The sequence below is a fragment of the Spinacia oleracea genome, chromosome 1, assembly GCF_020520425.1.
Source record: "Spinacia oleracea cultivar Varoflay chromosome 1, BTI_SOV_V1, whole genome shotgun sequence".
NCBI lineage: Eukaryota > Viridiplantae > Streptophyta > Magnoliopsida > Caryophyllales > Amaranthaceae > Spinacia > Spinacia oleracea.
The window spans coordinates 84,508,337-84,580,425 of NC_079487.1; the positions used below are offsets into that span (position 1 = coordinate 84,508,337).

The 72,089-nt window shown below is 37.0% G+C and overlaps 3 protein-coding genes and 2 pseudogenes across 6 annotated transcripts; 3 read left to right on the top strand and 2 right to left on the bottom strand.

Moving 5' to 3' along the window:
- Positions 1-2,572: 2,572 nt before the first annotated feature.
- LOC110778081 (uncharacterized) lies at positions 2,573-5,859 on the top strand. 4 transcript variants are annotated; one of them, XR_002530667.2, is made up of 4 exons: positions 2,573-3,312; positions 4,112-4,963; positions 5,169-5,311; positions 5,389-5,528. XR_002530667.2 is itself a non-coding variant. In XM_021982641.2 (3 exons), exons 1-3 carry the CDS (start codon positions 2,697-2,699, stop codon positions 5,249-5,251), a joined length of 1,551 nt encoding a protein of 516 aa, XP_021838333.1. In that variant the 5' UTR covers positions 2,574-2,696; the 3' UTR covers positions 5,252-5,393. The 4 variants fall into 4 exon arrangements, 3 of the variants coding, with proteins under 3 accessions (XP_021838333.1, XP_021838332.1, XP_021838331.1); XM_021982641.2 differs by having other exon boundaries at positions 2,574-3,312; positions 5,169-5,393; XM_021982640.2 differs by having other exon boundaries at positions 2,579-3,312; positions 4,112-5,311.
- A 4,558-nt stretch (positions 5,860-10,417) lies between these two features.
- On the top strand, positions 10,418-22,869 carry LOC110778084 (protein TIC 55, chloroplastic-like). The gene is made up of 4 exons (XM_056834266.1): positions 10,418-10,626; positions 11,079-11,181; positions 11,295-11,455; positions 21,810-22,869. The coding sequence occupies exons 1-4, from the start codon at positions 10,418-10,420 to the stop codon at positions 22,867-22,869; spliced, it is 1,533 nt and encodes a 510-aa protein (XP_056690244.1).
- Positions 22,870-24,115: 1,246 nt separating this feature from the next.
- On the bottom strand, positions 24,116-25,580 carry LOC110778085 (general transcription and DNA repair factor IIH subunit TFB1-1-like; annotated as a pseudogene).
- A 29,789-nt stretch (positions 25,581-55,369) lies between these two features.
- LOC130465490 (plant-specific TFIIB-related protein 1-like) lies at positions 55,370-62,635 on the top strand (annotated as a pseudogene).
- A 2,183-nt stretch (positions 62,636-64,818) lies between these two features.
- Positions 64,819-66,130, bottom strand: LOC110778083 (cathecol O-methyltransferase 1-like). The gene is made up of 2 exons (XM_056834267.1): positions 65,589-66,130; positions 64,819-64,915 (listed from the first exon to the last, which is right to left on the bottom strand). The coding sequence occupies exons 1-2, from the start codon at positions 66,128-66,130 to the stop codon at positions 64,819-64,821; spliced, it is 639 nt and encodes a 212-aa protein (XP_056690245.1).
- Between the last annotated feature and the right edge of the window lie 5,959 nt (positions 66,131-72,089).

Consider the following 72,089-nt stretch of genomic DNA (forward strand, 5'->3'; position numbering starts at 1 on the left):
CAATATTTTGATCTCATCCGAAAGTTCTGCTTTTGTCCAGGAACTATTAATATAATTGATGACACATTGTATAATTTTATTCGGAAATGTGCAAGTAGAATTGGTTTCTCAAAATGAAAGCAAATAGAAGTTAAACCGGATGTAATATTTAATAAGATCTTCATAATTCTTTAATCTTTATAATCTCGGTCGTCTTTATAATTCCCAAACTTATTAAATCTAAAAGTTATACTTTGGTAGTTTTTACCAATGACTCCTAGCTAATAATGCATATGCATGTTTTTTGTCATCCAATAAATTTATCAAATTTTAAAATTCGATTTACGATATGTTGCTTTAATTATTTGTGTGGTTTTGATTGAGATTGTGATTTATTGGAGATTGAACCGGAAGTTTTGAAAGATAAATTTACCGTGTCTTTTAAAAAATTCTAACTATATACAAATTTTCTCATTTAAAAGTTCTATTTATTAAGATTTTATATTTTGTGATTCTGTTGGAGATCATATGTATAATGGAGATTGGAATTATATTAGAGCAAGATTAGCGCTGGTCTGAGCAATAGTCTGAGCAATAGTCTTATTGAGTATTAACTTAAGACCTCCCATTTAAGTGAAAGAGTATGACAAAAGTCTGAGCAAGAGTCTTGAAATTTCAAGACTCTACTTAAGGCGTTTAAATTGCAAATTTAATCTTAATTATTATTTATTTTTAATTTTTTATTTTCATAAATTTTAGGAGTCTTGAATGAGTACGAGGGGTGAAGTGGAAAAATTAAGTAAATCTGAAAGGATCTCGACAAGAATCTGATTAATAAAAAGATGATGTGGAAGTCTTAGCTTATACTAGCGCTAATCTTGCTCTTATTTCTTCATATTTTGTATAGCGTGTATCAATTTCTACGTGCTTATTTTTAATTCTTTATATTCTACTTAATACTTATTTTAAGTGTATTTCGTAAATTATATTATTTCGTCTCTATTGTTAATTTTTTTAAGGTTTATTTACAATACTTTGATTTCAATTAAGTTAGGTTGTAAATATTAATTGAAGATAGTTTTTTTTTTTCTGGCTTGATTGGTGCGTGATTGAATATGTGCATTGAATGCTTACCTTTTGAATGAGTATGATGTGGCATAGCTAAGAGGGAAGTATTGGCGGTGTGCTCACATCTCATTCCTCTACACTTTGCTTTAATTATATAGATATTTAAATATTTAATTGTGTTCAAAATTGAATGATTGATAAATATTCGTGTGACATTTGTAGTATATAATTATTGAATCTTTTAAAAGTTTTCTTTCACCAAATTTACGATTATTGCATATCAATGAATCTATCAAATTTGTAGTAAGTACCCTTGGCCTTTTTCAACAATAACCATAGACTCTCATCCGTTGCTCAAATATTTTTGTTTCTAGCTGTGTTTTTTCACTTTGGAATAAGCAAAGATAATCGATTTCATGATCTATACGTGTCAATTTCTTGTAGCATGTTATAACTTTAAAAATAGTTTTGATCTCGACCTTTTTCATGACAATGATTTTTGTTTGTTTCATCGTATTGTAGTTGAAGGACTAACCACTTTTCCATCCAAAAAAATCATTACCAAAGAAATAACTTATACGTGTCTAAACTAGACTCGTAAAATTCAATTAGAACGAATCCAATAACAAGGGCATTCACTGCCTTCAAACAATGTTCGTATCGTTAAAAATTAACAACAAGCTTTAAGTGGTCTGTTCTGTTTGTCTTATTTTCACTTATTTCAGGAAAAATAAATTCAGATAAGATACGTTTCGGAAAAATAAGGGTTGACCAAATATAATTTATAACTAAAATAAGTTTTGATAAGTTCAGTAAAAATAAGTGAAAATCAGGTGAATAGAACGCACCCTTACCTCACGTAAGTAATTACCTAAATTTCCAAAGAAAATCGACTATTTCTGATATAGGGAACCCTAAGTACGGAGTACTCATTTCCTTACTTCTGTTTTACTTGGAAAGTTTATCTTTTTCACGGTTGTCGATCCATTTCACTCACTAATATCTCTACTTATCAATAAGTAAAATTGTAAAAAGTTAATTGTTTGAAATAATACAATGAGACGAATCTAAAAATACTCTACATGAATATATGACTACATTTTTTAAAAGTCTAATCATTAAATTAATACATTCAATGTAGAATATGTGGATGATACAAAAGTTAAAATGTTGCAAGTTGAAAAACAACAAGGAAATAAAACAAATACCTAGGCTCCGTTTGTTCCGACAAAAAAATACTTTGTTTGTTTGGTTAATGGTGGAAAATAATTTTGAGTCTCTAGGGAAAAACCATCTTTCTCTTTACAAAGGAATACCACATTTTCCACTCTAATACCTTGCATTTCCTTTTATCTTCTCTCATTCGCACTTGTATGTTATTTTTCTTTATAATTTTTCTTGTAAGAAAATAAATAAAGTAACTAAAACTCTTTTCTTTTGATGTTTTCTCTTAAACATTGTTTTACACGGAAAATCATTTTCCTTTATTTATGTTTTCCGTTGAAACAAACGGAGCCTTGAAACCTTAATAAAGAAGTATATGTTTTGTTTTGTTTTGGTTCTATAATAATAGCAACAGACAAGTGGCAAAATAATTATAAGAGGGGGCTATACAAGTAGACAGTCCCCATTCAGAAAATCTCGAATAAATGGGAAATACAAGTGTGATAGAGAAAGTAATGCAACTATGGAATACATGGGATGATCGATTCTTCATGCTGACCAGTCTCCTAATCCAAGCTCTACTCACAATCCTAGCACCATATAGAAAACGCAGTGCAAGCCGGTTAGTAAAATTCTGCTTATGGCTCCTTTACTTATCAGCCGACGCAGTCGCATTATTCACCATTGGTTTAATCACAAGCAGCCAAGATATAAACTCTCCACAAAGGCAAGATCTTCTTGCATTTTGGGCACCTTTTCTTTTACTACATCTTGGGGGTCCAGACACAATTACTGCTCTTGCTTTAGAAGATAACGAGTTATGGCACCGGCACGCTCTTCAGTTAGCAATTCAGCTTATTGTTACTCTCTATGTGTTTGTTCAGTCTCTTCGAGGCGATAACAGGTTGTGGTTGCCAACTGTCCTCATGTATGTGGATGGATGTATCAAGTATACAGAGAGAACAGAGGCTTTGTACTTTGCAAGTATGAACAGTTTTAGAGAATCTCTTGCGAGTAAACCTCACTCTGGACCTGATTATGCCAGGTTTAGCGAACCCATCAATCCTTCTGTTACTGGTGCTCATGTCATTACAATTCAAGGTATGTACATATATATATATATTTATTTTGTTGGATGATTTCTTGTGATTTTTCAACAAATTAAGTTTTATTGTTAAATTTGTTTTGGTTAATTAACTAAAAATTTGGAACAATGTCATTTTGTTTACTTAATTCTCCATCTAACATTAATCAATTATGAAGCAACCATTATCAATTTATCAAGATGGACCAATTTGCCTGTACTAATCCCATTTGATACCTTAGTCTTTACACACATGTTAGTATTAACTGTTTGTCAATATGTTTGGTAAAATCGATTGATGTTCCATGTTATCTATATGTGAAAATCGATTGATGTTCCATGTTATCTATATGTGAAAAAGGTGAACTAATTTTTTTTTTTTTTTTTCTGGGCTAAATAAAGTTGGACAATAAGTCCCTTCAAGCAGTTAACAAGTCATCTTGCCAAAAACACTATTTTGGCTGCTGTTAGACTATATGGTCCATCAATGAGCTAATAAACAAACATAATAAAATGGCGGGCCAATACTTCATTTTTTCTTTTGTTATTTTCCGTGTTGATGATTATTGCACGGGAAAATCATAGACCATAATAAGTATTAAGTAGTGTCCATAAAGACAATATTAAGGTTAAAATGGTAACTTCAACTCATTTAATGAGTTTGGCCCACCGGAAAATACATTTATCTTTAAGTTGGGAGTACCAAATTACTACGTTATTTGGTACCAAATGAAAATGCACTAATTAGTTTCAATAATGCTTATTTCTTGGTGAATTGTTTTGGTAATATAAATATTAATGATTGACACTCAAAAGACAGCAAGAAGTCGCTAGGAAGAGATTATCAAGACGATTTGAACCATTCATCTAAGGACGGAGTGCCCTGTGACACAAAGTATACTAGAAATTATGCATGTACTCTGAAAGATGCTGATGCGGAGGAGGAAGAAAATGTGATGATCAAAGATGCTTATAAGTTTTATACGAAATTCAAAGGGCTTTTAGCAGATGCTTTTCTAAGCTTAGAGGATCGTGAAGAAAGTCGTTCCTTTTTCCTTGACAAAGCTGCCTCAAAGGTTTACAGGGTAGTAGAAATTGAGCTCAATTTCGTCTATGATATCTTTTACACCAAAGTATTTTTACTACAAAAGAAACGAGCTTATGTTCGTATACTTAGCTTCCTATCGGTTGTAGCAGCCCTTCTCTTGTTTTCCTTCAAGGATAAAACTGAATACCACGACACTGATGTTGGTATAACCTTTGCCTTGTTGGGGGGTGCCATTGCCCTAGATTTATTTGTAGTTTTAATGCTTATGGTGTCTGATTGGTGGATCATTATCACCCCCAAGTTCGGCATCCCCAAGTACGTCAGATTTTATTTGATACAGTTTCTCAAGTTACTGAGATTCACAAGAGGTCACAGTAGAAGTAGGTGGGCGCGGTCCATCTCTAGGTACAACCTGCTAGATCGATGTTTTAAGGATCCTCCTTCATTCTTGAAGTTCATTTTTATCAGGAGGATAAGGGAATTTCTTATGGGAGTTTTATATGTTGAAACGAAACAAATTGATGAACAACTTGTTGTGAATTTCATCATTGAAGAACTACAGAAGAAGGCAAAGCTAGCCACTGATATAAAGACGAGCAAAGAAGTATATTCAGCAAGAGGTAATTTGGTTTTGGAGAATGATTATTTTCTTGTATCCGAGTACTTAAATCCTTGGACATTGGATGTAGAATATGATGAGAGTGTATTGATTTGGCATCTTGCTACTGATATATGTTACTGGACTAGTGATGACAGTGTTCGACAAACAGACTATGCCAATTTCTGTAAACAAGTCTCTGATTACATGACATATCTTTTACTTAGGCAACAATCATTGGTATCACTGGTGGTGGGCATGTCAGAGATTCGTTTTGAAGATACTTGTGAAGAGGCTAAGAAGGTCATGAATCGGAACGCATCAAGTAGTTGGATAGGCAGAGTATGTGCAGGGGTTAAGAAATTCATATGTAAGAAGTTGGTTTGTCAAATTTCATCAATAGGGAACCAAAATCAATGTCCAAAAACAGATGATTTGTTGTTTCAGGAATTCTGCAATAAGGTCCTGAATGCACAAGTTCAGCCTGTGGATGGCGTGATAGCTGAGGGTGAGAAGACCAAATCTGTGTTAGTTGATGCTTGTCTACTTGCGAAGCAACTGAAAATGTTCGGTAACATTCAATGGGAGATAACAAGTAAGGTGTGGGTTGAGCTCCTTTGTTATGCTGCAACACGCTGCTCACCCAAGTCCCATGTCGCACAATTAAGCAAAGGTGGGGAACTCATTACATTAGTGTGGCTATTGATGGCTCATCTTGGTTTAGGAGAACGTTTCCTCCAAAATCAGGGGTTCGGATGGACTAAATTGATCATCCATAAATGATAATCTCATTGTTTTTTTTTATTTTTTCATTGGTGTAAAAAAATTAAAAACTGGTTGTTTTTATATTTATTTTTTGATCGGTGTAAAATGAAAAACTGATTTATGAGTTATACTATACTTTGGTAGGAGATTCTATATTTCTATCTTAGGATATTAAAGTTATTAGTTTGCATGATTACAAGTCTTTTTATTTTCATTTTTCAGTGCAGAATGAAAAAAATAATCCAAAAATGAAAAAAAAAAAAGAAAAACGGATTGTAATTAGTGAACACATCAAATTATATTGACCAAGTTTTTTTGTTGGATTATTCTTGCGTGGACCTGGTACACGGTAATATTACAAATTTTTATGTAAGGTAGTCTTACATAAAAGACCACAATGGTGTCATATAAGTTAAGCAATAAAATCACTTAGTTAAACACAGAAACTAATTAGTTAAGTACTGAAATCAATTAGTTAAACAATGAAACTAATTAGTTAAGTAATGAAACCAATTAGTTAAGTAACCAAAATGGTCTTTTCGGTAAGACGGTCTTACACAAAAATTACCGAATAATATTATTTTTCAGTACATTTTTTTAGGATAAATTGTTTTTTACCACCTAAAAACTAAAACTTGTATTTTACTACCTAAAAATAAATTTTAAACTTGTTTTTTACCACCTGAAAAGTAAAAAAATATGTGAAAATGTTATGTAGGGGGCACAATAACGGTAATACTTCTTATATGTTCTATTCTCCACGATTTCATGTACTTAACTCTCTTCTCATCCCAACTTCCTTTTGTTCCATTACTTTACATAATTTTTCACCACCATTAATTCACAAAATTGACAATAATGGAAATAAAGAGAGAATGGTGAAAGAGGTAATGAAAATCACACAGGGAGTGTAAAAAATTGGAGGAAAATTGAATTAGGTAAACATACATAAATGTTTCATCTATTTTTTCGCTTCAAGTGATAAAAAGCAAGTTTTAATTTATTTATTTAGGTGGTAAAATACAGGTTTTAATTTTTTTAGGTGGTAAAATACAAAATTTCAATTTTTGTAGGTGGTAAAAGATAATTTGTCCTTATTTTTAAGGTGCATGAATTAGATTGTTAAAAGGTAGTATAGACTGCGCAGTACTCCCTCCGATTTTAAAAAGAGATACACTTTGACTTTTTGCACTGTTCACATAATTCACTTTGACCATATTTTATTTATATTATGAAAATAAGTGTTAGCATAGAATATATTGTTGGTTTCATCTTAATACTCCGTATATATTTTCAACATATTAATATTTTATAAATTTTTATAATAATATAATTGAAGATATTGATGGTCAAAGTTGTGCATTGGCAAGCGTGTCCAGTTAAAATGTATCTCTTTTTAAAATATGGAGGGAGTAAAAAAATATGGATTAGGTTTTAAAACATTTTTTCTTTGTAAGATGCACTCCACAAATCGTAAAAGTGTAGAGAAGGTCTCGACTTTCGAGAAGTTTAATATAGAGTTTTTTTTTAGTGTAACTCATTTACATACTCCGTATAACCGTATACAATAACATAAGAAAATATAGTCAAAATTAATACTCCATATATAAATAATACTCTCTCTCTCTCTATTTTTGTAAGGGTCACACTTACTATTTTCAGTCGTATTTTATTAGGAGTCACACTCTCATTTTTAGTAATTTTCTACCCTACCTTTTAATTATTTAATACGGAGTTTATATCTAATTTTCTCTAGAGACTAATAAATTTCCTATCTACTTCGATTAAAATATTTTCCCTAAATTTTTGAAGTTTGTGTTCCGCAAACTCAATAATTATTTGAAATTTCTATTTATTTATTACACCGTTTCTCACTTATTTCATTATTTTTATTAGATAACATTCATAATAAAATACGAATAGAGTAGTATAAAATTCAAACCGTTACAAGCAAAGATTATTAGGAAACGGATAAAAGAAAACAGACAATTGCTTTAGCATAAAGCAAAAGCAAGCATCACTGAATTTGCAGTGAGATATATCCTTCACCTGCAGGCTGCAGAGTGCAGTGACTGAATTAGATCCTTCACTTTTTGAAAGATGGCGACAGTGCTAGTCATTCGCTGTGAAGTGTGAACTGCTACTAAGACAGTTGTGAGCCTAATACATCAATCAAACTTTAATTATTCAACCCACTCTGTCGTTTCTGCCTACTGGGCCTACTGGGCTTGCTGGCTCATTTCATCATAGCCCATATTTTCTACAGAGGAAATCATGTTATCCCCAAAGTCAATACTAATACAGTAATACTCCCCATTATGTTTTTTTTTGGCAATTAAATACTCTCCAAGTCCTCATTATTATCTTTTAATGTTCCTACTTTCTTTTAGACTTATACTAATAATCCTCATTATTATAATAACTGAAATTTATGCTCGACAAATGACAACACATTATTTTGGCGATTTTCTCCCTCCTTCTCAAAAATATTTGTTAACACATACTCCATCCGTCACAAAGTTATGGTCATAATATTTGACCAAAAACACGAATTTTAAGAAAAGTAGAATATAATGTGTAGAAAATTAAAATATAGTACATTGATGATTAATTTGTATGAAAAAGTAGAATATAGTACATATAAAAAAGAATAAAATGTATGGGGAAGGGGTATATAATACATGAGGAGGTTTTTAATGCAATTTTTTTATCTGGTCACGAATGAGTGTAATATGAGAAATATTTTATGTTCAAATAAGTAAGCAAAACTATAATTATGAGATGCCCTATTTGGAATTCAAGACTAATTTTGGGAGGGTATTTGAACAAATTTTAAGTGATTGTTTGATTACCGACTATTATTTTATTGAAAATTGTACTACTTCCGTTTCAGAAAGTTCTTTACGCTTTGGAAAATGTGTCAAAAGTATGAAAACTTTGACCGTAAATTCTCACTATTATATACATCAAAATATTACATGTAAGATCTTGTTAGATTGGTCTCGTTATTCATTGTGACAATATCAACTTTTTATAATTTTCTCACATACGAAATTGAATATATTAGTAGTTAAATATTGCATTGGAGTCCGTGCAAATAGTAACTGTAAAGAATTTTATGAAACGTAGGTAGTATGTAACAAGAACTTGTAATGTGTTTTTTTAATTGAAAAAGAGATGGCAGCTGTTATCCCACTTTTTGTACTAACGACGTAATTGCTTTGTCGTTTGATCATATCGTGTCGTCAGGTATTGTCGTGTCCACAGGTTGGGATGTGTCGGTTGAACGTGTCGAGAGCAAGCCCAGGCGACATACGACAGTTTGGAGGCGACCAGAAATTAGGTCAAGATCATGGGCCGCTGCCTTAGGCCCAACGCCGTCAAGGCCTTTGATGGAGTTATCAGAGCAATGGGAGATCCGTTGAGTGGTTACGCATAAGCAGGAGAAGTGAAAAGACCGAGGAAAACGGCCTCCTGGTTCTCCGGGATCTTCCTAACTGACTCGACCATTGGACATGGATTATAAAAGACAAAGCAGGGCGAAGAAATAAGCACGTTCAATCAAGCTCTCAAGCCATATAGCATTACAAGCATTATTATTATTCCGTTTTATCCATTATCAAGTAATCATTGTACTTTTATTATTATCGCAAAACACTTTCTTTTACATAGATTGTTAGGGATATTAGTGGATTGGTAGCCTCATAGCTACCCGCGGTTTTTCTCCCTATTCCTGGGTTTTTCGTGTCAACATCTCCTTGTGTCGTCTCTCTTTTATTGCTTTCCGTACTTATTTGCTTAGTTAGTGTCGACCCAAGCCAAGTGTCGCCACTTAGACGAAATTTGGCGTAAACAATTTAGCACCATCTGTGGGGACATTAACTAGGTTTCCCATAGAGAAATTCCTTCAAAAAATACCGAGCGGCCTACGTCAAGGCCCAAGCAGAGTTGGCTCGTCGAAGGCAGAAAACGCCTGTGTCACCGCCCAGAACGAGCAACTCGCATCTGAGAAAATGTCCTCTAAGGCTTCCGTTGAAACCCTCCTGAAGGAACTGGAGTCGGCAAAAAGTTGCAAGTACCAGTCACGTCTCAAACCCGGTGGAAAAGCCAAGCAGCTGGCGTTCGAGCTCCACGACGAGGAAGAGTTGGTCCTGTCCGAAGAAGAAGAACTAGAATTAGATGGTGCAGCGCCCAACTCCCTGGCCCGACGCCTGAAACTCTTGGAGAGACAGAGTTCGTTGATTCTAAAGCTGATGCCGAAGCTACCCAGAGCACCTACACCGGTGGAGACCGAACCAACCAATGGATATGCGACATCGCCCTTCTGCGAGGAGATCGCCAGAGTAACAATCCCGCACCAGTTAAGGCTCCCCATCTGGACGACCTCTATGACGGAACCTCCGACCCTTACCGGCATGCCAACGTCTACAAGCAGCGGATGTGGAAAATTGACATGCCATGGGACCTGGTCGAACCTGTCATGTGCAAATCCTTCGGAGGCACCCTCGACAGAGCAACACTGGAATGGCTCATGAACATCGCCCCTGGATACATATCTTGCCTCGCCGATCTGATCAACGCCTTTTACCAGCAGTTCGCCAGCTAGAGAAACATACGAGTGATCTTTATCGATTGGTCCAAGCTCCCACCGAATCGGTACGCAATTATTTAAACTGTTTCAATTGTGAAAAGATTAGTATAAAAAACGGTGATGTCAAGACAGCTATCGAAGCCTTCAAAAGAGGTCTCATCCCCAATTCGGAGTTGTACCGGGAGATCACCAAAATATCCATGTGCGACATTTGAAGAGGTCAGATCCAGAGCTAGTGCCCAAATGCGCCTGGAAGAGGATGATGCAACCCGGACGACGGCACCACGGCTAGCAGGGGCAGCAGCGATAGACGATGATTTTACTATTCTGTTATATGTATTTACTATTCCGTTATGATTTTCCCCCTCAAAAATATTTTCCATTTACTTTTACCTTTTTATTTGAGTGTGATAGGTTTTTCCAAATACATATCCGATATGTATTTGGACTTCCTCCTTCCAATGCATTAGCTAGCCGATGGCTAGCTAACCTTCATCGCATTTCAGTTAGTACTTTCATCACATTCTAGCTGACTTGTCAACTTTTACCTTTTTGTCAACTAATTTCGCCAAACGAAGCCTTGAAACACAATAATCTAAAATCGACGAACTCCTTGAAATTAATCTTTTGACTCAAATATCAATGCTTCAAAATTTTAGGTGAATTTTTTTTTCCAGTTGCCAGAACGATTATCATAAAGAAGTTCTAAATTCATTATTTTGGTATTATTCCGAAAAAGATACAGATAGCTGACTTATTTATCACATGATGTTTGATGTAGGCTAGCAAAACTTTCAGAAGGACAATTAGTTGATGGGAGGTTGGAATGTTTATACCATGGTTGGCAATTTGAAGGGGAAGGCAAATGTGTGAAGATACGTCAGGTCAATACTAGTACATCTTCTCTTAATCACCTTGAAATCCACTCTTTTCACTTTCCATTCTTGCTTAAAATGCATGATTCTAATGAAGTTCTTACATGAATCTAAACTAACAGCTACCAGCAGGAGCTAAAATTCCTAAACAAGCATGTGTGAAGACTTATGAAGTGAGATATTCTCAAGGAGTTGTGTGGGTGTGGATGTCCCAAAGATTCCCGCCAAATGCCGAGAAACTCCCTTGGTTTGAAAACTTTGCTAGGCCAGGGTTTCAAGATATCTCAACTGAAGGAAATAATGCCCTTGGTCCAAGTATGCATTCTATGTTAAGTCTAATAAATGCGGTTCAGTATTAATTAACAAGTTAATAATTCAGTGAGATCAAGTGAGCTGAATGCCTAGCTAGAGGCCGCTTCAGTTCAAGTGGAATTAATGATATTAATCCACAGCTTACTCTTGACTGAACCCGTAGGGTCACACAAATAGTACGTAAACGGATCAAGTATTTAATGGCATTAAATACTCCATCTATGAATATTCGGAACCGACGGATCTTGGTTTCAGTGGGAGCTAAGATCGTCACAGGCAAGAAATGAATACTCCGGAAACGATGATATTGCCGGAAACGGAAATATGGATCGTATCGGAAATATGAATATTATCCAAGTCGTAGATGTTGCCGGAAACGGAAACATGGTACGTATCGGAAAATATTGTTGGAAATGGAAATATTACCAGAATCGGAAATATTGCCGGAAACGGAAATATTGTCAGAATCGGAAATATTACCGGAATCGGAAAATAATTCCGGAAACGGAAATATTAAATATTTGTTCGAAACGGAAATTAATTCCGGAATCGGAAATATTAAATATTGGTCGTATCGGAAATAGATTCCGGAAATGGAAATTTAATCGGAAGCGTATCGTACGAATTAGCATCGGACGAGGCCTGCCGGACGAAGGCCCAGCACGAAGCCAGGCCATCGCCCAGCAAGCACGCACGCCACAGCCCAGCGCGCACAAGGCCGCGCATGCGTGGGCCGCGCTGCGTGGGCTGCTGCTCGCATGCGTGGGCAGCCCTTGTGGCTGCCGTGTGTGTGTGAGTTTGAGCTCATGCGAGATTCCTGAATCTGCAAGAGTCAGTGTATGATTAAATGTCTATTCCTATTGGATAAATTGATTAAGTAGAATTCATGTAGAATTCTAATTCCAATTAATTCGCATCCTACTAGGATTACGATTCCTTTTCCATAACTCTATAAATAAAGGCCTAGGGGTCATAATTTATATACAAGTTTCAAAGTATTCAAAAGTGAGTTTTTTGAGAGAAAATTCAAACACCCATCTTGCCCCAAAAGTGCCGAATTTTCTGAGTACCTTAAGGGCGATTCTAGTTGGTCAATCTTAAGGCGGATCCGGACGTGCTGTGGACTTTCTACGGAGGGACGACACTTGGAGTCCTAAAAGACTTGTTCTTGTTCGGTTCGGGCGCAGCTAGGGAAGGCACGCAACAAAGAGTATGCATCTAAACTATGCTAAATGATTATGTGTAAATAATATGTTTCCTGGGTTAATGGTTGTTTCCGCATGATCTATGTAATGTCATATGTATCATAACCTAACAGTGGTATCACGAGCCCCTTATTATTTTCATAATCTAAATTGCATGAACATGGTTAAATATTACAAATTTGCAAGAATTAAAAGGGGTGATTAATTTTCGTAATTGTTAATTAATTGCAAATTGCGTTTATTTAAATATATGTACGCAGTTTTTCGGCAGTTTCTTCATTACTCATCCGAATTGAGTGATTTTTGTGTCAATTCCGCATGTAAAAGGCATTCTAAAATTTTGACAAAAATACTATTTTTCTGCCGAACCCAGAATTCTCAAATTCGAAGCCTAACTATGACTTTTCGAAGGTTTTAGTTTTTCGGATGCAAAATTTCGTAAATTTAAGATGTTAAATTAAATATTTGCGATTCCTGTTGATAAATCTTGAATTTTTGATTGACCTACTGCATATGTTTAACAAGTTTGAATGCCTAGTCTTGTTAATTATGCAATCTAATTTGTAATTATGATTAATTTGTTGAAAATTAGAATAATTTAGAATTAATTTGATTTTCATAATTAATTGTAATTTAATTAGAAACCTATGATTAAAAACCACCATAAAAATTGTAAATTTACGATAAATTTTAAATTTTTATGACCTAGACTTGAATCCATATCAATCGGAAATCAATTGGATAATAAATTTTCGATTTTTTCGCCCTAAAATTATGAAATTAATAATATTTATTAATTTGTCATTAATTTTAAATATAAATTTTAAATTTTTATGCGATTCGTTCAAATAACTTGCACGCACGAAGCAATGGACGCTTCGTGTTACCCTTAAGGGGTGTTGTATAATGCGGGCATGCGACGACGAGCAAGGGAGCTCGTCGCCCGTGCGGCACGAATGCAATGAGCAAGGGCGTAGTGCACGAGCACAAGGCAGCAGCCCTGCCTTGTGTCGTGTGCCACGAGCAATGAACGGATGGGCATGGGCGAGGGGCGAGCCAAGGCAGTCGCGTGTGGGCAGCAAGCGAGCTGCGCCACAGCGCGCGCTGCCTCGCACAACAGCTCGCAGCCTCGTGCGCAGCGAGCGCAAGCTCGCGTGCCACGAGCGCTGCGCACAGCATCACTCGCGCGCACAGCGCGCGACGTCGCCCGCCCAGCGAGCGATGTCGCGCACCAGCGAGCGATGGCTCGCGCGCGCGCAGCGAGCGATCTCGCGCGCCTGCGAGCGATGGCTCGCGCGCACCAGCGAGCGATCTCGCGCGCCAGCGAGCGATCTCGCGCGCCAGCGAGCGAACCAGCGCGCCCAGCGAGCGATCTCGCGCGCGCACTGCGAGCGATAGCTCGCGTGCGATGGGGCGCTGTGCGGAGGCTTGCGTATGGGACAGCAGCAGCTATGCAACGAGCGCATGGGCTGCGCGCACATGGCCAGCAATGGCTGTGTGCGTACAGCCCATGGGCGTGCAACGCGTAGGGTGTTTGCGTTTCGATTAGATCGTTTTGAATGTTTAATTTGAAAATTTCAGTTCACGTAATTTTAATTAATTTTAAAATTAATAATTTGAATTAATTTCTTGGATTTTAATTTTGAATATTATAATTATAATAAATGGAATTTATTCTAATTATTTTACTAAAATTAAAATCATGAATTAATTTAAATGCGACTGAAATTAAATTAAATTTTTGGATTCAATTATAAATTTATATGAGCTTTAAATTTTAATTAAATTTGTATGTTTCCGGTTAGACTAGAAATACAATTTTATGTTTAAAATTAGTAAAGCATATGAATTTATTGGTTTGAGTGGGAGCGCTTTTTAGTCATAAACTCTTGATTAGGTCTACAAATCCTTAAGGTTAAAACAACTCGATTAGAATTAATAAGGACTGAATAATTGGTAGATTATTGGTGCCCTTGATTAATTGCTGCAAATGTTTACGTGATGCATAATGTGTTTAACTAACCAGCTATGTGGGCCATTCATGATAATGAATGGGTGAATGGTATATATTGTATATGTACTGTTTTGCAGGTTATGAAGTGACTAGTATGGCCCAAATAGGATAGAAAATATGGTCTGCGTACCATTAATTTGAATGTAATTGGTCTAAAGTACCAAAGTTATTTTTCAATTCAAATATGGTCTGCGAACCATCAAATAGTTGTAATTAGTTATAGCTTATCCTATTTGAAGAAAATGGTGCCTCCCACGGAGATTTTCAAGACAGACTTTGAAGTCAAAGCTTCAAGATGAAGTCGGGCCATACTAGATCACAAATATCTTATGCATGTTTTAAGTTATTTATTGCTTTAAATATGTCTTAAAATGCATGAGATCAAAAGCTTGATTATGTTGCATGATTAAGGATTTTAGTTCACTTAAAATCTAACCAACATAGTAAGAGCCTTAAGTTCCAAACTTAAAAATTGAGTTATAAGGTGCCATGCCAAAATATACACTTGCTTGGATATCCTTTACATCAATCTAGTAATAGTTTTCGCTCAGCGAGGTGTTACTTATTGGTCCTAAAGGGGCAAGGTACACAAATAATTGTGAGTACATGTTAGTTTTGGTGAAACTCAACGATATAAGTAAGGAGTCCTTTTATGTCGTGGCAAAATCGATAGGTTTACCTAATAAGTTCTTAGACGTACCTATCAACCAAGAATAGTTTCTAGACTATTAGCAAAAGGCTTTTGCTTACCTAAGATGTTCTAGGATTAAGTCGACAAACTGTGCTTAGTTCTTCAATGATTTTAGGATCTTGGAATCATTTTATTCACACCTGCCGGAACAATAAAATCGAATAAAATGCTAATAACTTGTTTGAATTGCATGGTTGCTTTAATTTCAAGTTATTATTCATGATAAATGTTTAGACTTTGCATGCTTCAATGTATGTTTTAATTAAATATCTTGCACTGCAATAAATCCTTTTAGAAAGGTAACAGTAAATTTCCTCGATTGGTAGTGAATCCAAGAACGATTCACGGAAATGAGAGAAAGTGAGCAATTTAAAATGTACGTTTCTTATAACGACTTTTATGGTTGTTTTCGAATATCAAATTCGAATGGCAAACCAATTGGTGCTTGTGAATTCAAAATACACTGTAGTTTTGAGATCATAAAGCATTGAGTTTAATACGCTCAGCTTTACCAATGGTTAACAACCTAATATCTTTGTCCATTTAATTCTCGAATGAGTCTAGTCCCTAGACATTCGAATAGATCGATGCTTAGAGAACTTTAGAAGCTTCTGGTAAGATCATCTAGTTGAAACAAAATATTCAACATAAATTAAAATGGTAAAGAACCTTGTTGGTGACATTGGACATGTCTAACAAAGTATAAAAGTCAACACTAAAGAATTCAATTCTTAAGACTATAAGAAAGGGTACAAGAAATAGGAAAACGAGGAACAAATGAAAGGAATTTACGATTCCGTTTCTACCTATAAATTTATGTTTAAAGAGAAGTGACCTAGCAATCAAACTTCCTTGGTATCATATACCGCTTGAGGTTCTTACTTCGGTAATAACTCAAATAATGGAAGCTAGGATACACTAATGACCTACAAGTGGGAAATGAAGCATGGCAATGCTACATTAGTTGTGGGGTCATCTAGTTTGTTTTAAGTCCTTTCAAAGGCTGGAACTTAATGGCTATTTTGTTCCATAATCAGCATACCTAAATTTCTGCTTCAAACACAGAAAGACTCACATTCAGAAGAACAAAAACAATGCTTGTTTGTTTGTTTATTTGAATGAAATGGTCAATTACTGGTTGAGTCAATATGCTTGATTAAAACAAACAACTCTTTAAAGAACTTTACTAGGTTCAAATCAAACCCTTGATTTGAGTTCCATTAAATCTTTGGCATTGTTGCTTAGACCATATCAACAAGTTAACATTCATAAGCTCTATTTTGATGGACTTTTGAAAGTTGGTTGATTTCTAGATCAACTTAAGACAAGCTAGTCTTACTTGTTGAAAGTAACAAAGAATATGAACTATTGTTAGAACGCCTAGACGATAGAGTTCAAAGCTAAAGAAAGGTTTTATGACTTTATTATTTCACATGGATTTGAGTGAATATAGGTTTATTTACTCAAAAGTGATATAAGTTGAATCTGTTTGGCTAGTTCAAAGATTCAGAAGTATAAAATCCACTCGGCAAGAAATCATAAAGATCTAGGTTAGATCATGTTGATGATTACTTGAGACCAAATATGATCATCAATGATTGTGTGTTGTAATTTCACAATCTAGCTCCATAAGATATGGCATATCTACGTTGGAATGATCGAAGTCAATTAGTACTTGATTCGATCAATGATGAATCATAAAGACTTTTCCTATAATTTCTAAAACAAAATGCTCAACTACCACCAAACTAAACCAAATTCGTCAAAGCTATTGAAAAGTAATTTCAGGATATCTTTTCAATTATATATATCTAAAGAGTTGCTAAACTCAGTGGGAGCTTAGTGTTTGTTATTCAACAAACTAAGGCCCAAGTCTAGATATATGTTTCATTGTGATTTATTCAAATGAGACACAAGGGTATTGTTTCTACCACGAATTTTTGAGAACATAATGTTTGTTTGCTCGAAATAATGTCCTTTTGGAGATTCGTTTCCAAAATGACAAGTGGGAGAAAATAGACCTCGAAAGTTTTCGAGGCGAACAACAAACATAAACGGACATTCCGGAGGCTTTTCGAAGTGCTTCAGAAAATCCGAACTTATTCTTTAAGGACTTTAGAAGTGGCTTTAAAGAATAGACATCTCTTAGAAGACTTTACAAGTGCTTCAAGGAGAACAGAATATTCAAAGGACTTTCAAGTGGCTATTGATATTCTATTGTTTGATGTTCTATACCCAAGTAGGCATAGAGTTCAAGTCACTGGAACTATGAGATTCTTCTATTAGATAGTAAGGAAACATAGAGTTCTGGTCAATGAAACTATGAGATTCTTCTATTCGATAGTGAAGAAACCTACAACTTGCAGTCAAACTATTATCATGTAGATTAATGAGTTTATGACTTGTAAGAAAGCTATGACGAAACCTAGATTCCCTAAAATGGTTAGAGGCCATATATAGACTCAAATGTTTTAAATGGTTAGAGGCCATAAAACATACTCAATGTTTTGATGACAAAATTGAAATTTTGTTGATTTGCAAGAATAGTTTCACACCTATTGGTTGCAAGTTTGTTTTAAGGATAAAAACCATCAAACATGGAATTGTGTTCACACACAAAGCTAGATTAGTTGCTAAAGGTTACAAGCAAATTCATGGCATGGATTGTGTTGAAACCTCATGCAAAATCGTAATGCTTAAGTCTATAATTCAAGCAATGATTGCATATTGGTACATATGGCAATTGGATGACAAAACGTATTCCTCAATCAAATGTTGGAATAAACTATGTACATGGTATGTCATAGGATTTGTGGATCCAAATAAATGCTTGAAAAGGAAAGCTAGCTTATGAAATCTAAAGTACAGATTTAAGCAAGCAATTGGGAATTAGAAAAGTATTTTAGTGAAGCTAATAAGTATTTTAGTTTCATAAAATATACATGATTCTTATAGATATATAAGAAGTTTAGTGGGAGTACATAAAAAACTTAAATTGGTCCTATGTGTATCACACACATATCTCTCTATTGTGAAATAACATTCAAATGCTAATGACTTAGATTTGAAATTATTCATCAATAATGGACCATGGCGAAACTTAGTACATACTGGGTATTAAGATCTATTTACAAAGATCTTATGATATTGTTTTGGATTAAGTAATGGCATTTACTAAATCAAACACGAAAGTCTCCATTGGAGATGTTCGACCCATGTGAATAAATCTAAGTAAAGGATGTTTGAACTATGTATAAGCATTTACTAAGTTAAACATCAAAGAGTCTAAATGAGATTCTTAACCTATATTATATGTCAAAGAATTTAGTTGGATTCAGTATCTACTGAAATTGAATGAGCTAAAGATACATGAATAGAATTCAATTGGGAATTATTCTGCAAAAGAATTTATCATGTATGATATAATATGAGGATCGCCAAAAACGTATCGTATGACTTTAGGCATGACGAACATATACCAGTCTCTATTGATCTAAGTAAAGATCAACTAGATCGAGATCAAGAATACTTATGGTACTTGAAAAGGTACATAGGAATAGTTCTTGATTCAAGGAAATAAAGATATGCTAAATATTGATGCTACACGCATAAACACTGGCAAAGGATCAAGCAAGACCCTTTGGAGTTAACCATTGATAAGGACGAGCTATAGAGCATCGTGTTTTGAAATGGCAACATGGGTTGGAGACCATGAGTTGTTGCGTGGGAAATTAAAATAATAATTTCTATGTTCCAAGATATAGTTGGAGAATCTTCCACATATCTTTGAACTGCCTGGATAGGTAAATCCAAACAAAGCATCACTAGCAACCTATACAGTTGAAGTAAAAGTAATTATTGCCTAAGAAGCAATAAAACAGGGTTGTTTAAAGTTCTTCACTGAACTTGGGTAGATCACCTATCTGCTGGCTTGATGGTTCTTCATTGAAAAATGCGTAGAACCACTCTTGAAGCAAGAAAAACGTCTGCTATCTTGATGGTTCTTCATTGCAAAATGAGTAAAACCACCATCGAAGTAAGAAAGACTAGATCACATAATAAACAAACTCGAAAAGATCTTATCATCATATCTCAAAGAACATTCGATGAAAAGGATGTTAAGATTGGCAAAGCATGATAACTAAACCTATGCAACAAGTGAGAAGCAACACTCACATTGTAGCACTGAAAATCAAGCATAGCTTTGAATTCCATGAATTGTTTTAGAAGATGGGTTTGAGGCCCATGGTTATAAAACATTGGGGTTGAACATTTATCATATATGAAATGTATTTTCATATTCCATTTAATCTTGGTTTAGTATTAAATGATGAGTCCCTTCAAATTTGACGATATATTCAAGATAGACTGTCAGGACCAGTCCTGTGACTAAGAAATGTCTATCAAGTGAACTTGAATGTCAAAGGTTGGAAATGGTCCCTAATCGGAGTTTTCTATAAAATTGGACGCATAGAAAACGTTAGACGATTAGAATGCAAGATGACTAGTAGTTCTGTTTCTTGAACTATGTGGACATGGCAATGTCATAATCATTTGCATAGATACTTACTTTGGGAAGACTAGTATCGGACAAGACCTATGAAACTTTACTGTAAGAGATGAAAGTCTGTCATAAGTAAATTTCATTAAATTATTAGACACTAAATCCTCAATACCTGAGTGATTTGAGATTACTTGTTTGAGAACTGGTTGCTTTGACGTTTACCAACCGTCGCACCGTAAAAGGAGGCTATAAAGGCAACGCTCAGGTAATCACCTATCAAACGAAGTCTAATCTCAAGATCGCAAGATTGGGATTGTCCTCCCATAAATCGGGATGAGATGCTTAAAAGTTGTACAAGGCCACTCGGAGAGCTAGAAACTGTGAAATGCATGGCCGTGCTCGGATGAATCATAGGCTATGATTATCTGTTTATTTGATCAGTTGAACTCTGAAACCGAGGAACACCTCTGGACATAATAAGGATGACAACTCTTACCTTATGTTCAAGAGCAAGCATCGAGCGACAAAGGAATTAGGAAATGCACACTTGTCCCTAAGGACAAGTGGGAGACTGAAGGAAATAATGCCCTTGGTCCAAGTATGCATTCTATGTTAAGTCTAATAAATGCGGTTCAGTATTAATTAACAAGTTAATAATTCAGTGAGATCAAGTGAGCTGAATGCCTAGCTAGAGGCCGCTTCAGTTCAAGTGGAATTAATGATATTAATCCACAGCTTACTCTTGACTGAACCCGTAGGGTCACACAAATAGTACGTAAACGGATCAAGTATTTAATGGCATTAAATACTCCATCTATGAATATTCGGAACCGACGGATCTTGGTTTCAGTGGGAGCTAAGATCGTCACAGGCAAGAAATGAATACTCCGGAAACGATGATATTGCCGGAAACGGAAATATGGATCGTATCGGAAATATGAATATTATCCAAGTCGTAGATGTTGCCGGAAACGGAAACATGGTACGTATCGGAAAATATTGTTGGAAATGGAAATATTACCAGAATCGGAAATATTGCCGGAAACGGAAATATTGTCAGAATCGGAAATATTACCGGAATCGGAAAATAATTCCGGAAACGGAAATATTAAATATTTGTTCGAAACGGAAATTAATTCCGGAATCGGAAATATTAAATATTGGTCGTATCGGAAATAGATTCCGGAAATGGAAATTTAATCGGAAGCGTATCGTACGAATTAGCATCGGACGAGGCCTGCCGGACGAAGGCCCAGCACGAAGCCAGGCCATCGCCCAGCAAGCACGCACGCCACAGCCCAGCGCGCACAAGGCCGCGCATGCGTGGGCCGCGCTGCGTGGGCTGCTGCTCGCATGCGTGGGCAGCCCTTGTGGCTGCCGTGTGTGTGTGAGTTTGAGCTCATGCGAGATTCCTGAATCTGCAAGAGTCAGTGTATGATTAAATGTCTATTCCTATTGGATAAATTGATTAAGTAGAATTCATGTAGAATTCTAATTCCAATTAATTCGCATCCTACTAGGATTACGATTCCTTTTCCATAACTCTATAAATAAAGGCCTAGGGGTCATAATTTATATACAAGTTTCAAAGTATTCAAAAGTGAGTTTTTTGAGAGAAAATTCAAACACCCATCTTGCCCCAAAAGTGCCGAATTTTCTGAGTACCTTAAGGGCGATTCTAGTTGGTCAATCTTAAGGCGGATCCGGACGTGCTGTGGACTTTCTACGGAGGGACGACACTTGGAGTCCTAAAAGACTTGTTCTTGTTCGGTTCGGGCGCAGCTAGGGAAGGCACGCAACAAAGAGTATGCATCTAAACTATGCTAAATGATTATGTGTAAATAATATGTTTCCTGGGTTAATGGTTGTTTCCGCATGATCTATGTAATGTCATATGTATCATAACCTAACATCAACTACACACGAGCTTCCATATGACCACTCCATTCTCCTCGAGAATCTCATGGACCCAGCCCACGTCCCAATATCCCATGATCGGACTGATTGGAGTGCAAAACGAGAAGACGCTCAAGCGTTGCTTTTTGAAGTCATAGAGAGAACAGACCGAGGTTTTGCTGGCTGGTGGGGAAAAGAAAGCGAGAAATCTATGTTAAATTTTCTGAGGTTTGAGGCACCATGTGTGCTCTCAAATAGTCGAGAGATAGTTGATGAAAAGGGAGAAAAAAACTACTTCAGCGGGCTCTTCCTTTGCAGGCCACCAGGGCAGGGGAAATCCATGCTAATTGTGAGGTTTGGAACCACTAAAAGATCGCCTCTTGCTAAATTCTTTCCCACGTGGTATTTCCACCAAAATGCTAGTAAGGTGTTTGAGCAAGACATGGGCTTCCTCTCATCCCAGAATGAGGTTTTGATCAGAGAGAAAGTCCCAACAAAGGAACTCTACCTGAATTTGAAGTCTTCTGACACTTGGGTTGCAGAATACAGGAAACGGATGGACAAAGTTGGGCATGGGATGCCTTATCATTTTGGGCATAGTATTATTTCACCCCCTGAAGTTCCAGCAGTTGTTGAGCATGCCCCAGCAGGTCTATTTGCTGGACTGTCGGCTCAATCTCCTGCTAAAGGTGGGCTTGGGACCATGTATGCTCCGAATTGGTCTAACCGGTATTTCCGACATGTGATCAATTGCAAGGAATGCAGTGGTGTCCTTAAAGCCTTTGAAACATGGAAAAAGGTCCTTTCTGTTATCGCTCTTTTATCCACTGGATTTGCCATACTTGTTTCAGGAAGGCAGTGGAAAGCTCTATGTTTAGTTACCACTTCATTGTGCTTGGCTGGAGTGTGTTTGTCAGACGATTGTGAAGGTTGCCTATATAAGGTCTACATGATATTTGATATGAAGAATGGGGATATTAGGTACAATGTGGTGCTCCTTGACATTCTTATTTGGCACAAATTGAAGGTTGTTACAATTTTCATGCCTAGATACAACTTACTCTTATTATTGTAAATGCGGTATTTATTCCTTGAGTTAGCAGTCCGTACCACACACTAATCGACCTGCAGCTGTTAGTCAGATAGGTGGTTTCAAAGATTGATGTGTTTTTTGTTTAGACCTACCATTGATATTAGACTATGAACTAGTAGATTTTTGAGATATTTAAACCAAATTTGTGTACTATGTGATGGAAAGGGAATGAGAGATTAGATATCATCTGTCTATATTATGCGGAATAAACCTAGGGATGTCAATGGGGCGGGGCGGATGTAGGTCCCTCCATCCCCATCCCCACCTAAAATTTTCATCTCTATCCCCGCCCCATCACCCATGGCGGGTACAAAATTTATCCCCATCCCCGCCCCAACGGGTATAAACTAAAATCCATCCCCGCCCCACCACCCAACTGGGTATCCATCCCCGTCTTATCCCCGCCTCATACCCGCGCCAGTACCCGCCAAAATTTTCTTATTTAGCAAACATTTTCCATGTATACGGAGTAATGAAAGTTAACATTCGAAAAAAAATACCGTATGACTAAAGTAACATATATAATCGGAAAAAAAATATGTCATAACAAAAAAAATCTCACCTAAATTCATATTATCACCTAAACATGCAAATAAATCCAAACTCAATCCATCACCCATGGCGGGTATGAAGCGGGGCGAGTGGGTATGGGGCGGGGTGGGCAGGGATGGGGCGGGTTCCACACAAAATCCACACCCGCCCCATCACCCATGGCGGGTACGATTTTTATACCCATCCCCGCCCCATCACCCGCCAAACCTACCTCCATCCCCGCCTACTTGGGGCGGATGCGGGTCGGGTCTCCTACGAAACCCGCCCCACTGACATCCCTAAATAAACCCTTTGATGCCAAGGGGGAGATGAAGCTGCGTTATTAAATTACTTCTGCAATCTGCATGTCATGATTCATGAAAACTTGATTCCAGGACACATCAAACAGTCCCTGTGAGGAGTCCATGGATTCAGAAATATGTTTTGGCAAAGGATGCTTGTTTGATTAACAACAGAATCATTGGGTGGCTGTTAGAAACCAGAGAGGATTCTTGAATTGGTAGGTAAATTTGAACATTCAATATAGCAAGCAAGAGCAGTGGACATTTTTCACTGGTGTTGGACTGTTAGATGTCGTTGGCTAGATAATGGTCAAATCATTGAGTTGGATGGTTCTTCTGCTACCAGAATTAATTTTCTTAACCCAAGATAGAGTTGAATATGCATGCAATTTAGAACAAATTAACCATAGCACTAAAAGAGATTCATTATAGTACAACTACAATTAGTAGTATCACAAGCATTGAATCCTGATGTATTTCTGCATTACTCTGTTGTCTGCATTACCTTTATGGCAAGTTCAGACTTGATCATAGAATCATATAATCCTACAGATCTAATGTGAGAAATCGATTCCTTCATACAAGTATAAGCTTCCCGTGTGTAGCTTTGACTAGTTCTGAATGCATTAGCTTGTTGGCGGCAGAAATAGTCTCTATGGTTGTCGATACCAAGTAGTGCTAGTACAGGTTCATCATGTGCTCCAAGATCCTCAATCTCTGTCATTCTGGAAATTCTATTCTTCCGCTCTTCTGATACTTGATGATCAATTAATTGCACTTGTTGAATTCTTGCAAGTCCCTTCGCCACACTCAGTGTGTCTCCTACCTTTAAATCTTTAGGGGTGCCTTATAGTACAACTGCACCATGGCGATTGATCTCTTGTAAAATATTCCTTTTGTATAGGTCAGTATGGTCATAGTATTCCGTGTTACCATCACGAGTACGTCCGCGATCCGCTTCATCAGCTTCTAAGTCTATTGTAGCATCCACCTTTCTGATCTTATTACGCGCTTCAATAGTAAGTATATCATCCTGATGGAAGAAAATAGCAAGCTCCTCATCATCAGCTGCTTCTGCAGCAGCAACTTGGACATTTTTGGTACAAAGAAGATATTCAGCTCTGCAGAACTTAGCCCAGAAATCTTTTTCTGAGATCTTGTGTGGTACATTGGTAAGAAATGCCTGACAGACTGCTGGTTTCTCAGCAAAGATCTGATGTATGATTTCTGGTGTCAATTTGAATGAGACTTTGTTTGTCAGACCATCAGTTACTGGGTTGATTCTGTGCGAAATCAGAGAACTTGTTAATCCCACTTGCTGCTTTCTCTTTCTTGTAAGACTCAATTCTTGAGAATGACCCGCTTTCCCAATAGCAGATACTTGACAACTCTTTTTGGGAATACCTACATGCTTACAGACGAACTCCCGACATATATCCCTGGAGTTGAATGACTCGAATTCGAAAATATATCCACCACATCCTTTATTCTTGATCAAATTTAGCAAAGCAGGGTTATTTGGTCCTTCATTGGAGCATCTATGGCTTTGAATTGATTTAAAAGGAGACCTGAATCGAGAATTCGAAGTGGGATCAACGGGGACGAATTCGAATTCATCCAGGCTCATCTTCAAGACTCCATCTATGCCGGGGGTTTTGGTAGTGGTTTTATACTTCACAAACATCTCCACCATTGACACCATATCAGCTCTTAGTGCCATGTTAGATTTATTTGTAAGCAACGTCATATGTATATAATTAGGGTTCATGAAGCAACGTCAACCTAATAGGAAAGTAGGAGGGAACCCTAATTAATTTATTAATTACTGTCTAAGCAACGATTATACTGTATATATACTGTATGTAATTACTGTATAGATTTATATACTAACGTCAACCTCTTAATTTCCTCCTACTTTCCTACTAGGATTAGGATAACTTATTTGTTCCCTTTGATCCGAATCTAGATATGATTTCATTAAGAAATATTATTTTCAAGATTTGTTACACATATATGGAAAGTTAAAAAAAATATATATCTAAATTGACAGGAATTTTTGGATTATTAGTGTGATACTAGTGAGCACAAATATATCTACCTACACAAATTCTTATTTACAATGGGTGTACAATAAATATTGTACACCGAAGTAAAAGTTGACTTAAAATGCTTTAAAGTTACATTTATATATGTAAAAGTTATCTATTTTTTAATGATAAATTTTTCATTTGAATAAAAAATTATTTCTTCAAAATCACTAATAATGTATAAATTAATCACTTAACCCTTTAAAATGTTTATCTCTCAACTTTTTAATTTTACAATATAAAAGTTACAGAAAAATAGGTTAAAGTTACGAAAAACTGCATAAAAGTTATCTTGGTGTACAATAAATTTATTGTACACCTTGTGCGCGCAAGACCTTTTGATCTACCTATCAATTACACTAGTGAGCACAAAATCTAATTGTTTTTTTTTATGTTTTTATTATTATTGTAGTCCAATTTTTTTATTGGCCAATTTGAAGCCCAATATTATAAGGTTTATATTTAGAAAATAACAAATTCAAATAATACGCATTCAAATAATACGTGATATTGATTGTTTCTTTTTAATTTTTATATATTCAGCAACAATAAGTACTCAGCATAACAAGATATAGATGACTGAAGTTAGACTTCGATCTGATTAAATATTACAACAAAATGCTATCTTTATATTTTTGCTTTTTTATGTTAATCTTTGAATTTATATATTTATTTATTCAAAAGCCACTACAAGAAAATGTCGTACATAGTGACGCTTTTTAAGAGGGTCGCAAGATATTTGAGGCCGGGAAAACTAGGCATGCATATAGTGACGTCTTTAATCGCCGAAATAAATATTGACGGAAAAAACAGTCACAATATACCAAAATAAACACATGTTACATACGTGTCCTTGCTTCCCGCTTAGTACAACCCCACTTTTCACAAACCCACGAAGTCCTCAACCTCCTCACTCTCAACCGTCTCGCCCTCACTCTCAAGTCTCAACCCACTCGCCCTAACTCGATCTATCTTTAGCAAGCTCAGATTATTCTCGAAAAAATCCCAGATTATTTTCAAGCAAACGATCTCCTCAAATTCTCATCCCTTTCAAGTTTAAATGGGAAATCTGGAGCACGTAATTCTCACTCTTCACCTCTTATTTCATCTTCAATTACACGCTTATTTGTTTTAGATTTGGATTTCATGATTGATTTCGTAATTGCAATATCCAAGACTCCGTATATCTTAGATCATCGGTAAATTTTTTAACAATGTTATATACCTATATCTTAGATCATGTTAATTGTACAATTAATTTCTGCAATTGAGTTTTAGGGGAGAGGTGTCAATGGAACAAGGATGGGGTTAAGGAATGGGTTGCTTTTATGGGAACCAGGGACAAAAAAGTCTACAGATTTAGGACCTTTGAATTTTAAGGGGAAAACATGTTCTAATTAAAAATTCTGCAATTATTTTTTGTTTGTTGTGACTTCCATAGTGAATTGATCGAGTTTATACTGTGAATATGAGACTTTGATTTTTTAGTTATACGGATTAAGCAGAGGCTTTGCTTGTGTTCCTGGTTGTGCCAAGCATGCATCTATTCATTAGGGTTATTATCTGGTTCAGCTTAAATTCAGTATATGACAAATGCAGTAGAAATTATTTGATTTTCGGGATGATTGAAGTTTTAAGTTTGATTAGAAGTTGTTGCGTTGCTTGAATTTAGAATATACTGGTGATGAATTTAGAATATACACACTTAATTTGATTTTGATTAAAAAGCAGAACTTTAATTTCTTGAAGTTGAATGAGCATATTTAGTCGATGCAGTATATCACAGGTGCTTGTAAGAGCTCTCCTAATAATTAAATGCGATCACTTCCGGTGTTAATGGTAATATACTTAGTATAATTAAATTATATTGGTCAGAAAAATTGTAAAGAAGACTTATTTGCATTATATCTCAAAATTACCGCTGTTTATGGCTCTATTCCTTGGGTTTGAGTAAGAAAAATAGTTACAAAGATTAAGAGACTTTGATTTTAAGTCTTCAGAAAAAGGTTTCTCTATTTGAAAATTACCAGTCATGTTGCTTGAATTAATATCTTTTTAGTTTTCTACGCTAGCTCTAATTTTTTTTATCGCACCTTCGTCTTGCATATTCTGTGTTTTCCATGTTATGGGATCAAGTCCTTGGTCTGTAGTGTAATTGTAGACCTACGCTTGATACGATGTAGTGTGATTGCAGAGCTACTTGTTTATTACCTGATACGATGCAGAGTTCTCTTGTTTGATGTTTATACTTCTGCTTTGGTGGAAAATCTCTTACTAATCAAGTCTTTTACACCTTACGATTGGGTATAAAAATTGTCTTCTATTGCTACTGCTGTTACTTTCTCCACAATAACATAGATTCTACCTTCCCTCTACCTATGAATATACACAACATGCTGACTCTTTGTGAATAATACTATTCAGAACATGTTCAGAACATGTTCTTTCATCGTGTTTAGCTAGAATCAGGGAGGTCGGGAAGGTAAATCAAATCAGTTTCTCCGTAATTCTGTATTACTTATGTTTATGCGGCTACCTGCTATTTGGCATTTGACAGTAAAAATTTATATTAATACATACTAGCAAGAGTGTATAGAGCTCTCTGCATTTTAGTCTGCAATATGCCCTTCCTGGCATACCTATGTGGGCAAGCGTATATTGGTAATTGGTACTACTCTTTGTGAATAATACTATTCAGACCATTTTCACAGGTCAATGCTACAACAACTGAAGCACTAATAAATCTACACATATCCTCAAGCAGATTTTTCATTCCCTTTTCCATCTACACATTGAATCAGGTTTTCGTCTACTTAATGTCTTCATAGCACTTACTTTTGGGTACTGCTTTTTGGGAGGGGGAAGGGTTCTCATTCCAAGTTTATGTCTTGCTCAAGATGTTACCCTTATGTAGTGGCTATGCTTATGGATCCTGGAGGGTTTTCCTTTTTAAATGTAGTTGCCTCCATTAGATGCTTGATGCCTAAGGAGCCAGTTGCTAAGTCTTCAGAACTTTAGGTAATCATGTTGTTTATTGCTTTGAAACTTGGGATGTTGAACTTAATTAGTTGCAATTAAATTATGCAGATTATACGAGTGTACTAGTATGAACAAGGAATTAGTTAAATCAGCTTGAGTACCTTTAGTTTTAATCAATAGATTAACTACGGAGACAAAAATACAATAAAAAAGACAGCTGAAAGCTGAAATTAGGGGATAAAAATACAGTATATTGTGCACTTATCTGAGCAGAATGCTTGTTTTTCTTTTCTTATTGTCATTTTATGCTTCTGTAGACAACGAACTTGTGTGTTGTAGTTTTTTGCCCTAACAAATTCTTTAATTTTATGTATGATAACTAGAGTTAGTAGATCCCTGCATAAAGCTTAAGATGTTATGATAAGATAGATATTATAAACCCTTCACATGCATAAGAAAAAGGTGCGGATGCACTGACTAGATAAAGATGAGAACCCAATGTCGGAGCCTGCCCGCATTTCTCGAGACTGGGGCAGGAGTTGTGACAAATGGCCTAACAACAGGTTGACCACTGAAATTAAGAAAAGTTTGGCTAAAATGAAAACAAAATAAATCAGCATCATTAGATTTATAAAAATACAGATATGGATCTAATGCCACCATCTAAGCAGTCAGACCAGAATAACCAAATAGTGTAAAAGAAGATAATTTCCACAATCAAATGGTCAGTTGGTTGGTTGTAATATCCCTGCATCTTAAGACACTGGCCAAAGTCAGTCCTTCTGCTGACTCTGTTATTATTAGTGTTTGCAATTTTTTCCTTCTTGCAGTTCATGATGCACCGGAATATAGGACTCCTAGTATGGTTCAATACCTTTAGATATAGGCTTTCATCATGTACACCATAATCTTCCACTTAATGATGCACTGGAATATAGGACTCCTAGTATGGTTCAAAACCTTCAGATCAGTGTGCATATCAGCAGCAAATCAGTCTGTGTAGATACCTACTTTTGTCCCCATTCCCGAAAGGGAAGGTTCGATGATGAGAACATAAATCTCCACTTAGCAACGCATCTCCTATAAAATAACGAATCTCGATCACCCTTTTCATTTCACCCGAAACCTGCTATTTATAGAAACCTGCTATTTATGGAAGCCTGCTAAAAATAGTAAACTGCCGTAATGGGTAGTTGTCAAAAGTGGCAAGTCATAAAAGATAGAAACCCGTCAGAATTAGGTGTTGCACTCCAACATAAATCCTAAATGAGATAGAAATTACAAGAGGAATCCTATTCCTAATATGATTCGAAAATAGGAGTTACGTATTAATTAAAATCCTAACGAGCCTAGAGTTCGTAACGGGCCCAGACGCATTCCGTCATAAAGTTAATACGCACTAAAAGACTCGAATAAGTCTCAAACACTCCGGATTCTAAGAGTCCAAATCTGACGAAGAAAACAGCCCAGACCCTATTATCAACGCCTGGCTCTGGGCGCCGAAATCTTCGGCGCCCAGCCCTGGGCGCTGAAATTACCTGGGACGTGTTCTTTCCTAATTCTTCGTGGATTAGAGCTCTACAATTCTATCTTTCCACGAACTCTTCCCTATAAATACAACCCCAAATTCGATGTGAACACAACACACAATTCATTTTCTGAGTATTGACTCCAACCCCTAAGCCTAAGCCTCACGCTGCGAAATTGATCCCGCGTTCTGTCGCAATCGATCCAAAAATCGAACAGAACGTATCCTGTCCCGTAACTTGAGATTCGTTAAATAAAAGGAGAAATAGCAAAGTCAAAGTGGTTAGTTTTATGAGAACGGTGACGCACCTCTCAAGGGTGCGTCGTAATGTGTCCCTTTTCCATGATTTAATTGCTTTCCCCGCCCTTTTATAAACTGTTAAACTAATTAAATATGATTGTTCTATCACGCCTAATAAAGATAATATTTTGGGAAATTGAACTATCATGCTAGGCCCCTTTAAGCAATCTAAATCAGATAATCGCGATTGATCTAGTATTATGTGTTGCATATTGTTAAAATCAACTCAGATTAGTTTAATAGTTAACGCATGTCCCTTCAATTATTTATGCTGAGCTAGTAAGGATATTCTGCCTCTGGAGTTATCGAAGAGCGAGTTCTCCTCTCGGTAGTTACAGTCCCCCGAACCCTCAATCTCTACCTTGCGGGTGTATGTTGAGAGATCCCCACACCAGGGATCATAAGGGAACCTATGGCCGTCGTGGTCAAACATAATTGCACTCCCTTTATGCCACGATAACCGGGTTTTGTCAGTTTTTCTCATTGTCATTAAAAACTGAATGGCGACTCCTATATTACTAGTCAATTAGGTGTAAACTCACAGGAAATCCAATTACACTTGATTTGACAAAAAGAAACGTCACACCCACGAGGGACGAGGTCACGCATTAGCCTCGTGCTTTTTCGACCCCCCTCACAGTCTGCATATCAGTTCATATCAGTTGTAGATCAGTCTGCAGATCAGAAGAAAATCAGCAGCAGATCAGTGCAGATTAGTGCAGATCAATCTGCATATCAGTGTGCATATGAGTTTGCAGATCAGCATCAGATAAGTGTGCAGATCAACAGTAGATCAACATCAGATTAGAGTGCAGATCATTGTGCACTTTCAGTAGCAAATCAGTGCAGTTCAACAGCAGATTAGAGTGCAGATCATTGTGCACTTCAGCAGCAAATCAGTGCGCAGATCAGTCGATCTGCAGATCAGCACCAAATCAGTCTGTAGACTAGTATAGGTTAGTGCAAATCAGTGTAGATCAAATAGCAAAAAAACTACAACAGCAAAAAACTACAACAGAAACAACTACAACAGCAAAACAACTACGACATAAACAACTACAACAGCAAAAACTGGTGTAATCCACAGACACAATCACACATAGGCTTTGTCTTTAGCATAAATAAATCTTCTTGTCTTTAAGCATAAATAGGCACATACATAAATAAGTTGTTCATTTGACTTTCCCCAAAACAAAATACATATTAGTGAAAGCTAAGAAACCTAATCTAATCACATAGTGCTCCTAACTACTGAAAGCTTAGAACTAGTTTGGATTCTCGGGGGAGGTGTTGTGCTTGTTGATGCTTGGCTAGCTCCTTCTTGGGGAAAAAGACTTGTTAGCGATGCTGTTTGGCCCCGCCCCTTGAGAAGAAGCCTGTGAAAATGAGAAAGATATTCGATTAGAGTATGATCATAAACTTTAAAAAGCACAAAAAACACACAAGACATATACACTAACCTTCCTTGCAATCCTTTCCTCATTTTTCTTCCTTTGTTCTTTAACCCATGGAGTTTGCAGTGGTGGTATACCAACATTTGTCGTTGTAATTCTTGGTCCAGCTACAGACGGGATTTTACAACTCTTGGCATAGTCCCCAGTGGTTTGCCTAAACCATTCTTCACCATCTTCATACCCCTCTTCTTCCCCTGCCTCCCACTCTATGCCTAGGTCACTGAATTCACTGCTTGAAGACGACCCAAATCCACTCTCCTCATGTAATACCCCGAATTTTTAAAACTCGATTAATTATGCTTAATTAATTTTATTTAGCTTTAAATCGTTTTAAATCCTAAATTCGAACTTTATTTTTAATTAACGAAGTTTTATTTCGCTCGATTTTTTTTAATATTGCTACACGATTTATCTTTCAGTTTAAAATTCAAATTCATATTTACGAGCTTAACGCCCTTTTTAAATTTTAATTATTTTCGGGTTTCTAATAATTTTGAAACGTTCTTATTTTATTCGAAAATTAAATTTATTTTTCGTTAAACGATATTTTTTGTTATAAAGAATTATTTTAAAACTTGATTTTAATTAAACTTTTCTATTTTTATAAATTTCTGAAAATTACAACAATTTTTGAATTTTTGCCTAATATTGTGAAATTACGAAAATGCCCTTAAGGAATCAAAATTCCATTTTGCTCTTTTCCCTTGCTCTCCACGTACCAAGAAGGAATTTCTTCCTTCCCTCCTTCCCTCATTTCTGTCCAAGTTCACCCCTTGGACCCCAAGCAATTCTCCTTCTTCTTCACTCTACTTCACCTTATTATCAGACATAAATTTTCACCCAACCAAAATCAATTACCAAAAATAGAAACTGAAAATCATCCTCCCTTGTTTCCTCTGATTCGAACCACCACAACAAACACCACCAACAACCACATTTGCCACCACCTCAACCACCGACTACCACCACTATCACCTCCGTCCCACACCACTCAACCACCCTGACCACCGCCCACCGTCACACGCACCACCGTCCCCTGCTTCCCCTCCTTCGCAACTCCCCTGCCTCTCCCTCTTTTCTCTTCGCTGCACTACACCCGCAGCCACCAACTCAGCAACACCACCACCTCCAGCCACCATCACCACCTTCCCAACCAACTGCTGCCCCAAAACAACCCGTCGCTCAGCCCTAATCCCGCCCAAAACCCCCAGACACGCCCCACAAAAACTCCCCTGCTTTCACACCAAAACCGTGCTCCACTCTCCTTCTCTCTCGCTGCTCCTCTGCCGCGAACCACCCGCCATCACCATCGCCTCCGGTGTCGAGTCACCCAGCCACACTCCCTTCCTCTGCTCCTCCCTTCGTGCTTCCCTTAGCCGTGCACCCTCCCCTGTGAAGGAAATAATGCCCTTGGTCCAAGTATGCATATAATACTAAGTCTAATAAATGCAGTTCAGTATTAATTAACAAGTTAATAATTCAGTGAGATCAAGTGAGCTGAATGCCTAGCTAGAGGTCGCTTCAGTTCAAGTGGAATTAATGATATTAATCCACAACTTACTCTTGACTGAACCCGTAAGGTCACACAAATAGTACGTAAACGGATCAAGTATTTAATGACATTAAATACTCCATCTATGGATATTCGGAATCGACGGATCTTGGTTTCAGTGGGAGCTGAGATCGTCACAAGCAAGAAATGAATACTCCGGAAATGATGATATTACCGGAAACGAAAATATGGATCGCATCGGAAATATAAATATTATCCAAGTCGTAGATGTTGCCGGAAACGGAAACATGGTACGTATCGGAAAATATTAATGGAAATGGAAATATTGCCGGAATCGGAAATATTGCCGGAAATGGAAATATTGTCTGAATCGGAAATATTATCGTAATCGGAAAATAATTCCGGAAACGGAAATATTAAATATTTGTTCGAAACGGAAATTAATTCCGGAATCGGAAATGTTAAATATTGTTCGTATCGGAAATGAATTCCGGAATCGGGAAATTAATCGGAAGCGTATCGTACGAATTAGCATCGGACGAGGCCTGCCAGACGAAGGCCCAGCACGAAGCCGGGCCATCGCCCAGCAAGCCAGCGCGCCACAACGCACCAGCCAAGGCTGCGACCAGGCCCACCGCAAGGCAGGCCCAGCGCGCGCCAAGGCTGCGGCAGCGTGCGGGCCTCGTGGCAATGGGCTGCGAGTGCTCGCGGGCTGCGCGCGCGCGCATGGCGCCCCTCGTGGGCTGCTCTGCGTGCGTGTGTGTGTTTGTGTTCATATACGAATCCGAAAGCTATCAGGATTCGATATATGATTAAATTCCTAATCCTAAAAGGATAAATTAATTAACGGTTTTTTCATGAAATGCCCCTGAGGTTTCACGAAATGCACCAAATACACCCGCGCGTTTCAAAATACATAATATACCCCTATTTCTTAAAAAAATGCACCAAATGCCCTTGAATACCTTTAATGACTAACGGCCGTTAACTCCGTTAGTATTAACCTCTAATTGCCTCTAATTAACTCTAGCTAACAAATACAATTGAATTTGAAGCCCAAAATTGAAGAAAAATAAATCTGAAAATTCAAGAACAAAACCCAAAAAATTGAAGAAGAGAATATGAAAATTTGAGAGTTTAATACCTAAAATCGAAAATCTAAACTATAAATTGGAATTCTAGTGGCTCTAATCTCTCTCTAATTTACCCAAATTCTGCTGTTTTTCGCCCTTTGTTGTTGTTGTTGCTGCTATTATATACTCACGAACAACCCAGCTGCAAAATCTAAAATAGGAAAACCAACAAAAATTAAAATCTGAAAAACATAAAACAATTCCTGCTGCGCTATTCTCTATCTCCTCTAATCGCAGCTGCTCCCTCGAACCAAAAAGAAGAACATAAATGCTGAAGAACAAATTCTAGAACGAAGTTCAAATTTGTATTGGGCGAGGTAGAATAACAGCTAGGAAAGAGAATAGCGCAGGGTAGTTAGAATTAGATTAGAGAATCAGAAACAATTCGTAGATTAGAATGAATTTCGTCTTTAAATTTTAATTTCTTTTTCGATTTTGTTTTCTTATTTTCGTTCTTGGGGTTGAGTTCTTCTGCAGGAAGAGATATATAGCAGCAGTAGCAGCAAATAGGAGAGTAGAATAGCAGCGATTGGAATCGAGGGCAGCCAAATCAATGTCTGTCAACTTGACTTTCCATTCACGAGAGCAGCAAGCACAAACACAACCACCACCACCAATGGAGGTCCAATCACCCATCAACACCACCTCCGCTTTCAACACTGTCTCTCCTCTTCCGCCACCCTCAAAGCCTGAAACCACCCCTCCGCCCTTAAAGCCTGAAACCACCCCTCAGCCGCCAGATCCTAAAAAATCCGCTCCTGAACCTCCCGATTTCGTCACCGTCCCAAGCTACTCAAGTAACCAACATATATCATGAAGTACATATCTACATGAGTTAGCAATTGATGTTTGATGAAGATGGTTTGAAGAAGGAAATATTGTGGTTGGGTTCACCATTTTGATACCCAGAAAAAGGCGTGAGAGGAGAGTGAGAGGAGAGAGGGGAGTTAGAGTTAATTAAGGTTCATTAGGTGTTAATTATGATTAATTAGACTAATCGGTATTTAATTATGGTTAAATTAGGATTAGTTAGATTAATTAAGAGTTAATGTTAACGGAGTTAGACTTCCGTTAATTCTAGGGGCATTTGGTGCAAATAAGTTTAAATAGGGGTATATTATGTATTTTGAAACGCGCGGGTGTATTTGATGCATTTCGTGAAACCTCAGGGGCATTTCATGAAAAAACCGATTAATTAAATAAGAGTTCTACTAGGATTCTAGTTTAATTAATTCGTATCCTAGTGGGATTCCAGTTCCTTTTCCATACCTCTATAAATAGGTGCCTAGGGTCATAATTTATAGAGACAATTGAAGTAGTCTAAAGGTAAGATTTTGAAGAAAAAATCAGCCATACACTTGCACCTAATAGCCGAAATTCCTAAGCTACCTTAAGGGAGATTCTAGTTGGTCAAGCTTAAGGCGGATCCGGACGTGCTGTGGACTATTTACGGAGGGACGACACTTGGAGTCCTAAAGACTTGTTCTTGTTCGGTTCGGGCGCAGCTAGGGAGGGCACGCAACAAAGTGTATGCATCTAAACTATGCTAAATGATTATGTGTAAATAATATGCTTTCCTGGCTTTATGGTTTTTCCGCATGATTTATGTTTTATCATATGAATCATAACCTAACAGTGGTATCACGAGCCTCTTATTATTTTCATAATCTAAATTGCATGAACATGATTAAATTTTAAAAATTTGCAAGGAATGAAAAGGGGTGATTAATTTTCGTAATTGTTAATTAATTGCAAATTGCGTTTATTTAATTATATGTACGCAGTTTTTTGGCAGTTTCTTCGTTACTCATCCAAATCGAGTGATTTTTGTGTCAATTCCGCATGTAAAAGGCATTCTAAAATTTTGACAAAAATAGTTATTTTTCGGCCGAACCCAGAATTCCCAAATTCGAAGCCTAACTATGACTTTTCGGAGGTGTTAGTTTTTCGAACACAAAAGTTTGTAAATTTAAGATGTTAAATTAAATATTTGCGATTCTTGTTGATAAATCTTGAATTTTTGATTGACCTACAGTATATGTTTAACAAGTTTGAATGCCTAGCCTTGTTAATTATACAACCTAATTTGTAATTATGATTAATTTGTTGAAATTCGAATAATTTAGAATTAATTTGATTTTCATAATTAATTAATAATTTAATTAGGTACCAATTATTAAAAACCACCATAAAAATTGTTAATTTATGTTAAATTTTAAATTTTTATGACCTAGATTTGAATCCATGTTAATCGGAAATCAATTAATTAATAAATTTTCGATTTTTCGCCCTAAAATTATGAAATTAATATGATTTATTAATTTGTCATTAATTTTGGAAATAAAAGTTTTAAATTTTATGAAATTCGCTCATAAAACTTGCACGCACAAAGCAATGGACGCTACGTGTTACCCTTAAGGAGTGTTGTATAGTGCGGGCATGCGACGACGAGCAAGGGAGCTCGTCGCACATGCGGTACGAATGCAGCGAGCAAGGCGAGTAGCACGCGAGCACAAGGCAGCAGCCCTGCCTTGCGTCGAGTGCTGTGATGATGCATGGGCGGATGGGCGAAGAAGCAAGGCGAGCGAGCATGACAGGCGCGCGCGCGCGGGCAGCGAGGGGTGCCTCGAAGCACGAGCGCTGCCTCGCCCAGCCTCGCCAAGCAACTGCTGCGCTACGAAGCAGCGAGCGATGCTGCGCGCAAGCGTGGCTCGGTTTGCTGCGTTTGCGCGTGGCAGCTGCTCGTGCCTTGCTGTGCGATCACTCGTGAGGGGCGATGCTGCCTCGTGGACATGACGGGGCATGGGCGCAAGCCCATGGCCTCTTCTTGACCCGATTGATGCGCTTTGAATTTAATTTTTAATTTTCAGTTCGGAAACAATTTTAATTAATTTTAAAATTCGTAATTTAAATTTTTTTCTTGGATTTTAATTTTGAATATTATAATTATTATAAATTTTATTTATACTAATTATTTTACTAAAATTAAATCTTGAATTAATTTAAATTCGTTTAATTCAACTGAAATAAACTAAATTAATGGATTCGATTATAAATTTATATGAGCTTCAAATTTTAATTAAATTTGTATGTTTCCGGTTAGACTAGAAATACATTTTTATGTTTAAAATTAGTAAAGCATATGAATTTATTGGTTTAAGTGGGAGCATTTTTAGTCATAAACTCTTGATTAGGTCTATAAATCCTTTAAGGTTAAACAACTTGATTAGAATTAATAAGGACTGAATAATTGGTAGATTATTGGTGCCTTTAATTAATTGCTGCAAATATTTATGTGATGCATAACGTGTTTTACTAACCAGCTATGTGGGCCATTCATGATAATGAATGGGTGAATGGTATATATTGTATATGTACTGTTTTGCAGGTTATGAAGTGACTAGTATGGCCCAAATAGGATAGAAAATATGGTCTGCGTACCATTAATTTGAATGTAATTGGTCTAAAGTACCAAAATTGTTTTTTAATTCAAATATGGTCTGCGTACCATCAAATAGTTGTAATTAGTTTAATTATAGCTTATCCTATTTGAAGAAAATGGCGCCTCCCACGGTGAAATCCAAGACGAAGTTACCATTTTCGAGACGGACTTTGAAGTTGAAGCTTCAAGATGAAGTCGGGCCATACTAGATCACATTTATCTTATGCATGTTTTAAGTTATTTATTGCTTTTAAATATGTCTTAAATATGCATGAGATCAAAGCTTGATTATGTTGCATGATTAAGGATTTTAGTTCACTTAAAATCTAACCAATTCAACATAGTAAGAGCCTTAAGTTCCAAACTTAAAAATTGAGTTAAAAGGTGCCATGCCAAAATAAACATTTGCTTGGATATCCTTTACATGAATCTAGTAATAGTTTTCGCTCGGCGAGGTGTTACTTATTGGTCCTAAAGGGGTAAGGTAAACAAATAATTGTGAGTACATGTTAGTTTTGGTGAAACTCAACGATATAAGTAAGGAGTCCTTTTATGTCGTGGCAAAATCGATAGGTTCACCTAATAAGTTCTTAGACGTACCTATCAACCAAGAGTAGTTTCTAGACTATTAGCAAAAGGCTCTTGCTTACCTAAAAGATTTTAGAATTGAGTCTAAATACATAATGTGCTTAATTCTTCAATGGATTTTAGGGTCTTGGAATCATTTTATTCACACCTGCCGGAACACATAACTTGAATAAAATGCTTAATGAACATTGAATTATGCATGTATGCTAGAATTTAAGTTTATTAAGAGAAACTGTGAATGCTTATTTATTTGTTTATTCTTTTCAATTGTAGTTTTAACTATGGCAAACAACAATTCATTCAACATTTGATCAATTCTCGAAAAGGAGAAGTTGAGCGGGAAAAACTTCCTTGACTGGCAAAGGAACTTGCAAATAGTTCTTATGCAGGAAGAAAAAGAGTATGTCCTGGAAGAGGCGATGCCCGAAGCCGCAGGCGAAGGGGTCACTCAGGCAGCCCTCAATCGTTGGATTGATGCCAACAAGGATGTGAAATGTCTAATGCTTGCAACCATGAGTGCAGATCTACAAAAAACGTTCACCAACTCAGATGCTTTCACGATCATCAGTGAGTTAAAGAACATGTTCCAAGATCTGGCTCGAGTCGAAAGATTCGAGACTCATAGGCAAATTCTTGAGACCAAACTTAAGAAAGGCGAGCCCGTAAGTCCACATGTTCTCAAAATGATTGGACTCATTAAGAATATGAGTCGGCTGGATCAGCAATTCTCTCAGGAAATGGCTGTAGACACCATCCTCCATTCTCTTCATAGCGGGTATGATCAGTTCAAACTGAACTACAATATGAATAGTCTGGACAAAACGCTCACTGAGCTTCACGGTATGCTGAAGACCGCTGAAAAGACACTCAAAAGTGATAAGCAAGATGTGCTTATGGTGTGTGGGGGCAAGTTCAAGAAATCTGGAAAGAAGAGGAATGCTAAGAAAGGTGGCAACAAGGCCAGCCAAACTAAGCAACCAGCTGGCGCCAAATCTGAAAAGAGGAAGGTCAGTCAACCCACTTCTGAATCTGAATGCTTCTACTGCAAGAAGAAGGGGCATTGGAAGAGAGATTGCTTGAAGCTAAAGGAAGATCAGAAGAACGGAACAGTCGTTCCATCTTCAGGTATTTTCGTTATAGACTGTATACTTGCTAATTCAACTTCTTGGGTATTAGATACAGGTTGTGGCTCACACTTATGTTCCAATCCACAGGGACTAAGAAGAAGTAGAAAGTTAAGCAAGGGTGAAGTCGACCTACGAGTGGGAAATGGAGCACGGATTGCTGCATTAGCTGTAGGAACTTATTATTTGTCGTTGCCCTCTGGGCTAGTTTTGGAACTGGAAGAGTGTTTCCATGTTCCAAGTCTTACTAAAAACATCATTTCTGTTTCTTGCTTAGATGCTAAGGGATTTTCCTTTTTAATAAAAGACAATAGTTGTTCGTTTTATTTTAAAGAGATGTTTTATGGATCTGCTAGATTAGTCAATGGACTTTATTTATTAGATCACGACAAACAAGTTTATAACATAAATACCAAAAAGGCCAAAAAGGATGATTCAGATCTCACCTATCTGTGGCATTGTCGATTAGGCCATATTCACTTGAAACGCATGGAAAGACTTCAAAAAGAAGGAATTCTAGAACCATTTGACTTAGAGGATTATGGTAAGTGCGAATCACGTTTACTTGGCAAAATGACAAAGCAACCTTTCTCTAAAGTTGGAGAAAGAGCAACTGAACTATTGGGTTTAGTCCATACAGATGTATGTGGACCAATGAGTACAAATGCTAGGGGTGGTTTCAGCTACTTTATCACTTTCACTGATGACTTCAGTAGATATGGTTATGTCTACCTAATGAAGCATAAGTCTGAATCCTTTGACAAATTCAAGGAATTTCAGAGTGAAGTAGAGAATCAATTAGGCAAGAAGATTAAAGCACTGCGGTCTGATAGAGGCGGTGAATATCTGAGCTATGAATTTGATGACCATCTGAAAGAATGTGGAATTCTATCAGAATTGACTCCTCCTGGAACACCACAATGGAACGGTGTGTCGGAACGGAGGAACAGAACCTTGCTAGACATGGTTAGGTCAATGATGGGTCAGGCCGAACTTCCAATAGAATTTTGGGGACATGCACTAAATACAGCTGCACTCACTATAAATAGAGCTCCGTCTAAATCTGTTGAAAAGACTCCATATGAGTTATGGTTTGGAAAGCCTCCAAAAGTGTCTTTTCTTAAGATTTGGGGATGTGAAGTATACGTCAAGCGATTAATTTCAGACAAACTTCATCCAAAATCTGACAAATGTATCCTTGTGGGCTATCCAAAGGAAACAAAGGGGTATTACTTCTACAATACATCTGAGTACAAGGTGTTTGTTGCTCGAGATGGTATCTTTTTGGAAAAGAATCACATTTCCAAAATGACAAGTGGGAGAAAAGTAGACCTCGAAGAAATTCGAGTCGAACAACAAACTCTAGAGAATGCTCAAGATGACATTCAAGATGAAACTCAGAGATCTTTAGAAGTATCTGGTGAGAATCATGGTCAATCTAGAGATATAACCCCGCGTAGATCGCAGAGATATAGATCTCAACCGGAAAGGTACTTAGGTATTTTGACGAACGAGAGCTATGACGTTCTATTACTTGAAAGTGATGAACCTGCGACTTACAAATAAGCTATGACGAGCCCTAGCTCCAAGCAATGGCATGAAGCCATGCAATCTGAATTAGACTCCATGTCTGAAAACCAAGTATGGGATTTGGTCGATTTGCCAGATGGCTACCAAGCATTGGAAGCAAATGGGTTTTCAAACTGAAAAAGGACAAGGATGGGAAACTTGAAGTTTTCAAAGCTAGATTGGTTGCAAAAGGTTACAGGCAAGTCCACGGTGTGGATTACGATGAAACCTTTTCACCAGTTGCAATGCTAAAGTCTATTCGGATAATGTTAGCAATCGCTGCATATTACGATTACGAAATATGGCAGATGGATGTCAAAATCGCTTTCTTAAACGACGTTTTAACAGAAACTTTGTTTATGACACAGCCTGAGGGTTTTGAGGATCCAAAGAATGCTAAAAAGGTATGCAAGCTAAAGAAATCAATCTACGGATTGAAGCAGGCATCCAGGAGATGGAATATACATTTTGATGAAGCAGTCAGTGACTTTGGTTTCATCAAGAACGCAGACGAATCTTGTGTATACAAGAAGGTCAGTGGGAGCAAAATTGCTTTCCTAGTATTATATGTCGATGACATATTACTTATCGGAAATGACATTCCTATGTTGAACTCTGTCAAGATTTGGCTTGGGAAATGTTTTTCGATGAAGGATCTAGGAGAAGCACAGTACATATTGGGCATCAAGATTTACAGAGATAGATCTAAAAAGATGATTGGACTTAGTCAAAGCACTTATATCAATAAGGTGGTTAAAAGGTTCAAGATGGCAGACTCCAAGCGAGGCTACCTACCCATGTCTCATGGAATGATTCTAAGCAAGACTCAGTGCCCAAAAACACTTGATGAGCGTAGGCGAATGAATGGGATTCCATATGCATCATTGATTGGTTCAATAATGTATGCTATGATATGTACACGCCCGGATGTTGCGTACGCACTCAGTGCTACGAGGAGATACCAGTCAGACCCAGGAGAGGCACATTGGACTGCTGCCAAGAATATTCTGAAGTACCTGAAAAGGCACAAAGATGACTTCCTAGTCCATGGTGGAGATGATGAATTCATTGTTAAAGGCTATACGGACGCAAGTTTCCAAACCGACAAAGATGATTTCAGATCACAGTCTGGGTTTGTCTTCTGCCTCAACGGAGGTGCAGTAAGCTGGAAAAGTGCTAAGCAAAGCACCATTGCGGATTCTACAACTGAAGCGGAGTACATTGCTGCACATGAAGCAGCAAATGAAGCTATATGGCTAAGGAAGTTCATAGGTGAACTTGGTGTAGTCCCCTCCATTAAAGCACCAATAGCCCTGTATTGTGATAATAACGGAGCTATTGTACAGGCAAAGGAGCCTAGACACCACCAAAGAGTCAAGCATGTACTTCGTAGATTTCACCTTCTACGAGAGTTCGTTGAAAGAAAAGAAGTCGAGATAAGCAAGATTGGAACTGATGACAACATATCAGATCCATTGACTAAACCTCTGCCGCAGGCGAAGCACAACTCGCACACTACAGCTATGGGAATCAAGCATATTGGAGAATGGCTTTGATGTCCTTATTTAATGTTTTAAAGTTTTAGAGTTTAATTCTTTCTAAAACATTATTGGTTAATCATTCACAATAAATGAATAGAATTCATTTTTCTATTTAATTTGTGGTTTATTAAATGATGAGTCCCTTCAATTTGACGATATATTCAAGATAGACTGTCAGGACCAGTCCTGTGACTAAGAAATGTCTATCAAGTGAACTTGAATGTCAAAGGTTGAAAATGGTCCCTGGTCGGAGTTTTTTTATAAAATTGGACGCATAGCAAACGTTAGACGACTAGAATGCAAGATGACTAGTAGTTCTGTTTCTTGAACTATGTGGGCATGGCAATGTCATAATCATTTTCATAGATACTTACTTTGGGAAGAATAGTATCGGACAGACCTATGAAACTTTACTGTAAGAGATGAAAATCTGTCATAAGTAAATTTCATTAAAATTATTAGACACTAAATCCTCAATACCTGAGTGATTTGAGATTACTTGTTTGAGAACTGGTTGCTTTGACGTTGACCAACCGTCGCACCGTAAAAGGAGGCTATAAAGGCAACGCTCAGGTAATCACCTATCAAACGAAGTCTAATCTCAAGATCGCAAGATTGGGATTGTCCTCCCATAAATCGGGATGAGATGCTTAAAAGTTGTACAAGGCCACTCGGAGAGCTAGAAACTGTAAAATGCATGGCCGTGCTCGGATGAATCATAGGCTATGATTATCTGTTTATTTGATCAGTTGAACTTTGAAACCGATAAACACCTCTGGACATAATAAGGATGACAACTCTTACCTTATGTTCAAGAGCAAGCATCGAGCGACAAAGGAATTAGGTAATGCACACTTGTCCCTAAGGACAAGTGGGAGACTGAAGGAAATAATGCCCTTGGTCCAAGTATGCATATAATACTAAGTCTAATAAATGCGGTTCAGTATTAATTAACAAGTTAATAATTCAGTGAGATCAAGTGAACTGAATGCCTAGCTAGAGGCCGCTTCAGTTCAAGTGGAATTAATGACATTAATCCACAGCTTACTCTTGACTGAACCCGTAGGGTCACACAAATAGTACGTAAACGGATCAAGTATTTAATGACATTAAATACTCCATTTATGGATATTCGGAATCGACGGATCTTGGTTTCAGTGGGAGCTGAGATCGTCACAAGCAAGAAATGAATACTCCGGAAACGATGATATTACCGGAAACGGAAATATGGATCGTATCGGAAATATAAATATTATCCAAGTCGTAGATGTTGCCGGAAACGAAAACATGGTACGTATCGGACAATATTAATGGAAATGGAAATATTGCCGGAATCGGAAATATTGCCGGAAACGGAAATATTGTCTGAATCGGAAATATTATCGGAATCGGAAAATAATTCCGGAAACGGAAATATTAAATATTTGTTCGAAACGGAAATTAATTCCGGAATCGGAAATGTTAAATATTGTTCGTATCGGAAATGAATTCCGGAATCGGGAAATTAATCGGAAGCGTATCGTACGAATTAGCATCGGACAAGGCCTGCCAGACGAAGGCCCAGCACGAAGCTGGGCCATCGCCCAGCAAGCCAGCGCGCCACAACGCACCATCCAAGGCTGCGACCAGGCCCACCGCAAGGCAGGCCCAGCGCGCGCCAAGGCTGCGGCAGCGTGCGGGCCTCGTGGCAATGGGCTGCGAGTGCTCGCGGGCTGCGCGCGCGCGAATGGCGCCCCTCGTGGGCTGTTATGCGTGCGTATGTGTGTTTGTGTTCATATACGAATCCTAAAGCTATCAGGATTCGATATATGATTAAATTCCTAATCCTAAAAGGATAAATTAATTAAATAAGAGTTCTACTAGGATTCTAGTTTAATTAATTCGTATCCTAGTGGGATTCCAGTTCCTTTTCCATACCTCTATAAATAGGTGCCTAGGGTCATAATTTATAGAGACAATTGAAGTATTCTAAAGGTAAGATTTTGAAGAAAAAATCAGCCATACACTTGCACCTAATAGCCGAAATTCCTAAGCTACCTTAAGGGAGATTCTAGTTGGTCAAGTTTAAGGCGGATCCGGACGTGCTGTGCACTATCTACGGAGGGACGACACTTGGAGTCCTAAAGACTTGTTCTTGTTCGGTTCGGGCGCAGCTAGGGAGGGCACGCAACAAAGTGTATGCATCTAAACTATGCTAAATGATTATGTGTAAATAATATGCTTTCCTGGATTTATGGTTTTTCCGCATGATTTATGTTTTGTCATATGAATCATAACCTAACACCCTGTTCTTGCCCCCTTCCTTGTTTCTCCGCCGCCGCGGAACCACACCATCACCGTCGCCTCTGGCGCGGTTTGCGCTGCTGCACCGCCCAGCTCAGGCGGCCACCCTCCCCTCCTCTCCTCTTCTCTCCTCCTGCTTTTCCCTCCCCTGTTTCGCCCCCTTTCTCTCTTGGTCGACTTCTAGGAAAAACCAAAAACCAAATACCTGGCCTTGTTTTATTGTTTTAACCAAACCCCAAATCACAAGTTGGCCCAACTCTAGATCTTTGGGCTTTAGGTAAGACAATCTAAAATCGATTTTCAGTTTATTAATATTTATGTTTCAATGAATTTCTATGATATAATTATTTACTAATAAAATTATTTTCAGGTTTGATTATTGATTTTACTAAAGTAAATTACTAGCTTTATTAAACAAAAAAAATGGAATTTAAATAATATTCATGAAAAACGGATTTATGAAATAAATAAATATATTTTGATTGAAAGTCCGATTAATAATAATATCTTCGTTAAATTTTGGAATTATATTTTATTAAAATTCGTTATTTATAAATTCGTTATTTATAAATTCGTTACTTATAAAATTTATGATTTATAAACTATTAATTTTTAAATTATATATCAATTTAATAATAATTCAATAATTCGATATTTTGAAAGAAATTGGACTCGGGGCTAAGGAAGGACGATCCATCAGACAGGAAGTATAAAAACTACGGTTGAGGTAACGGTTATTGCTAGTACTCGCAGTCCCTTCGAAATGTATTTATGAATGATGTTATGAATGATTGATGTTTTATAATGATGTTTTATGATTTGCGGGATTACAAGTATGATTTGATTGAATTGTTTTATGATAATGCAACTTTATGCAAAGTATTGATTTAACGAATTATTATTCTTGAAAGAAATGATTTTATGAAATAACGAGATTTAATGGTTTTATTGAACCACCCTGAATAAATGAGATTTTCTTGATTAATGTTCAAACTAAAAGAAATGTAAACATGATAAATGAAAGTGTAAGAACTGGTCAAGTTCCCCTGATATGGAACCAAGGTTCCCCCTGATAAGAAGCACCGGCTTCCCCTGATATGGAACCAAGGTTCCCCCTGATAAGAAGCACAGGCTTCCCCTGATATGGAACCAAGGTTCCCCCTGATAAGAAGCACTGGCTTCCCCTGTTATGGAGCACTAGCTCCCCCTGTTATGAAGCACTGGCTTCCCATGTTCGTAGAAGACGTCCTACCATGTTTTCCTGTAAAGTCCTGATGGCCAGAATAATATTGTTAAAAGGAAAAAGGTTAAAGAAATAATGTTCCTGAAATAATATTCCTGAAATGATGTTCCTGAAATAATGTTCCTGAAATGATGTTCCTGAAATGATGTTCTTGAAATAATGTTCCTGAAATAATATTCCTGAAATGATATTACTGAAATGATGTTTCTGAGATGATGCTTCTGAAATTATGATTTATTAAATGTTTTACTATATTCTATTCTCCCTGTTTATTAAATAAAATGAATTGAAATGATGTTACGATGCTAGGGTAACTTGTTACTGAGTCTTCGGCTCACCGTTTTGTTTTCTGTTTTAGGTACTACTGGGGACCACGGAAACGAGTAGTGGCAAGGATTTCACTATAGCAATGTTCACCTAAGTTAATGTTAAGTTGTAACAAGTTTAAGTATGACTCTTGATTAAGTTAAGTACTTTGATTAAGGAATTATAAGGATTATTATGTTAATTTGGAGTTTTAATAGTGATGGTTATGATGATTGCCTTGTAATTCTCAATAAGGAGTTACGGCAGTAATGTCCCGACCAATTAGGATGTTTCCGCTGCTAAGTATGCCTTAATAAGTGAATTAGAGGTCGGGGCGTTACACCTCATCATCGAACAACTTCTCATTAGCTCTACTTTCCCCCTCACCCTCTGCAATCCCTTTCACCTTACCCTCTGCTTGCAGTTTTCCCTTACCCTTTGCAGTCCCTTTCCTTGCAACTGATTTAAGCTTAGGAGTTCGTTGTGGTGTACTCACTCCCTCGTTTAATCTAGGGCTCTTCCTTGGTGTGGGTTGTTTAGGGGCTTCACAATCTGTTGACTGGGAACAAAAACTACAACAAAACCTTCTTTATTCACTGTTTCCAAAAGCCCCTTCACTTCTTCACCATTTAATATTTCCCTTTTACCAGTTGTAAAATTCATTCCTTTCTGTTTATACCACACATGGAAGTTTCTAGGCACTTTCATGTTATAAAACATAAAACCGTGCACGACAGCTTCCTGGATAAAATGTACTGATATCTTAGAAATACTAGCCTTTTTCTTCGACAAAACAACCCCACCATCCCAACAAATTATATGTCGATTTTTACCGATTCTTTTTGGAACAAAACAACCCCCCAACCTAATTTTAATAACCACAGTATCTTCACTCTGCATTCTGGAAAAACAAAAACAATAATAAAACCCACAAGTAATCAAAATTAGCATATTCAGTCATGAATTGTTTAATTTGTTTACACCAACCACAATGTCAGACAATTATAAACAAAACCTATATCACCAACATACATAATCTAACCCGATTATATTAAGAAAACCCAACTATTATTAAACTCGAATTAACTTTAACTGATTGTTAATTAAACAAGTACATGTTAATTAACCAATTTGACATATTAGGGTTCCAACAATTTTTACCTAAATTATCCCCAATTATCGATTACATTGCATAATTCACACCAAATATGGACCACTTCACAATAAATTCGCAGATTACTTACCTTTTTCGTCCTTGTCTAGGAAAATCCAAACTTGTGGTCCTTCAATTATGGTGATGAAGCTTTTGCGCGTTTGTGTGGTGCCACATGTTCTGGATTATGACAGATTCTTCAAGAAGTACAGAAATTGGTTGTGACGAATTGAAGAGCAGTAAAGAGAAAGGTTGAATGGGAGAGAAGAACAGTTGAGGTAAAATTGCAGTAAACCGGAAGAACGTACAAACGCAGTTAGGGCTAATAGTTTGGAGGGAAACTTAATTGGTGGGGCCCACTTGACGGAATTGTTAACGGCTTTGTTAAAAGGTGGTGAAAAAAAATAGGTATTAATTTAAAACTTTGAGATTTTAAGGTGGTAAAACACAAATTCTGTTTTTTTTAGGTGGTAAATCACAAAAAATCCTTATTGTTTTCTTATTTATTACAACAACTTACAAGACTCAATATTAATATTTCGTAGGGACTTGTAGTAAATAAATACATTTTCCAAACTACATGGAGAATGTCTTCAAAGGGGTGAAAAAATCATCATTTATAGAATTCCATAACCCAAAGTTGACCAACTTGGCATTCAACCCTAATGGCCACCACCGACATCGACGAGTTGTTTAACACCTTCAAAACCTTTGTATTTTTGAAGGATCTTCTTGATTAGGATGTTCGGATAGTTGGACATTGCTTTGTTAAAAACTTGGTTAAACCGTGGGTCTAGGCTTGGGTATTCGAATGCATGAGCTCCATGAACCATGTTGAAGGGGATTTCTCCTTCTAACACTGCATCTTTCAACTTAGTCCTGCATACGTAATTAAGGTGATCCACAACTTAGCTTAGGTTCGAAGTATATATTTGTGTTAGAACATTGAAGGTTAAGAAGTGAAAGGACCATATAGTTGTTTTATGAATCATTTGATGTTATTCTATCTTATGATTTTATGAGTGATTCTCTAGGATAGCTTAGGGGGAAAAAAAACAAAAACAACTACTAAGCCTTACTCCTAATGAGATGACGGGGTCGGCTAACATGAACCGATATGTGAAAGATGAAGTAAGAGATGTAAAGAAAAGTATAAGGTTATGTTAAACACAAGACATGAAAAATATGGACGAAAACAAGATAGACCGCTTTAAAGAGGAGGAAAAATTATATTTTGTAAACATGATAAAAATAAAAATAGGAAAACAAGATATTTTCCAAAGAAAATGGGAAAAAGAGAAACGGGTGGGAAAGAAATCATGTTGAGTCGTCGACGTGTATTATCTCCCTTAACTCTTCCCTATCTAACATCATATTTTCCTCAAGTCGAATAAATGTAACTCATATCACTTCCGATTACCCTCTTCCGTGTATGCTTTGGTTCTTCCCCTACCCCTTACAATTCCATTTGTTTGCCACTCTTCAATCCTTCTCATTGACGCATATCATTTGGCCTCTGTCTTACACGGTCAAACCACCTTAGTCAATTTTCCCTCATCTTGTTCTCAATCGGTGTTACCCCACCATCTTCCTAATCACCTAATTTCTCAACCAATCCTTTCTTGTATGGCCACCACCCAACACAACATATGCAATTGCGCCACATTAATCTTATGAATGTGACATTGTTTCACAGCCAAACATCATGTACCATATAATAGCGCATGTCTATGTCGTACGTAGAATTTTCCCTTCAATTTATGGGGCATTCTTCCACTTTAACCAACCTGATTTTATATTAAAGATGACATCTCTAGCCAAATTCCTATCTTTTTGGATAATAAATGCTAGATAGCAAAAGAAATTTGAATTTTACAATCCTCCCATCTAACGTGATGATTATCTATTCCTCTCTACTTTTATCACCGCCAAATTAACTTAAACTACATGTATTCTATTACTTCTGCTCAACTTAATTAATTATAAATCCACTGAGATTCCAAAATAAGCTTAGAAAACAACAGAGATCGACGATAAAATTATTCATACTAATAAAACATTTCTAAGAAAGTTCGTGTGATATGACGTGGCGCTCTCAGTAATAATGCAATAAGTCAATGTACTCAGTATGATCCTACTTCAGATCGCGCCACGAAGAATAGTAATACTATCTCCATTTCAAAAAGATCTTTGTGATTTTCATTGTCCTTTTTATAATGTGTTTTACATTTTGTTTTATTCTATTTTTGGACATGAAAATTTACTACCTTACCATTCTTACCCCATAATATTTACCATTTTATATTCACTTTATCTTATTTTATTCATTTTTTTTACACCCATCTATATTTTTACACATTTATCTTATTTTATCCATATTTATTATATTCAACTAACTTTTCTACTTTTATCTTAATTTTTGTGCAAATAATAACTAGAAAGATCTTTCTGAAACGGAGGTAGTATTCAATAAAACATACTACGTATAATTGTTTTAAAATGGTCAGAAAAAATGGCCTCTTAATTCATACTCCCTCCGTATTTATTTAAGAGATACACTTGGCCGGGCACGCGTATTAAGAAAAAGAACTGAATGAATTAAAATAATAAAGTAAGTGGGGTTGGGTAGATATTTTAATAAGTAACAAGTGGGGACCATGTCATTTTGGTGGTGAATGAATTGATAAATCCTGGATTGCTTTCACTGCACCTGCTGCTTCCAGTTGGGTGGTGAAGTATGTATGTTTAGTTAAGAATACCTTCACTAGCTCCTTGCAGTCTACTCAATGGCTAAATGCCCCTGGGTATTCCATCAAGAAAATGTATGTAGGTATGTCTAGTGAGCTCCCTAAGGTGGGATGGTGTAAATTTGTGTGGAATAGACTCACTGTTCCCAAACACAGATTCATTCTGTGGCTTGCAAGCCATGACAGACTCAAGACAAGAACAAGACTTCACAAAATGGGCATTGGGTGTGATCAACTTTGCCCTGTGTGTGGCAACAATGATGAAACTGTAAAACATCTCTTTTGTGATTGCACTTTTAGTGCTAGTTGTGCTTCTACCCTGTTGCATTGGTTGGGGTTGCATTGTACCAAATCTGACATGGGACAGATTATGATCTGGATAAGAAGATCCTGCAAAGGGGACTTCAGAAGGAAGGTGGCCTATACTACTATGGCTGCTTTGGTTTACCACATTTGGAGAGCCAGGAATACAGCTGTTTGGGATATGACAGTGCCTACCTTTCAGACCACAGTTCAAAGAGTTCAATCTGATGTGAAATGTAGAATTCATAACCTAATAAGTAAAAGTGTAAAGCAATCAGATAGGGATTGGTTTTCTTCCTTGTAATTCTGCTTTGTTTCTCCTAGGTGTGATGTATTAGGTTACTTTCAGGCTGATGTCTGTTCTTTTTTCTTGGAGGTGTCTTGCCTTCCAAGCTAGGGTGTATCCTTGGAGTTCTATTAATATATTGCTCACTTACTTGCCAAAAAAAAAAGTAGGAAGATTAGAAATGAAATCTACACTATTAAGAATGGAGAGGATGAATGGGTTGAAGGACAAGAGGGAGTTTCGAAGGTGATTCTGGACTCTCTTTTGGATGTCTATACTCCACCTGACTTTCCAACTCAAGGGGGAGAAATTGATTTGATATTAAGACAACTTCATTGCCCGAAAATCTCTTCAGTAGAGTCAGGAAGATTAGATGCTCCAATAACAGATGAAGAGATTAGGGAGGCAATGTTTGCAATTGGGAAGGACAAATCCCCAGGACCAGATGGAATGATTGCTGAATTTTTCCATCAGTTCTGGGGCGAAGTGGGGGATAAAGTGATTGAAGGAGTGAGAAGTTTCTTTTTAACAGGACACATCTTAAAAGAATGGAAGCAAGCGTTGTTGGTTATGATCCCGAAAGTCGCTACTCCAGAGGTAGCTTCGCACTTTCGACCGATCGGATTATGTAATACGATTTATAAATGTGTTTCTAAGTGCATGGTCAAAAGGCTGAAGAATGTCCTCCCCTCTCTGATTTCGGATTATCAACATGCCTTCATTCCAGGTCGAAATATAGAAGATAACATTTTGCTTAGCCATGAACTGTTAAATTCGATTAACACAAATAAAAGGAGAGAGATGGTTGTACTTAAACTAGACATGTCAAAGGCGTATGATAGGGTAAATTGGTTGTTTCTGTTGAAGGTGTTAAAGAATTATGGGTTTTCGGATTGGTGGGTAGGTCTGATTTCGGAATGTGTCACAACGGTTTCATATAAAGTTCTTATTAATGGAAGAGCTTCAAAGGGGTTTAAACCTAAATGCGGTCTTCGACAAGGAGACCCTCTATCCCCCTATCTATTCCTGTTTTGCATGGATATTCTCTCTCGTATGCTTCTGTTGGGAGAAAGCATTGGGCTTTTCAAAGGGATAAAATTCTGTAGGCGGGCTCCGGCGATAAATCATCTGTTCTTTGCTGACGATGCCATGTTGTTTTTTAGAGCAAATGAGGATTCGTGCTTTAATCTAATGAAAATAATCCATGATTTTGGGAAAATTTCGGGTCAGCGTTTGAATGAGAGGAAATCCCATGTTAAATTTTCGATTCATATGAAGGAGGAGCAAAAGAGGAAACTTAGGAATGTTTTAGCAATTGCGGAGGTGGGAAGGTTAGGATGCCATTTAGGAGCACCAATTGACCTAGGAAGAAGGAAGAAGGAAGAATTTCAGTTTCTCATTGATAAAATCCAAAATAGGATACTATCTTGGTCTTCCCTACATCTTTAACAAGCAACAAAGGTTATTCTTATTCAATCGATTCTTCATAGTGTTGCTTCTCATGTAATGAGATGTTTAAAAGTCCCTGCAGCTGGGAGGGGGTCGAAAAAGCACGAGGCTAATGCGTGACCTCGTCCCTCGTGGGTGTGACGCTTCTTTTTGTCAAATCAAGTGTAATTGGATTTCCTGTGAGTTTACACCCAATTGACTAGTAATATAGGAGTCGCCATTCAGTTTTTAACGGCAATGAGAAAAACTGACAAAACCCGGTTATCGTGACATAAAGGGAGTGCAATTATGTTTGACCACGACGGCCGTAGGTTCCCTTGTGATCCCTGGTGGTGGGGATCGCTCAACGTACACCCGCAGGGTAGAGATTGAGGGTTCGGGGGACTGTAACTACCGAGAGGAGTACTCGCTCTTCGATAACTCCAGAGGCAGGATATCCTTACTAGCTCAGCATAAATAATTGAAGGGACATGCGTTAACTATTAAACTAATCTGAGTTGATTTTAACAATATGCAACATATAGTACTAGATCGAACGCGATTACCTGATTTAGATTGCTTTAAGGGACCTAGCATGATAATCCAATTTCCCAAAAATATCATATTTATTAAGCGTGATCGAACAATCAGATTTAGTTAGTTTAACAGTTCATAAAAGGGCGAGGAAAGCAATTAAACCATGGAAAAGGGACACATTACGACGCACCCTTGAGAGGTGCGTCACGGTTCTCAGAAAACTAACCACTTTGACTTTGCTATTTCTCCTTTTATTTAACGAATCTCAAATTATGGGACGGGATACGTTCTGTTCGATTTATGGATCGATTGCGACAGAACGCGTGATCAGTTTTGCAGCGTGAGGCTTAGGCTTAGGGGTTTAGAGTCAATACTCAGAATAATAATTGTGTGTTGTCCTTTTCACGTCGAACTTAAGGCCCTATTTATAGAAAATAGTTCGTGGAAAGATAGAATTGCAGAACTCTAATCCACGAGGAATTAGGAAAAAACACGTACCAGGTATTTTCAGCGCCCAGGCCTGGGCGCGAAAGATTTCGGCGCCTAGAACCAGGCGTTGAAAATAGGATCTGGGCTGTTTTTCTTAGTCAGATTCGGATTCCTAGAATCCGGAGTATTTGAGATTTAATTGAGTCTTTTAGTGCGTATTAACTTTGTGACGGGATGCGTCTGGGCCCGTTACGAACTCTAGGCTCGTTAGGATTTTAATTAATACGTGACTCTTACTTTCGAATCATATTAGGAATAGGATTCTCTCGCAATTCCTATCTCATTTAGGATTTATGTTGGAGTGCAACACCTAATTCTGACAGGTTTCTATCTTTTATGACTTGCCACTTTTAACAACTACCCATTAGGCAGTTACTTTTTTTAGCAGGTTTCGGGTGAAATGAAAAGGGGAATTGAGATTCGTTATTTTATAGGAGATGCGTTGTCAAGTGGAGATTTACGTTTTCATCATCTAACCTTCCCTTTCGGGAATGGGGACAAAAGTAGGTGTCTACAGCAGCAGTGACAAATAAAATAGACTCTCTTGTTACGAAATTCCTATGGGCAGGTAAGGGTGAGAAAGGAGTGCACTGGGTAGGACGCGGTATTGTTCAAAGGCCAAAGAAGGAGGGTGGTCTGGGTGTTAGGGCGGCAGGTTTGTTAAATGATGCGATGTTATTTAAACAAGTACAACGGTTGATTAATAATCCGCAATTGTTAGCAACTAGGGTAATTACTAGCTTTGATGGCCAGGGGAATAATATTTTGGGTAGTAAAGAGGGGAATAGGGTGGGAGTCTCATGGGGAAGAAGGGGACTTTATCAGACTCATGGTAAATTCAAGGAAGGGTTGGCATGGAAAATAGGTAAGGGAACTAAAGTTTTAGCTTCTAGTATGGCTTGGGTGGGAGGCAAAGTACCAGAGGTTCGTTCGAATCAACCGATAGGTCCTTCTTCACAATGGCGGGTGAGTGAATTTATTGAGAGTGAGTCATCTTCATGGAAGCCAGAGTTGATTCGACAAAGGTTTGTTTAGAAAGATGCTTGGTCCATCTTGGCCATGGAAATTCCGAAGGGGGAGGTGGAGGATTTTAGATATTGGAAATACATCAAATCAGGTAGATTCTCGATAAGCTCAGGATATGAGTTTTTGTTCAATAAAGTTTCGGGGGACACACGATGTTTAGATGATCATGATTTGCGAGTTCTTCGTTTGGTATGGAGGATGAACATTTTCCCCAAATGGAAGTATTTTGTGTGGAAAGTGTTTTATGATGGCCTGGCGGTGAGGGTCAATTCGGCAAGGAGGGGCATGAATTGTGAGACAATATGTAGCTATTGTGGCTCACGAGAGGAGGATTTACAGCATGTATTGAGGTTTTGTTCGGTGGCATACTTGAGTGGATGTGTAGTCCGCTGCGAGTTGACCCCTTCAAAAATGAAGTGTGGCCATTAAAAGAATGGGTACGTAGCTATATCCTGCTTTATCATAGCGAGGATGGATGGAATGGGGGACGCGTCGAAAGCTTTATTGCATTGCTTTGGAGTCTGAGGAAAATGAGGAATTCAAGAATCTTTAGAGGATAGTGGGGACATCCGGGTGCGGTTTTGAATGCAATGAATGGACATCTACAGGAAGTGAGTACCTTTAGAGAGCGGAATGAGGAGACATCTATTGATGGACCAAAGGAGCCCCCGGGTTACAATATGGTTCATATTGGGCGAGAAAAGGAGTTCCATAACAACTTTGTTGTTCAAGTGGATGGTTCTTGGGACAAGAAGTCTGGAAAGGCAGGTTGGGGAATGACTGTCACTACTAACTTCTTGTTAGAAGGGGAGGAGTCGGCAGGTCAACATGGCCGAGCAGTTTCTTCAGATCATGCAGAAGCGAAAGCTTGTCTTCTAGCCCTAACTTGGGCCGCAGATAGGCGGATTGACCAAATTCGAATTAATACGGACTCGGCTGCTCTGGTTTCGTATCTTCGTAAGGAAAAGGTAAGTGATATTTCGATTATGGGTACGATTGGAGATATCAAAACCTTGGGATCCACTTTCCGTCAATGCACAATTCTAAAGGTTCCAAGGGATGAGGTGCAGAAAGCTCACAATTTGGCCAATTCTTGTAGGAATTTTGGATTTTCTGTTTTTTAAAGTTGTTTTGTTTTGTTTTGTTGTAGCTATTGTCAAAAAAAAAAAAAAAAAAATCAAGTACTATATTCTTTTTCCCTAAGTACTATATTTCTCTTTTCAATGTACTTTATTCCACTTGTTATGCAACTCAATCATCATTTGTACTTATTTCACTTTTCCATGTACTATATACATTTTTCTTAAAACTTGTGTTTTTGGTCAAACGAGATTATAAATATGGAACGGAGAGATTATCTATTTTATTCATTTCTCAAAAAAAACACTCTCAATCATTGTTTTTCTTACACACTTTTCATTTTTATTTTAATCCCCTCGCATTCTTCCAAATAGGACATTTATTTAGGAACGGATGAGGTATTAATTAAACTATTGTAAAATATAACTAAAAGTAATAAAATCATAACTAATTAAATAACAAATAAAATTATGATATAAAGACATATATATAGTCTATGTTACCTGAACTCGGAAAAAAGTGTCGCGTACTCGCGTATAGGTACAAATTCGAGTGTCCGGTACGACAACTTGGAAAATTGGGGACACGAGAACTCGATCTTTCCGAGATTTGGAAACGTGTTTAGGGACACGGCATTAATTATACAAAAAAGGATTTCATTTTTATTTTCTAATTCTAATCTCTTAAACTTTTTTAATATTTGTTCGGCAAAATTAGCGGTAGCGGGTAGCGGTTAGCGGTTGAGTAGCGGGTAGCGGTTTGAGTAGCGGGTAGCGGTGAATGGTAGCGGGTAACGGTTAGCTGTCAAAGTAGCGGCTAACTGATATGTGTGTTCGGTAAAAGTAGCGGTTGATATTCTAAAATAAAATAAAAGGTAGAATATTTTTTAAAACTTTATTATAAATTTGTCAAAAGCTACCCGCTACCTTAAAAGCTACTAATTTTAACGTTTGATAAAAGCTACCACTAGTAGAAAAAACCCCTGTTGCAGCCCCCTTGTTGCAGCGTACATGTATTAATACGCTTCAACAAGCAGTTGGTCAACGCGGGTCAAACCCTTTAAAGGGTTGTTGCAGCGTACAAATTAATTGTTCCCTGCAAAAACGTTTGTTGCAGCGTACGTTGTAAAAGCCCCCTGCAATAGCCCGTTACTGTTGCAGCGTACGTCCTAAAGCCCCCTGCAATAACACATTGTAAAAGTCTTTCGCTACAACCCAACCAGGTTTAGTTCAATTTAGACCAAATTAATTAAAAAAACTCTAGATCTAAAATTTCATACTCCCACCTCTCAACTCCCTTCTTCTTCCCTCAGCTTTACTGCGTCGCAATCAATGTAACTTCCTCGTCGGTGGTTCTCGCCTCCTCGCCAGTCGCCGGTGGGTCCTCTTTTCTCGCCTCCTCGTCAGTCGCCCTAGAGCTGAACTTAGAATTATTTCAATCTGAAAATTTTCAAAGCTTGCTCAAATTGACCTTCCCCCTTCTTCTTCTTCTTCCCTCAGATCTCCTCTACGGACCGGCAAACACCACACTCAGTGGCGGACGTGAGGGCATACCCAGACGACCACGCACACTTCTTTTTCTCTCTCCTCTCACCTATACCGGAAAATAAAACCCTAGAAGTCATGGGGATGTTCCCGTGTTTCAATTGCTCAATATTCTGACAAATTCGTTCCAAAGTTAGCAGGTCAAGGAGGTTTCAGAAGATTGGAGTTGGGGTTCCCATCTGCTGCAAAAGAAATTCATTGATTGATTTTGAGGAAAGAACAAGCGCAAATGAGGTATAATCTTGTTTGATTTGTTAAATTTATGCAATTATTGAAAACTTTGTTGGATTTTTTGTTTAAATATTATGGTAAATGTGGTTTGTAATAAATTTAATTAGTTGATTTACTTATGCATATGGTTCATGTAGTTAATTTCTTTGTTTAATTGATTGATGAATCTGAATTTGAGTTTGAATCTTCAGATTGTTGATGTGGCTTCTATTTTGGGGTTGGACCGTGATATTTCTGATCATGCTTTCCAGTTGTTTAGGGATTGTTCTTCTGCTACTTGTTTGAGGAATCGTAGTGTTGAAGCTCTTGCTACTGCTTGCCTTGTTCAGGCTATTCGTGAGGCCCAGGAGCCCCGTACCCTTCAGGTTTATCTCTTGTCCCTGATAACTGGAATTTTGTTTTAATTTACCTGAGGAGTCGTCAGTATTACACTGATTATTATAAGGGGCTCATTGGAGAAATATGTTATGTTACATTCTGAGTTCAGTTCTTCAATTAATGTGATATGTTGGGGGTTGGTTGGGACTTGGAAGTGTTTGTCTTGGTATAAAACTATAGTGAACATTTTGCAATTGCCTTTTCTGTTCTTGTTCTCCATTAATTAAGTTCTGAAAGACGATCCATTTATGAATTTCTGATTGCGGTTGTCTTTGCGAAATTGCACATGTTATCCATATTTATTTTCCTAATCAACTTCACACCTCTCCCTGTGAAACTAGTAATGAAAATGGAAATCCTACGAGTTCTAAAACTGAATACGATACGCTGACTTTTTTCTTAACAGTATGTTGTTCCTTTTGGGGTTCTTGTTCTGCTTAGATTGTGTCCCGAATGCTAAGCCATTTGCAAATTGCGCTTTTTTCTCATCCGTAACCACCTTTGCTTCATCTTTATGCCTAAACTACTAGTGCAAATTGCAAAATTAAACAATTTCCGAGTTTGAACTCTTTGAAAACTGAAAATGCTCATTGTATTTGCTAGTAATTGAGTGGGAATTGGTTTAAGATAAGTTGCATATGCGATAGAAAAGAACACTTGATTTTAAGGGCATCTGTAAATGGGTATCTTATTTCATGTAACAGGAAATCTCAATAGCGGCGAACCTCCCTCAGAAAGAGATTGGAAAGTATATCAAGATCCTGGGTGAAGCTCTACAACTCAGTCAACCAATTAATAGAAATTCTATAGCTGTACATATGCCTAGATTTTGCAACCTTCTCTAGCTTAATAAATCCGCTCTGGTACTTGAAAACTCCTGCTGATATTTGCTAATACGCATCGGTGGCTGATATAATATGTATACTTTTGGAAACTGGTAGGCATTTCACCCAGCTGATATGCTAATAAGAGTAAATTATGAAGAATCATAAAACTTCTGAGATACCATCTTTACATTGTAATATTTGCTCCTTTCCTGCTTTTGCTTCTTATAATTGAAGGATTTTCAACATTGATCTTGCTAGTTCAATGGACTTGAGTAACACATTTCATTATTTCAATATTTAATGCTGTTAAATCATCTGTTGGCTCATGGCTGTTGCATTATAATCAGAAATGGGGAAAGCTTGTTGCTTGTCAAAATTGCCTTGAATTGTGCTCCTCTGTTGCATTTTCGTCATTTATTTGGTGGCTATGTGATTGAGAACCATCACATTATTAAGTTTTCATTCCAGAGAAATTTATTTCCCTAGTTTTGACTCATTTCTACATCATATGACTTACTAGTTTATTATGGAGTAGGAACTTGCAACTCACATTGGAGAAGTTGTGATAAACAAATGTTTCTGTACGCGTAGGAACCCTATAAGTATATCAGCTGCTGCTATTTATCTGGCCTGTCAACTAGAAGATAGACGCAAGACGCAGGCAGAAATTTGTAAGGTAACAGGTCTCACTGAGGTCACACTCAGAAAAGTCTATAAAGAGCTGCTTGAAAACTGGGATGATCTTCTACCGTCTAATTATACTCCAGTTGTCCCTCCTGAAAAGGCATTCCCAACTACTACTATAGCATCCGGCCGTTCTGTAACCCCTAGAGCCGAACCACCAGAAATTCCTACTTTAGACCGGGAGAGCAAGCAGCCCAAAACGAATCAGATTTCCGAGACAACTCACGTGGACAGGGTCAAGGGAGAGAATGACAGCAATACCCCCAGTACAAAAAAGGTATCCTCGTTATAGGACTCATTTTATTCTCATTGATTCGTTATAGGTCGTATTTACTTTTAACTAAAGAACCTAAGGACTATTTGATTCTTATTACATGATTAATATGCATAGCTTTAACTTTCTAAAACTCATTTGAATCTATTTATGCACATTTAAGGCTCATTGGATCGTTATAGATCATATTTAGAGCTAAAACGACATTTTCGCTCCCAACTTTGAACTAAAGATCCTAAGGACTCATTTTATTCTTATTACATGATTAATGTGCATAGTTTTAACATTCTAAAACTCATTCCAATCTATGTAAGCACATTTAAGGATAATTGGGTCGTTATAGGTCATATTTAGAGCTAAAATGACATTTCCGCTCCCCAACTTTGAACTAAAGAACCTAAGTACTCATTTTATTCTTATTACATGGTTAATATGCTTAGTTTGAAGTTTCGAAAACTCATTTCAATCTACTTATGCACATTTAAGGCTTGTTTGGTCGTTATAGGTCATATTTAGGCTAAAATGAGCATTTTCGCTCCCAAATTTTGAAAAAAAAAACCTACGGACTCATTTTAAACTTACTAAGTGTTTTATATGCTTAGTTTTGACTTTCTAAGACTCATACCAATCTATTTATGCACATTTGAAGCTCATTGGGTCGTTATAGGTCATATTTAGCATAAAATGACATTTTCGCTCCCAACTTTGAACTAAAGAACTTAAGGACTTATTTTAAACTTATTACATGATTAGTATGTTTAGTTTTAAGTTTCCAAGACTTATTCCAATCTACTTATACACATTTAAGGCTTGTTTGGTCGTTATAGGACATATTTAGGCTAAAATGACATTTTCGCTCCCAACTATGAACCAAAGAACCTAAGGACTCATTTTAAACTTACTAAATGTTTTATATGCTTATTTTTAACTTTCTAGGACTCATTCCAATCCATTTATGCACATTTAAGGCTCATTGTGTCGTTATAGGTCATATTTAGGCTAAAATGACATTTTCGCTCCCAACTTTGAACTTAAGAACCTAATGACTCATTTTAAACTTATTATATGATAAATATGCTTAGTTTTAAGTTTCTAAGACTTATTCTAATCTATTTATGCACATTTAATGCTTGTTTTATCGTTATAGGTCATATTTAGGCTAAAATGACATTTTCGCTCCCAACTTTGAACTTAAGAACCTAATAACTCATTTTAAACTTATTATATGATAAATATGCTTAGTTTTAAGTTTCTAAGACTTATTCTAATCTATTTATGCACATTTAATGCTTGTTTTATCGTTATAGGTCATATTTAGGATAAAATAAGGCATTTTCGATCCCAACTTTAAAATAAAGAACCTAAGGACTTATTTTAAACTTATTACATGATTAATATGCTTAGTTTTAAGTTTCTAAGACTTATTCTAACTACTTATACACATTTAAGGCTTGTTTGGTCGTTATAGGACATATTTAGGCTAAAATGACATTTTCGCTCCAAACTATGAACTAAAGAACCTAAGGACTCATTTTAAACTTACTAAATGTTTTATATGCTTAGTTTTGACTTTCTAGAACTCATTCCAATCCATTTATGCATATTTAAGGCTCATTGTGTCGTTATAGGTCATATTTAGGCTAAAATGCCATTTTCGCTCCCAACTTTGAACTTAAGAACCTAATGACTCATTTTAAACTTATTATATGATTAATATGCTTAGTTTTAAGTTTCTAAGACTTATTCTAATCTATTTATGCACATTTAATGCTTGTTTGATAGTTATAGGTCATATTTAGGCTAAAATGAGGCATTTTCGCTCCTAACTTTAAAATAAAGAACCTAAGCACTCATTTTAAACTTAATACATGTTTAATATGCATAATTTTAACTTTATAAGACTCGTTCCAATCTATTTATGCACCTTTAAGGCTCATTAGGTCGTTGTAGGTCAAATTTAGGCTAAAATGACATTTTCGCTCCCAACTATGAACTAAAGAACCTAAGGACTCATTTTAAACCTACTAAATGTTTTATATTCTAGTTTTATCTTTCTAGGACTTATTCCAATCCATTTATGCCCATTTAAGGCTCATTGTGTCGTTTTAGGTCATATTTAGGCTAAAATGACATTTTCGCTCCCAACTTTGAACTTAAGAACCTAAGGACTCATTTTTAAATTATTATATGATTAATAAGCTTAGTTTTGAGTTTCTAGGACTTATTCTAATCTACTTATACCCATTTAATGATTGTTTGATCGTTATAGGTCATATCTAGGCTAAAATAAGGCATTTTCGCTCCCAACTTTAAAATAAAGAACCTAAGGACTCATTTAAAACTTATTACATGTTTAATATGCATAATTTTAACGATCTAAGACTCGTTCCAATCTATTTATGCACCTATAGGCTCATTGGGTCGTTATAGGTCATATTTAGGCTAAAATGACATTTTCGCTCCCAACTTTGAACTAAAGAACCTAAGGACTCATTTTAGACTATTAGGACATTGTCATTAGTTTCTTGAATGTTAAAATGTGATATTTAATTTGTATTTAATCTAATGTTTAATTTAAATTTCTGTTTTTGTAAAGGTCTACACTCCGAGGATTGCGCCTTATGCGAAGAATTTGATGTGGTTCGTGAGCAATGGGCTAAGTTTTTTACCAGCAAGTATTTATTATTGGCTTTAGCGCGCTTGATCGAGTTGGTTTAGTTGTTATAGAATAAATTTTATATTAAAATGTATGTTTATGTTGAAATTGGAACATATATTTAAATGTAATATGTGCACTTTGGTTTTGGGATATATAGTATACAAAACTCCAGTTGCGTTATTCTATTATTGTTTTGACAGGTTTCTATATTTGGTGCAAGGCACTCTAGGTATCCCTAAACAAAATTAGAATTTTCCCGCCAAAAGTGCTTTGTTGCAGCGTACATATATATTGTACGCTGCAACAAGGGAAAAAAAATTCGCAAAATTTCAGACTTGTTGCAGCGTACAAATAAATGTACGCTGCAAAAAGTTGAGTCTTTTGCAGCGTACATATATATATGTACGCTGCAACAAGTCCAAATTTTTGCCAATTTTTTGGCACTTGTTGCAGCGTACATACATATGTACGCTGCAAAAAACCCCTTTTAGCAGCGAACATTGTACGCTGCAACAAGTTCAGACTTGTTGCAGGCCCCCCAGTTGCAGCATACGATGTACGCTGCAACAGGGGTCTAAAAGCCCGCTGCAATAAGGGTTTTTTCTACTAGTGTACCCAAACGCTACCTCTACCGCTAACCGCTACCTAAACCGTTACCTTGCCAAACACTCACAAATTTTACAAGTAGCGTCTTGACTAGGTCAAAACGCTACCCGCTACTTCAAACGCTACTGCCGAACACGCCCTAATGCGGAACCGATTCATAGAAAATAAAATTACACGAGTACAAAAAGAAGGGAATATAAGCCGTTAAAATAGGTGGAAGAGAGTTTCTTTCTTTTTTTACAAATTCTTATTTACATAGGGTGTATGATAAATATTGTACATCGAAGTTAAAGTTAACGTAAAATGCTTACAAATTATTCTTATATATGTAAAAGTTATCTACTCCGTATTTTTTAGTGATAAAATTTTTCATTTTAATAAAAAATATTTCTTCAAAATTACTAATAATATATAAGACTACTCATTTAACTTTTTAAAATGTTTATCTATCAACTTATTTTTTAATAATATAAAAATTAGAGAAAATTGGGTAAAAGTTATACTTCCTCCGTCTTTTAATACTCGCAACGTTTGTTAGTTTCACGCATGCCAATGCACAACTTTGATCATTTATATCTTAAATTCTCTTTATGCAAAAATTATAAAAAGTTGATATTTTGAAAATACACATTAAGACGAATCTAGCAAGATCCCACATGACTATGTTTTATCTTATATAAAAACACTAAGAATAGTCAAAGTAGATTATATGAATAGTGGCAAAAGTCCAAATATTGCAAGTATTAAAAGACGGAGGAAGTATTAGTGTACAATAAATTTATTGTACATATTGTGCATGCAAGACCTTTTGTTTTTTTTTACAAGAAAATATAGCTTTCATTACTCAATCATGGGATTTGTCAGCTACAATGCGAAACCGTACCTCCTCGGGACAATCCTCCGTACATACTAGAACCTCTTAAACATGAGATAGGCCTTGGCAAAAGGAGTGAGCCACTGCTTTACAAATTTGCTTTGTGAAATGGAACAAACACTTGGTGAAAGAAGAAGCAAAATTACACATACCATTAACAATGTGAGTATATTTCTACTCGATAATTATACTTGTACTCCAATATTAACGATTAGGATTGACAAGTATGACAATATGATAAAGAAATACAAACTTTTAGAAAAGACGGTCTAACGGTTAGACCACTTTTATGCACTGAAACCAACTAGTTATGCACTTTAACTAATTAATTAACCACCTAAATCAATTAGTTAAGTCTGAAATTCAATTAGTTAAGCAACGAAACAGATTAGTTATGCAACCGAACCAATTAGTTAAACAATGAAACTGATTAGTTAAGATATTTTGAGTTTTAATTAATAATAAGTTTGTTAAAAAATAATAACTATTCGACTCATAACTTTAACTATTTGTGTTTATACCTTAACTATTTTGCTATTCAATTAGTTACGATTTTATTACTTTTGGTTATGGTTTACACTAGTTTAGTTAGTACCAACAAATTGATCTAATTTTTAGGCGGCAATTAGTGGAAGGTGGACACAGGTGCATGTAGAGCTGCACCTTCCCTAAATGATACCCTAATTCAAATAAAACAAATCCCACAAATTTTCTTTTGGGCCATATTTGAATATAAATATATATTTTAGATAAAAAGTTTAACACAAAGCCTAATATCGTAGGAGCAACAATATACTACTGCTCTACACTCACTCTCCTATAATGTTATCTTATGTCAAAAATAAGAAAATAAATAAATAAAAAGCAAATTTAAATTTCCTTTCATGGTTGAGCTGCTGAGCAGCCATTGCAGAAACAAAAGAACACAAAGAGATAAGTAAGACAACATGATTCATTAACCCAAAGAACATTGATAAAGCTGGAAAATTAAAAAGAACAACTAATTGATTCATAATGAACATACAAAAGGAATAACAAGAACACAACGATTTAGATAATAGAACGTGTTTGACTGATACAAATTAAGTACACTAGGTCACTAGCTAAGAATAAGTTGGAAATAAAAAAAATTAAATTAAATTAAAATGAATATATAAAGGGAAGAAAAAGAACATGCTTTTGTAACACAAAGATCAACATAGAAGTGTATACATTAACAATCAAACCTTGAAAAAAAAATCTATTAATGTGTTGATAATCGAGATTGCATTAGGATGGAATTTTCAGTTGGAATATTTAGGAGATAATTAATTGATTGAGAGAATGAGAGTTAAATTTGATAATTATAGATGCATATTAGGTGAAAATAGCGAGAATAAAATTGTTTGGATATGATTAATTAGGGGCAACATGATAAAGAATTTATCTTTTTTATTTATTTATTAAATGCGTAAATTATGTTGACTGTACATCATTTAAAAGAAATGCGTGAAATTGCTTATAACACAGACGTTTCTATAAAAGAAATGCGTGAAATTTGTTTAGACGGAATATATCATATATGCGTCTGCTTTCTTTTTGACGGAATATATGCGTCAAGTTAAAAACGAAATACTAACCGAAAACAAAACAAAAAAACAAAAAAAACTAACCAGCTATCTTGTACGACTTTGTCCAAAAACAAGGCGAGAAGAGGGCCAAGGCTAGCCCCTTGTTGATCAGGATGAAAGAACTTGGTAAGCCGGCTTAGTCCGTAGCGCCTTTCGGATTCAGCATTTGCACTGGTGGAGCACATAGTGCGGCTGATGACGGAGTAATTGGCAAGGAGTCGGAGTATACGATCCAGCATCAAAAGTGCGTCATGGTTGTTCGTTGTTGTTGGCAGCTGAGCCGAAATCTCTGTTGCGGATAACTGACGGCCAGCTCTTGCAATGATGCCAAAGAGATCGAGCTCCATTGCCGTATGCAACACCCAAGGCAATACACTTGATTGCACCAACTGTGCAGCTAGCACAAAGTTTTCAGCTTCATCGTCGTTGTCGTCAACATCAATTAAAACCCTTACGGTGTTGTCAAAAGCATCAGATGAGGCTTCGTTAACGTTGTTTGCTTTTGACGACATGGAAGAATGATCACCCATAGAGAGAGATAGATATCGAGTATACTGTAGGTCAACGTAGGTGGTGTTGTTCATTATTCCGTACTTTATCACCCATGGACAGACGGACCCATGTGGACCACGAGGGGTTCACATGGATCCATTATTTTATAAAAAAAATAAGAAAAGTTTATTTATCTGATTGCACTTGAAGATCCTTATAATGAGAAGAATGAGAAGCGATCTTAATCGTCCAAAGGAACTAAATCCAACAGCGCACGATCTACGCTACAAAATGAAAATATTAAGGGTAAATTAGTAATTCTACGCGTTGAATGACCTACCCTCACAAAATCGATTTTTCAGAATACTTTCTCTCTCTTCTTTAAGTTTTCTCTCTCCTCTCGTAAATCCTCTGCGTTTTTCATCTCCATCAACTTCCTTGATTCTCCTTGCATATCTCTTTAGCTTCTTTTGCGATCATCTTCCAATTCTCCAGGTACGTTTTTTATTTTTCTCTCTTCATTCAATTAGCCCGTAGTTGTTCTTCGAATTTTCTGATTATTTTGTTGTTGTTCTTCAATTTTTATGTTCGTGAATTTGATTTGTGATCAATTAGGTTCTCGATTAATGATTTATTTCTCTTATTCGTGTTTTTGTTCTTACTCGGTTGATATTTTCGACTGATTTTGCTCGAATTTGGGGGTTTCTTTTGATTTTGTGGTATTAGGTTCTTTATTGGAATTCGGGTGATTTCTTTGATTGAGTAGTTATGTGAATTGAGTTCATGTTATTTAATCTTTCAAATTAGGGTTTTTCTTTTGATTTTCTTGAATCAGCTAGGTGTTCTGCTCGAATTGAGTTGATTTGGGGGAATTTAGTGTCTGTTATTGCTCTTAAAGGGATAACCACGAATTACAAATTGATTGTGAAATTGGATTTATTAGTAAATTTTGATTGCAAAATTACGTCAATTATTACTGAAGGAAATAATTCCCTTGGTCCAAGTATGCATTCAATGATAAGTCTAATAAATGCGGTTCAGTATTAATTAACAAGTTAATAATTCAGTGAGATCAAGTGAGCTGAATGCCTAGCTAGAGGCCGCTTCAGTTCAAGTGGAATTAATGATATTAATCCACAGCTTACTCTTGACTGAACCCGTAGGGTCACACAAATAGTACGTAAACGGATCAAGTATTTAATGGCATTAAATACTCCATCTATGGATATTCGGAATCGACGGATCTTGGTTTCAGTGGGAGCTGAGATCGTCACAGGCAAGAAATGAATACTCCGGAAACGATGATATTGCCGGAAACGGAAATATGGATCGTATCGGAAATATAAATATTATCCAAGTCGTAGATGTTGCCGGAAACGGAAACATGGTACGTATCGGGAAATATTATCGGAAATGGAAATATTGCCGGAATCGGAAATATTGCCGGAATCGGAAATATTGCCGGAAACGGAAATATTGTCAGAATCGGAAATATTATCGGAATCGGAAAATAATTCCGGAAACGGAAATATTAAATATTTGTTCGAAACGGAAATTAATTCTGGAATCGAAAATATTAAATATTGTTCGTATCGGAAATATATTCCGGAATCGGGAATTTAATCGGAAGCGTATCGTACGAATAAGCATCGGACGAGGCCTGCCGGACGAGGGCCCAACACGAAGCCAGGCCATCGCCCAGCAAGCCAAGCGCGCCACACGAACAGCCAAGGCCACGCCAGGCCCAGCAGGCCGTGGCAGCGCGCAGCTGCGAGCAGTGGGCTGCGAGCATTGCTGCAGCTCGCGTGGGCTTGTAGCTCGCGTGGGCCGTGCGGCCGTGTGGGCTGTGCGCGGGCATGGCCGGCACGCTTGCGGGTCATGCTCGCGTAAGTGTTTGTGTTCGCATACGAAACCTAAAACGTGCAGAATTCGTTTAATGATTAAATTCCTAATTCTATTTGATAAATTAATTAAATAAGAGTTTTATTATAATTCTAATTTAATTAATTCGTATCCTAATAGGATTCCAATTCTCTTTCCATACCCCTATAAATATGTGGCCTGGGTTCACAATTTATAACGAGTTATTCAAGTATTCAAAGTGAGTTTTTGAGAGAAAAATTCAGTCATACATCTTGCTCAAAAGTGCCGAAAATTTATAGTACCTTAGGGGCGATTCTAGTTGGTCAATCTTAAGGCGGATCCGGACGTGCTGTGGACTATCTACGGAGGGAGGACACTTGGAGTCCTAAAGACTTGTTCTTGTTCGGTTCGGGCGCAGCTAGGGAAGGCACGCAACAAAGAGTATGCATCTAAACTATGCTAAATGATTATGTGTAAATAATATGTATTCCTGGCTTAATGGTTGTTTCCGCATGATTTATGAATTGTCATATGTATCATAACCTAACAATTACATCCTTTGTAGGTTTGATTTGCTCATGTTGAATTTCTTGGAGGGTTTGATTTTCTCATGTGCAAGTTTCTAGATATTAGTATTATCACAAAGCGATTTGGTTTCCTTAGCTCAATTTATTTGGGGGAAGAACTAACAGCAGTATAGTAGCGATGTCGTTATGTTATCCTTCGATGCCGGTGAAGCTGGCTGCGAAAATGGGATTCTTTCTTGGTGGTATTTCTCTATTTGTTGTTGTTGAGGGCACGGGCTCGGGTCTGGTGTCATGGGGAGAGGTCAAGGCTTCTACCTTGCTAGCTCCCTTGATGGTGAGAGTCACACCATGGCCTTTACCTGCGATTTTCTATGGTGAGGGTCATGAACAGGAAACTGATGACACTCTCAGCTTCTTCGGTTTCCACAGAACAGCCTCTCCAATATCTCAGATGGCTATCATTGGAGGGGGGGGGGGGGCTGGAAAGAATGAGAATTCTAAGGGGTATGAGAAAAAAATACTTGCTTATTTAGACACAATGAGCAAAAAATTTGAATGTTAACAAATCCGAACTTTAAAATTAAAAAATGAGCAAAAATATTTTCTCATTTGTGTAAACTTTTGCATTCACTGTTAAATGGTTTTGAATACGGAGTAGCATTCACTGTTAAATGGTTTTGAATACGGAGTAGAATTCCCTGTTAAATGGTTTTGCTTGAGAAGATTCACATTCATAGTTGCAAGTTTCAAATGAGATTTCTTTATTTTTTTTATTGTGATTGAGAAAGACACAAAGAGATTGGCTTAGGGATTGATGTTTTTATTATACGAAGTAGCCACAGTTATCGTGTCTGTGTACAGAAGCTACTGGGAGTATGTTATGGTTTCCCACTTTGGTGAGTAAGTAATTGATAAGTCTGATAGCATATGAATATAGGCATAAGTTAGGGTATGTATAATAACCTTGGAATCTTGATTTTATTTTCTGGTTGTTGCTGCGCGCTTCTAAGCGTTTCTGAAAAACTTTAAGTTCAGACAAAACATCGAAAGTTCGTACACCACCTGTGTTGCTTGCCCCTATCCTGACCTTCCCTCGCGGCTGCTTCGACATCAGAGATGCTCGATTGTTGTAACTGTTACTTGAAACAAGCAGGTAAACTTGTATGTTCCTTTCTGATGATATATATATGAAGCTTTTCAGGAGTTTGTTTATATTATGGCTCAAGTTATAATAGCTTCAGTTTTACTTTGTTTCTATATTTGGAATGTGCATCCTTGAGTATATGATGTTGGCATTTTAAGTCTGAAAACTCTAATGCATTGTTAACACTACAAGTCTTATCAGATAGGCAATATGTTGAACTAATCAATAGTTAAAAGTAAAAACTCCGAAGATTTGCTGATTTCAGAATTTATGCAACATTAAGATCCACTACAATCTATAGATGTAACCTATGTGTATATTTTCTAGTGTTCTATACAAATTTACTTTGCCTGTTACATATCTATTTACATATTTCAGAATTTATGCAACATTAAGATCCACTACAATCTATAGATGTAACCTATGTGTATATTTTCTAGTGTTCTATACAAATGTACTTTGCTTGTTACATATCTCTTTATTTTTCCTCTCTTCTTGTGAGACTCACTACTACTTGCGTGACGTATGCTCCAATAAGATACCAAGTTACACAAGCTAGCAAAACCTGCATCCCAAAACTGTTAGCCACTTGTTGTGCAAAAGAACCGCCTATGTGCTGATCCAATCCTCCAACTTCCTCTGCTGGTCCTTGTAATCCGACTGTAATCGATGCAATCACACCTGACCCAATTGGAATGCCTGAAACAAGGCGATCACTCTGTGTAATTTCTCTCCTCTTATATGCTCTCCCCCGACTCTTATGTTTTTCTTTTTGTTTGATAATATAACTCGTTCTCTACTCTAAGTGGAAGTACAGGGGTTGATGGAACCCAATATTCATCCTTAGATTTTTCTTCGGGTAGAACTTTTGCATTAGCCCGTGTCTTGAACGTACTATGTTTTCTAGCTGTTGTTGCTGCATCTCTGAGCTTCTCGAGGTCTGGATCTCGCGATATGTTCTTTTGTTAGGTTATGATACATATGAACAACATAAATTTATCATGCGGAAAAACCTTAATGCCAGGATACATATTAATTGCACATAATCATATAATTAGTCAAGGATGCATACACTTTGTAGCGTGCCCTCCCTAGCTGCGCCCGAACCGAACAAGAACAAGTCTTTAGGACTCCAAGTGTCGTCCCTCCGTAGAAAGTCCACAGCACGTCCGGATCCGCCTTAAGATTTACCAACTAGAATTGCCCTTAAGGTACTACTTATTTTCGGCTAAATAGGGCAAGTGTTATGGCTGATTTTTCTGCTTAAAAATCCTAGCTTTGAATACTTGAAAACTTGTGTATAAATTTGTGAACCTAGGCACATATTTATAGAGTCATGGAAAAGGATTTAGAATCCTATTAGAATACCAATTAGTTTAATTAGAATCCCTTTAGAACTCTACTAAATAAATTCTATCTACTAGGATTAGGATTTAATCATAGAACGAATTCCGATAGATTTAGGATTCGTATCGCACACAACCACACACGAGCACGAGCACCGCACAACCCGCGCAAGCCTTGCGGCCCACGCGAGCTGCACTGCTCGCAGCCCATGTTGCGCGCGCGCCATGCTGGGCATGGCCTTGTGCTGGGCCTGGCGTGGCCTTGCTACGTTGTGTTGATGCGCATGGCTTGCTGGACGCAGGCCTGGCTTCGTGCTGGGCCTTCGTCTAGCAAGTCTCGTCCGATGCTAATTCGTACGACGCGCTTCCGATTAAATTCCCGATTCCGGAATTCATTTCGGGTACGAACAATATTTAATATTTCCGATTCCGGAATTAATTTCCGTTTCGAACAAATATTTAATATTTCCGTTTCCGGAATTATTTTCCGATTCCGATAATATTTCCGATTTAGACAATATTTCCGTTTCCGGCAATATTTCCGATTTCGGCAATATTTCCGATTCCGGCAATATTTCCATTTCCATCAATATTTTCCGATACGTACCATGTTTCCGTTTCCGGCAACATCTACGACTTGGATAATATTTATATTTCCGATACGATCCATATTTCCGTTTCCGGCAATATCATCATTTCCGGAGTATTCATTTCTTGCTTGTGACGATCTCAGCTCCCACTGAAACCAAGATTCGTCGATTCCGAATATCCATAGATGGAGTATTTAATGCCATTAAATACTTGATCCGTTTACGTACTATTTGTTTGACCCTACGGGTTCAGTCAAGAGTAAGCTGTGGACTACTGTCATTAATTCCACTTGAACTGAAGCGGCCTCTTGCTAGGCATTCAGCTCACTTGATCTCACTGAATTATTAACTTGTTAATTAATACTGAACCGCATTTATTAGACTTAATATTATATGCATACTTGGACCAAGGGCATTATTTCCCTCAGTCTCCCACTTGTCCTTAGGGACAAGTGTGCATTACCTAATTCCTTTGTCGCTTGATGCTTGCTCTTGAACATAAGGTAAGAGTTGTCATCCATATTATGTCCATAGGTGTTTCTCGGTTTCAGAGTTCAACTGATCAAATAAACAGATAATCA

Coding starts and splice junctions, on each gene's coding strand:
- LOC110778083 (XM_056834267.1), bottom strand. CDS start 66,130: ATGAACAACACCACCTACGTTGACCTACAGTATACTCGATATCTATCT. Junction 64,916..65,588: donor AAAGTCGTACAAGATAGCTG/GTTAGTTTTTTT, acceptor TTAATTTTCCAG/CTTTATCAATGTTCTTTGGG.
- LOC110778081 (XM_021982639.2), top strand. CDS start 2,697: ATGGGAAATACAAGTGTGATAGAGAAAGTAATGCAACTATGGAATACA. Junction 3,313..4,111: donor TCATGTCATTACAATTCAAG/GTATGTACATAT, acceptor GACACTCAAAAG/ACAGCAAGAAGTCGCTAGGA.
- LOC110778084 (XM_056834266.1), top strand. CDS start 10,418: ATGTCAAGACAGCTATCGAAGCCTTCAAAAGAGGTCTCATCCCCAATT. Junction 10,627..11,078: donor GACGATGATTTTACTATTCT/GTTATATGTATT, acceptor TGTTTGATGTAG/GCTAGCAAAACTTTCAGAAG. Junction 11,456..21,809: donor AGGCCAGGGTTTCAAGATAT/CTCAACTGAAGG, acceptor TCATAACCTAAC/ATCAACTACACACGAGCTTC.